This window comes from Toxorhynchites rutilus, chromosome 1 (assembly GCF_029784135.1).
Source record: "Toxorhynchites rutilus septentrionalis strain SRP chromosome 1, ASM2978413v1, whole genome shotgun sequence".
NCBI lineage: Eukaryota > Metazoa > Arthropoda > Insecta > Diptera > Culicidae > Toxorhynchites > Toxorhynchites rutilus.
Genome location: NC_073744.1, coordinates 95,514,062 through 95,586,150, shown reverse-complemented (window position 1 = coordinate 95,586,150; position 72,089 = coordinate 95,514,062). Strand labels below are relative to the sequence as shown.

The 72,089-nt window shown below is 40.7% G+C and overlaps 3 protein-coding genes and 3 long non-coding RNA genes across 9 annotated transcripts; 4 read left to right on the top strand and 2 right to left on the bottom strand.

The window, feature by feature from the left end:
* Window positions 1-35,597: 35,597 nt before the first annotated feature.
* Window positions 35,598-38,369, bottom strand: LOC129763191 (trichohyalin-like). Of its 2 annotated transcripts, XM_055762021.1 has the most exons (3): window positions 37,940-38,369; window positions 37,813-37,879; window positions 35,598-37,741 (listed from the first exon to the last, which is right to left on the bottom strand). In XM_055762021.1, the coding sequence occupies exon 3, from the start codon at window positions 37,638-37,640 to the stop codon at window positions 35,601-35,603; it is 2,040 nt and encodes a 679-aa protein (XP_055617996.1). In that variant the 5' UTR covers window positions 37,641-37,741; window positions 37,813-37,879; window positions 37,940-38,369; the 3' UTR covers window positions 35,598-35,600. The 2 variants fall into 2 exon arrangements, with proteins under 2 accessions (XP_055617996.1, XP_055617995.1); XM_055762020.1 differs by having other exon boundaries at window positions 37,813-38,369.
* Window positions 38,370-39,538: 1,169 nt separating this feature from the next.
* LOC129762391 (uncharacterized) lies at window positions 39,539-40,691 on the top strand. The gene is made up of 2 exons (XR_008740610.1): window positions 39,539-39,769; window positions 39,835-40,691. It is a non-coding gene; the product is annotated as an uncharacterized LOC129762391 (long non-coding RNA).
* Window positions 40,692-40,787: 96 nt separating this feature from the next.
* On the bottom strand, window positions 40,788-41,951 carry LOC129762390 (uncharacterized). The gene is made up of 4 exons (XR_008740609.1): window positions 41,781-41,951; window positions 41,613-41,723; window positions 41,261-41,553; window positions 40,788-41,201 (listed from the first exon to the last, which is right to left on the bottom strand). It is a non-coding gene; the product is annotated as an uncharacterized LOC129762390 (long non-coding RNA).
* On the top strand, window positions 41,945-43,865 carry LOC129762389 (N-alpha-acetyltransferase 80-like). 2 transcript variants are annotated; one of them, XM_055760614.1, is made up of 2 exons: window positions 41,945-42,352; window positions 42,965-43,845. In XM_055760614.1, exon 2 carries the CDS (start codon window positions 42,974-42,976, stop codon window positions 43,502-43,504), a length of 531 nt encoding a protein of 176 aa, XP_055616589.1. In that variant the 5' UTR covers window positions 41,945-42,352; window positions 42,965-42,973; the 3' UTR covers window positions 43,505-43,845. The 2 variants fall into 2 exon arrangements, with proteins under 2 accessions (XP_055616589.1, XP_055616592.1); XM_055760617.1 differs by lacking the exon at window positions 41,945-42,352 and adding an exon at window positions 42,389-42,616 and having other exon boundaries at window positions 42,965-43,865.
* A 430-nt stretch (window positions 43,866-44,295) lies between these two features.
* Window positions 44,296-49,929, top strand: LOC129762388 (uncharacterized). The gene is made up of 2 exons (XM_055760613.1): window positions 44,296-47,639; window positions 47,722-49,929. The coding sequence occupies exon 1, from the start codon at window positions 45,896-45,898 to the stop codon at window positions 46,820-46,822; it is 927 nt and encodes a 308-aa protein (XP_055616588.1). The 5' UTR covers window positions 44,296-45,895; the 3' UTR covers window positions 46,823-47,639; window positions 47,722-49,929.
* Window positions 49,930-50,627: 698 nt separating this feature from the next.
* On the top strand, window positions 50,628-59,670 carry LOC129762465 (uncharacterized). 2 transcript variants are annotated; one of them, XR_008740634.1, is made up of 4 exons: window positions 50,628-57,368; window positions 57,426-57,536; window positions 57,596-57,889; window positions 57,949-59,670. It is a non-coding gene; the product is annotated as an uncharacterized LOC129762465 (long non-coding RNA). The 2 variants fall into 2 exon arrangements; XR_008740633.1 differs by having other exon boundaries at window positions 50,639-57,536.
* Window positions 59,671-72,089: the final 12,419 nt, after the last annotated feature.

Genomic DNA, 72,089 nt, shown 5'->3' with positions numbered 1-72,089 from the left:
CCAGAGGAAGACAGCCCAATGTGCCGGTGAGAGATGTGTTGGCTCGGTTAGACCTTGATTACATGTCCCAAATATATGTCTTCTTAAAAGTTATCGATCTTCGTGTGTGATTGTCCTTATATCCTTATCTTCTCCTTTTCCTTTTCCTTCGCGAGAAATCAAATCCCTTCTTACTAACAATAGAATAAGGTGAAATGTAAATACATATTAGATATAAGATAGGCTTAAGAATTGAGTATGATGAATGTGAGTGCGAATGTGAGTGTGAACATTGTCAACATATCCTTATATCCCTTCCTTTTCCTGAAAAAATGTCACCCTTCTAAACTCGAGCAAACCGCGAGTAATCGGTTCTCTACTCCATTAACACTAGAATTAATGAAAAATGTTATATATACTTGTAACAATACAGATAGGAGTTTGGCTGCTTTTAAACTTATGTAACTGAGCCTGTAAAAATAAACGATTTAAAAAAAATGCATTGAAAATTTACCTCGAAGGCTATTCCGGTGGCCTTTTTCGAAATTGACATAGACTCGGCTACAGTCGATTATATACATGTTGCACCAGCACCATTATTCCATATCTCATAACTACATCAATATATCTTTGGCACCGCAAGTAAACAACAACAATGACACACTTGCAAGTATCAAATATCATGCTACATGTTATTTAGTATAGTCTCAAAGGAATCGCACCTCAAGATATCGTTCGTACAAACTAAGCGTAAACCAAGCGCCAAACAAGCGTTCACCATAGCATGCATACAGAGCCATACATTGGTGGCTTGAAACTACTAGCAATATAAACATTTCTCATCATTTTGCGCTATTCTCAAAAGAAACGCTTCTGTTAATATTACTGGCCTCGAAAAGAGTTGCATTACTTTCTTATACAAAATTCCAGAGCATTTACTTTCTTGATGACTAAACAAGAGAAATAAACTCTTTTTGTTAATAACAACCTCGAAAACAGTAGCAATGCTTCTTTATAATCAATATTAGCGCAAATGCAATCCTAGTTGAAGGCAGTTTTGGCAGGCAGTTTGTAAGATATTCAAGATACTTAGTATTCCCAAATAATTTTTTGGTGCACAATCTTAACGCCTGCTTCGCCATAACGTCAGTTTAATGTATTGATGCATTCTCAAAGGCACAAACGATGCCCATATGAAGACGGAAAATAAACAATGTTAACTGCTTGGAAAAAGACCGAATTATGCCACACAGCTTGTACTCTGCTGTAACACCCATCGATGCGAATTCGCTGATGAGTTTGTCAAGAGCGACCGCCTTCACCACCAGCGGGGGGAGCTTGATTTTGGTTGCTGCCTGGGCGTTTACATTTTCGACCGACGCGCCGAAATCGCCTACTTCGCTGTTGTTCGGTGCGGTGTCACATTCGCGAAGGCTCGGTTCAGTGCGAGCGCTTTTCACTGCACCAACACCGCGTGCATCATTAGATGACGCTTACCTCGAAATTTTATTGCCTCTGGCAATGCGTTCGTTTTTTGCAGGTGTAGCATGATTTCAAATCCGATTCCTAATCCATTTCAAAACCCATTCTAAATCCCATACCAAATTCCATTGTCAACACATTCCCATAAGTAGTTAATTGTTTTCTAACAACTGACTCATGCGCGAGCACTTCAATGTTTACGATTCCCACAAGCATAACTGCATAACTTCGTTAATTACTTTTCTCCCACAAATATCCATCACCCATAAAAACTGGCCACATGCGCTAGCGGTATGAATGCATTCTAACATCATAACGCGCGCAGTTGATGGCGACAAACTTAAAACCAAAACAGACCTAGTTCTGTTCTGATGAAAAATGCGACAGTTTACAAAGTCGTAACACTTTACGATTTCCCATGAAATCGATATGCACTATGCGATATGCGTGCTTACGCGCAGTAAGCATTTTTTATTCATGACCCCAATCACATCGAGCACTGCATTCGATTGATTGGCTATTTCTCTATGTCTTGGCTCCTCCCAACAAATTAAAGAACTCTACACAATTGTTTGGAAGTTAAGGCTGATTTAGACGAGGCCAGTCAGCGCTCTAGTTGAAGTATCCAGTGAATAGAGAACAGACACTCTGTTCAAGTTAGAGGCCAATTACTTGTTCGATACTGGTACAAGTAACTTGAACAGAGTGTCTGTTCTCTGTTCACTGGATACTTCAACTAGAGCGCTGACTGGCATCGTCTAAATCAGCCTTTAGCTTAAGACTTTTGTAATTAGTTGTAAGTTAGTTCTGTAGTTACACTCCAAGCGATAGGTCGCATGGAGTTTGGATGCGAATAAAGTTAATACGTAAATGGTAGCAAACGTATTTCATATGAGATAGTGAAACAACGTCCCTTGTATGTAAAATGGCGACCGTGTTTTTGTTAAACTGCAATCTTCGGATAGACTGTGTTTTTTAAACTACAATGTGTCTTTTTGGAACTGCATAGACCGTGTTTTTGTTAAACTGCAATCTTCGGATAGACTGTGTTTTCTAAACTACAATGTGTCTTTTTGGAACTGCATAGACCGTGTTTTTGTTAAACTGCGATCTTCGGATAGACTGTGTCTTTTTAAAACTGCATGGACCGTGTTGTTGCTAAACTACAATCTTCGTATGGACAGTGTAATTATGCTAGCTTGATAAGGAAATTGCACCTAGAGAAGTGGATTCCGTCCAGTGCCTAGTGGACCAACATAAACTACTACACACCGAAGTTATTGTGTTAAGAATAAATCTTTTTGAACCTTATTGTGCGTGAATGACTTTTATTGACCCTTATCTGTAGCAAAAATGAACATGAAGTGTGAAGAAAAGTGTGAAGGAAATTAATCGAAAGTAAAACCATAAATGTGACTGCAAATTACAAAGGTGAACAGAAAGACAGTTACCAAATGAAAATACAAGGAGGAGAGACCACTGTGGGAAGCCGGTGCGCTCCGACAGGCGGGATTATAGACGAATAGCGGAAGCGGTAGAAATTTTTTTTTTTGCCAGACTAATGGGCACAGGAAACCAGAAGAAGAGCAGCACCACCGATACGACTAGGAGGAAATGGACAGTCAAGCAACAACAAAACATGAGTATCAAAATATAAATATATATATATCAAGTTCTAAAGAAAAGCATCAAATTGTAATCACATATGTAATGCAAAATTTAAATGAAGAACTGAAAAGTTTTCTATTAACAAACAAATAACTTATTTTTCCCTATAAAACGCACATGTGTGATGTAGAGATGGGGCTATTTAGCTCAAAAACAATTGAAAATAAAGGCGATCCACAAGTGACGATTTTAAATCATGTGGAGCATCATACTTTGATGCACGAAAAACAAGAACTAATATTAGTAATCATTATGATTATCACAACAGTAGCTACAATAATTAAATTATTCAAAGCATATAAAGAATGTGCTCGTAAAGAGGCCATGAAAGCAGCTCAATCTGCACAAGCTATGGCAACAAGTGTCTGAAAATTGTAACACAAATCGAATAAATAACGAAGTAGATGAAATATACATCGGAAATTGGAATATTATTACAGAATTTCAGATCTTAATTTTATACTAAAATAAAATATATACACCATGAATAAAGACGAATTCGAAGACTTCTTAAAGTTATTAGATGATGTCAGTAAGGGCAAAGGCGAAGGACCTTTTGCACCAGATAGCGTGGTATTCGGCAATAATAATAATGAACCAAAATCTTGGGAAGAGATATTGGACAGAATTATAGAATTACCCGGAGATGATCCAATAACGTGGATGAAAATTCCCGGACTAAAGAAACGTCGTAAACAAAGATTAGCGAGTAAAAACTATAGTTAAACTTTTTTTTTTTGATGAATAAATAATATGAAATTTTTCCTTATTTCAAATATTTTTTTTTACTCTATCTCTTCAATTCGAAAGGATAAATCCTAAACAATCATGAAAATTAAATGGAACAGCTCAGAGAAATTGAAAGATATTTGAAACGAGAATATCAGAATCTAAATAAAAACAAAAATAGACCTCGAACATTACATAACATTGAAACTAAAAGGCAACATTTACATGAGAACATAGCCAAATACAGAACAATATTGAAATCTTATGAATATCGACTTACAGCCTCCGTTTGGAATGAAGAAGTAAAACATACGGATCTTTGAAATTATTGTATCAGAAAGCTGTAAAGATTATAGACGAAACTGAAATCATCCAGCGGGAATACGATAGTGAACCGGAGACACTTGGTAGGTCCAGTGGTCTCCTACACCCAATCGCTGACGATCCCCTATTGAAAGTAAAAAGCGAAATTAACCTGGTTAAAAGAAAGATCAAATTCAAAATACTAATAAAAATTTTAATTTGGTACTAAAAATCACGCAACTTAACTAAAATGGCGTTGAGTATTAAGACAGCTGCTGAATTAGCAACCTTAATACCCTTTTATGATGGAAACCCAGGAGGAGTAAATTCTTTTTCTAGATGCGGTAAATCTAACCAAAACGATAGTGCCAGAAGAAAATAAAGCTGCAGCTACCACAATTATTTTGACAAAATTAAGTGGAAAGGCAAGAAATTTATTTCCTGTTACCCCAACTGATTATGACGAACTTACGCAAAAAATTGAAACAAATTGCGAAGAGAAAGGTAATTCTGATTTAGCATTAGCTAGTCTTAAAAACCTGAAACTGAAATCTTCAAATGACGTTGAGAATTTTACAAAACTGTGAGGATTCTTGCATGCGATCGACTGAAATCTGTGTCACATAAAAATGACAAAAGAATTCTCAATCGGACAAACTCTTTTCGTGTGACTTTTGAGGGTTCCGCCCTTCCAAATTACGTTGCAATAGGGGCACTTCGTTTACCTGTTCGGTTGTTTGTACCCCGGGTAATGAAATGCAACAAATGTATGCAACTCGGTCACACGGCCGCCTATTGTTGCAATAAAAAAACGTTGCGCAGATTGTGGAGAGAGCCATGATGAGAATCCTTGCGCGAAAGAGCACAAGTGTCTTCATTGCGGCGGGACTCCTCATGATTTTACTCAATGCCCGGTGTACATACAACGAGGGGAAAAACTCAAGCGTTCCTTAAAGGAACGTTCCAAGCGGACTTTTGCAGAAATGCTTAAGAGTTCCGTGCCAACGACACAGGACAATCCCTACTCCATTCTGCAGAACGACGAGCCTGTTGCTGACGCTCCCAATGCCGGATGTTCCGGTACATCGCAGGGTGCCATCAGGAAAAGAAAAATTACTTCTTTTCCATCACTCCCCAGAAAGAATACCGAAACTTCCCAAGTTGGAATGAAGCCTCGAACTGAACGTGCTGAGAATAGGCCGAAGCAAGTACCTCCCGGTTTACGTGGTCATGCTACCAACCAGGGGTCCTCAGCACTTCCCGGAACAACAACGAACACGTCTGTTCCATTTTCGCGGTCGATGCAACAGCCACTACCTGGCCTGCTTGCGCTTTCAGACCTTGTGGATAACATTTTAAATGCTTTAAATATAAATGATCCTCTTAAAAGCATAGTATTATGTTTGCTTCCGGTTGTGAGAACATTTTTGAAAGAAAAATGTGGCTTTTTAGCAGCGTTCATTTCCCTCGATGCCTAATTCAGCGCAAGAGGTCAAGGATTTGACCACTGTCATACAGTGGAATTGCAGAAGCATCATCCCTAAACTAGACCAATTTAAATTTTTAGTTCACAGTTCTAACTGCGATGTATTTTCTCTCTGTGAAACATGGCTTTGTTCAGCCGACGAGCTGAATTTCCACGATTTCAACATTATTCGCCTCAATCGTAACGACTCGTTTGGTGGCGTACTATTGGGGATCAAAAAACGTCACTCCTTCTATAGAGTCACTATCCCATCGATTACAGGCATTGAAGTTGTCGCTTGCCAGATACAAATCAATGGTAAAGAACTCTGCATTGCTTCGATATATATTCCTCCCAGGACTACGGTAGGCCGCCATCAGTTCTTTGATATTATCGAGGCATTGCCGGAGCCGCGGTTAATCTTAGGTGACTTCAACTCCCATGGAACAGCATGGGGGTCACTCTACGATGACAACCGAGCCACGTTGATTTATGATCTGTGCGACAACTTCAACATGACAGTTTTAAATACTGGGGAAGCAACTAGGATAGCCAACCCTCCTGCACGGGCAAGCATGCTAGACATATATCTCTGCTATTCTTCATTATCCCTGGATTGCACATGGAAGGTAATCCAAGATCCCCACGGTAGTGATCACCTACCAATAATTTTATCGATCGCCAATGAATTAAAATCTAGTGAGTCAGTCGATATTGCGTATGACCTCACGAAGAATATTGACTGGAGAAAATTTGCGGAATTAATATCTGAAGCAATCGTTTCGATGCATGCACTTCCTCACCTTGAAGAGTATAACTTTATATCAAGTTTGATTTACGAAAGCGCACTTCAAGCTCAAAAGAAACGTGTACCGGCTACCACTTTCCGACGTCGTCCTCCATCACTTTGGTGGGACAGGGAGTGTTCAAAGGTCTACCTTGAAAAATCATCCGCTTTCAAAAAATTCAGGAAAACTGGATTAGTGGAATGGTTTCGAAAGTACCAAGCTCTAGAAGCCAAACTAAAAGGTCTGATTAAAGCAAAAAAGCGTGGATATTGGCGGAAATTCGTCAATGGTTTGTCAATGCGTGGCTGGAACCATACCATTGAAAGTGAGGAATACTCTGACCGTTGGATTTTCAAATTTGCAAGGAAGGTTTGTCCCGATTCTGTTCCTGCACAGAGCGTCGTACGCGATATTCCGCTCCAATGCGATTATGAGAATTTTTCGATGGTAGAATTCTCAATTGCCCTCCTCTCATGTAACAATTCAGCTCCGGGGTCGGACAAGATTAAATTCAACTTGTTGAAGAATCTTCCCGACTTGGCAAAACAGCGTTTGCTGAACTTGTTTAACAAGTTTCTGGAGCTGAATATTGTCCCGCATGACTGGAGACAAGTGAGAGTGATAGCCATACGGAAACCCAACAAGTCGGCTTGCGATCACAACTCGTATAGGCCGATTGCAATGTTATCCTGTATTCGCAAATTGTTAGAGAAAATGATTCTACTTCGTTTGGACAAGTGGGTCGAAACGAACAATTTGCTGTCAAATACGCAGTTTGGCTTCCGCCGAGGTAAAGGGACGAATGATTGTCTCGCGCTGCTATCTTCTGGAATCCAAATCGCATTTGCTCGCAAAGAACAAATGGCTTCCATTTTCCTCGATATCAAAGGGGCATTTGATTCAGTTTCCATGGAAATTCTCTCAGAGAAGCTTCATAATCGTGGACTTTCACCAATTCTCAATAATTTCCTGTACAATTTACTGTCAGAAAAGCACATGATTTTCTCTCATGGCAGCTCGAAATCTTCACGTTACAGTTTTATGGGCCTACCACAAGGCTCCTGCCTAAGCCCCCTCTTGTACAGTTTTTACGTCAATGATATGGATGATTGTCTAACTAGAGACTGCACGCTGAGACAACTTGCAGACGATGGAGTTATTTCTATCACGGGTACTAATCCCGTCGCTCTGCAAAAGTCGTTGCAAGATACCATGAACAATCTGTTCACGTGGGCCCTCAAGCTGGGTATCGAATTCTCTACGGAGAAAACTGAAATGGTCGTTTTTTCTAGGAAGCACGAACCCGCCCAATTCCAGCTTCACCTATCCGGCAAAACGATCCAACACTCTATGTTTTTCAAATACCTGGGTGTATATTTTGCTTCGAAATGTACCTGGGGGAGACACATTGCGTATTTGAAACAGAAATGCCAGCAAAGAATCAATTTTCTCCAAACAATAACCGGAACATGGTGGGGTGCCCATCCAGGAGACCTCATTCAGTTGTACAAAACAACGATATTGTCAGTGTTAGAATATGGCAGTTTTTGCTTCCGATCAGCTGCCAGGATTCATATTCTCAAGCTGGAGAGGATACAATATCGTTGCTTGCGTATAGCCATGGGGTGTTTGCATTCGACACATACGATGAGTCTCGAAGTTTTGGCAGGAGTACCCCCGCTTACTCTTCGGTTCACAGAATTATCCTACAGATTTCTCATTCGTTGCAAGATCATGAATCCATTGGTGATTGATAACTTCGAAAATCTACTACAACTGACTCCTCAGTCAAGTTTTATGTCTTTATACCATGAGTACCTTACCCACGACGTGCACCCTTCACCAGGCATCTCCAACCAAGTTTGCTTCCCATACTTTTGCAATTCCTCTGTCATTTTTGATCTGCCCATGCGACAAAAAATCCATGGAATACCAGATCACCTACGCTCCAATGTTATTCTGTCGATATTTTCGGAAAAATATGGGAAAGTTGGATCTGATAAAATGTTCTTTACTGACGGTTCATACATAAACGGGTCCACTGGCTTCGGCATCTTCAATGAAAATTCCAGTGCCTCTTTCAAACTCAAAGATCCTTGTTCCGTGTATGTCGCTGAAATGGGTGCGATATACTATGCTCTAGGGATCATTGAAACACTGCCCATCGACCATTATTTTATTTTTTCAGACAGTCTCAGCTCAATCGAGACAATCCGCTCAATGAAAGTTGATAAACGCTCATCTTATTTCCTAACAAGAATAAGACATCTATTGAGTGTTTTGGTCGAAAAATTATTCAAGATTACCTTAGCATGGGTTCCCTCTCATTGCTCGATTCCGGGGAATGAGAAAGCGGACTCGCTAGCTAAGGTGGGCGCTTCAGAAGGCACACTTTTTGAAAGGCAAATTGCCTATAATGAATATTTTCACATTCCTCGTCAGGACACACTCGTTAGTTGGCAGCGCATGTGGAGTGAAGATGAGTTCGGTCGTTGGTTACACACGATTATCCCTAAGGTTTCGACGAGTGCTTGGTTTAAGGGATTGAATGTAGGTCGTGATTTCATTCGCGTGATATCTCGGCTCATGTCCAATCACTACAACCTAAACGCGCATCTCTATCGCATTGGGCTCGCAGCAAACAATCTTTGTGATTGTGGCGATGGCTACCACGACATCGAGCATATTGTCTGGTCGTGTATCCGGTTCCATGCTGCTCGCTCTCAGCTCTCTAGAGCACTGAGAGCAAAAGGCAGACAATCGGATATCCCCGTCCGGGATATCTTAGGTAGCCGTGATCCTGATCTTCTGCTTCATCTATACCTGTTCTTCAGAAACGCCGATGTCAACGTTTAATGATGTTTCCATCGTTGTGTCCCCGTTTTATATCCCTCCTATCCGATCGATAAACTTTTACTTAGTCGCGGCAATACATACACACACTCTTTACAGATACACGGGCCAAAGGTTGTGCAGTCCACTGATGATTCAACAAGAGCCAAAGGTTGTACCGCTCATGACAACTCTACACGAGCTGATGATTGCGCCGGTTAGTGACCATTCTATCCTGGATTCCTCGAGTCGAGAAGACGCACCACGCTAGATATGGGGTACAGACTAGGGGGGCGTTGCTGATTAATGGTCAGCTGCATCCCAATAGGAGGTATCCCGTGTCGGGCACACGTACAAAGCATCGAAGACTGCATCATACCAATTATGAGAACACTTGTAATACTAACCTCGAGCCAACCGCGAGTAATCGGTTACATATTACTAACATAGATAATAAGAAAAACTGTTAAAATATTGAACTCCGGCCCCGTCAGGCTAACGCCATAGGAGCCTTGATAAAAATATATATTTTGGACTCGATTCTCTAAAAAAAACTGAAAGATACCTATATTAGAGAGCAAATTCCTGATAATGTAGCAAGGAAAATGTCTCAAAAAGTAGCGATTCAGACGCTCATTAAAGAAACATCAAACAAGGAAACTAAAATGATGTTAAAAATTGGAAAATTTGATAATCTCCAAGAAGCAATTAATGTTATGGTAGAAAATGAAAAAACTGAAACAAACGCAGTAGTATTACAATCATCTTATACCAATCAAACACATAATAACAGATACGTAAATCGCAATTTCACCTATAGAAATCCTATGGGGAATGAACGATTTACGCCAAGAATCTTTTCTCAAGGTAGATGTCAATCTAGATATCCCATGAATAATAATAGAAATTTCAACCAAAATTGGCAACGATATCCCATCAAAAGAAATACTAGCCAAAATTTTCAACAATATAATAATCCAAGAAATTTTAACAATAACAACAATAGAATCACACGTACAGAGCATCGAAGACTGCGACATACCAATTGTGAGAACACTTGTAATACTAACCTCGAGTCAACCGCGAGTAATCGGTTACATATTACTAACATAGTCTAAGCAAACATTGTCAAAATATTGAACTCCCGGCCCCGTTAGGCTGACGCCATATGAGCCTTAATAAAATATATATTTTGGATAAAAAAAAAACAATAGAATCCCAAACACAAGTTTTAACAGAAATTACATACCTACGCGAATGTATTTCGCAACCCATCAGAATACAACTCAACCAAATAGACAAATAGGTAATAATCAATATTATCCTCAAATGGAGTCAGAAAACTCTAGCCAAGCTTTGGTAGCAGTTAGTAGCAATACTGCAAATAACTCAACTAATCAACTACCACAAGAAAGATCCTATATTACCGACCATTTTTTAGCCAACCAGTAACAATTGATAACAGATGTCGACTAACTGGACAATTGTTACGGACAGGCATACCGATTTTGACATTAAATTTAAATGCATCAAATTTTATTCAAGTCAAAGTGCACATGACTGGAAATAAAATACGCAACCTGATCATCGACACCGGTGCAGATATTTCGTTGTTTAAAGCACGAAATATTCTCCCAAATCAACATGTAATTACTAATAATAAGATTAAATTAACTGGAATTACGGAAAATAGTGTAGAAACACTAGGATTAACAAATACACCTCTATGTTTTAATAATACTTTAACTTTAAATCATGATTTCCATCTTGTTACCACTGACTTACCAATACAAGCAGATGGTATACTAGGAAGAGATTTCCTAATAAATTACAAATGTATAATAGATTATGAACATTGGCTACTTACATTCAATATAGCCAATATACAAATTTCAATACCAATAGAAGATAATTTAAACGAAGGCTTCATTCTACCGAGTCGTAGTGAAGTAATTAGAAGGGTACCATACGTAAACATTAGAGAGGATATGGTAGTCCATTCAGAAGAAATTTACCCAGGAGTTTTCTGTGGTAATACCATTATTTCACCATTAAAGCCTTATGTAAAATTTGTAAATACTACGAATAATCCTTTGTACATACATTATTCCGAATTTAAGCCTACCTTAAGTATTCTAAGTGATTACACTATACTTAATGTAAATAATAAAAAAATTAATAATAAGAGGTCTGAAGAAATTTTCAAGAGCATAAACACGGAAAAAATTCCTACATATGCTAAAGATAAATTTAAAACAATAATTAATGGTTATCAAGATATATTTTGTCTTCAGGAGGAAGACATTACACAGAATAATTTCTATTCACAGAATATTGTGCTCAGTGATAAAGTTCCTGTATATATTCCTAATTACAAGACAATTCATGCACAGCAAACCGAAATAAATAATCAAGTAAATAAAATGTTAGAGAGTAATATAGTGGAACCTTCAGTTTCACCATATAATTCACCAATTCTTCTAGTACCAAAAAAATCCCAGAATAATGACAAAAAATGGCGTTTAGTTGTTGATTTTAGACAACTAAATAAAAAAATTTTAGCCGACAAATTTCCTTTACCAAGAATTGACGATATTTTAGATCAACTTGGAAGAGCAAAATATTTTTCAACATTAGATCTCATGTCAGGTTTTCATCAAATACCTTTGGACAATGAATCTAGAAAATTTACAGCATTTTCAACACAAAACGGACATTATCAATACACTAGATTACCATTCGGATTAAACATAAGCCCAAATAGTTTTCAACGCATGATGACTATCGCAATGGCAGGTTTAACACCAGAATTAGCATTTATTTACATAGACGATATTATAGTCGTAGGATGTTCAGTAGACCATCACATTTCAAATTTAAAGCAAGTTTTTGAACGATTAAGATTTTATAATTTAAAGCTAAATGCACAGAAATGCAAATTCTTTAGCACTGAAGTTACCTTTCTATGTCATAAAATAACAGAGTATGGCATGTTACCAGATGATTCCAAATTTTCAGCTATTCAAAATTATCCAATTCCCAAAAATTCAGACGAAGTTAGAAGATTCGTTGCATTCTGTAATTATTATCGTAAATTTGTACCAAATTTTGCCCTAATTGCAAATCCTCTTAATCAACTTCTAAAGAAACATTCACAATTTATATGGACCAATATTTGCCAAAACGCATTCAACACCTTGAGAAATTCGTTAATGTCACCAAGATTACTACAATATCCAGATTTTACGAAACAATTTATATTAACAACAGATGCTTCAGATATAGGTTGTGGAGCTGTATTGTTTCAACAATCACAACATGGAAATTTACCAATAGCTTTCGCAAGCAAAACTTTTACACCTGGTGAAAAGAATAAACCAGTGATTTTAAAAGAATTAACAGCCATACATTGGGCTATTAATTATTTCAAACCTTACCTTTACGGTAGAAAATTTTTAGTGCGAACTGATCATAGACCATTAGTCTTCTTATTCGGTATGAAAAATCCAACTTCAAAATTAACAAGAATGCGTCTTGATTTAGAAGAATATGACTTTACAATTGAATACATTGCAGGAAAATCAAACGTAGGAGCTGATGATTTATCAAGAATAGTATCTTCCTCTGATGAATTAAAAAATTTAAATATATTAGGAGTAAGCACAAGAGCGATGACTCGAAAATCGCAAGATAATTCAAATATGGGAAAAACATCTGATAAACGAATTTCTGTACCACGAGGAACTGATCACCTCTCTACGTACATGACAAACAATCCATCAGAAACCAACAAATTAGTCAAACTTGAAACAAAAGTTGGCAAAAATGAAATAAAATTTATATTGAAGAAAAATAATAAAATTCTTGCGCTAGTGCAGCAACAAATTTTTAATGGATGTCAGACATTAGTATCTGCACTTCTAAAAATCGAAGAATCAATGATTGAAATGAACCAAAGGAAATTAGCGCTGTCAACTAAAGATGAAATTTTTAAAATAATATCAATTGAAAACTTTAAAATGTTAGCAAATGCACAAGTGTATTCAATTGAAATTATTATTTACAATCCACCAACATTTGTAACAAAAAAGGTACATATTCAAAAAATATTATACAACTATCATAATACCCCTACTGGAGGACATATTGGTCAACATAGGTTATACCTTCAAGTAAGAGAAATGTACAATTGGAGCAATATGAAAAGATCGATTGCAGAATTCATTAAGGCCTGTGAATTATGCAAACGAAACAAAATCATAAAGCATACCAAGGAAAAACAAGTGGTAACAACAACGTCATCCTACCCGTTCGAAGTTATTTCCATAGACACTGTTGGACCTTTACCTAGAAGTCACAACAACAATAGATATGCAGTTAGTATTCAATGCGATCTGACAAAATATGTCGTATTGATTCCGGTACCCACAAAAGAAGCTAACGTAATTGCTAAGGCGTTAGTAGACAATTTTATTTTAACTTACGGAACATTTTTAATTTTACGCTCTGATCAAGGAACTGAATACAATAATGAAGTCTTTGAGCAGATCTGTAAAATGCTTAAAGTCGAACAAAAATTTAGTACAGCTTATCACCCTCAGACGATAGGATCGTTGGAGAGAAATCACAGGTGTTTAAATGAATACCTGAGATCTTTCGTTAACGAACATCAAACTGATTGGGATGAATGGTTAAAATTATATTCTTTCAATTACAATACAACCCCACATTCAGATCATGGATTTACCCCTCATGAACTTATTTTTGGAAATAAAGCTAAACTACCACATGAATTATTCGAAAAAGGAGCAGAACCAATATATAATTTTGAACAATATAGTAAAGAATTAAAATTTAAAATACAACGATCTAATGAAATAGCAAAAGACAAGTTAATTAAGCAGAAAATTCATAGAGCAAGCAACTCAGAAAACGATAGTAACCCAATTCATTTAAATATTAATGACAAAGTTTATTTGAAAGTAGAAAACAGAAGAAAATTAGATCCTTTCTACGATGGTCCATATATAGTTCAAGAATTATTAGATCCAAACTGTAAAATTTTAAACCCCAGAACAAACCATACAACTGTAGTACACAAAAATAGAGTAATAAAAATCTAAACAAAAATTTTTATTTTTCCCAAAATATATTCAACAAAAAACTTTCTCATTTTGAATACATTATTTACTTCAAAAACTATATACCTTTAGTCGTAAGCAAACATTTTGTAATGTTGAGAGAAGCCAAGGAATAATTATTTACTATGAATTTACCTGAATACCATGAATGATTTCATTGCATTACATCATTCTCCTAAAGAGGGATGGTGTAGCATGATTTCAAATCCGATTCCTAATCCATTTCAAAACCCATTCTAAATCCCATACCAAATTCCATTGTCAACACATTCCCATAAGCAGTTAATTGTTTTCTAACAACTGACTCATGCGCGAGCACTTCAATGTTTACGATTCCCACAAGCATAACTGCATAACTTCGTTAATTACTTTTCTCCCACAAATATCCATCACCCATAAAAACTGGCCACATGCGCTAGCGGTATGAATGCATTCTTACATCATAACGCGCGCAGTTGATGGCGACAAACTTAAAACCAAAACAGAACTAGTTCTGTTCTGATGAAAAATGCGACAGTTTACAAAGTCGTAACACTTTACGATTTTCCATGAAATCGATATGCACTATGCGATATGCGCGCTTACGCGCAGTAAGCATTTTTTATTCATGACCCCAATCACATCGAACACTGCATTCGATTGATTGGCTATTTCTCTATGTCTTGGCTCCTCCCAACAAATTAAAGAACTCTACACAATTGTTTGGAAGTTAGCTTAAGACTTTTGTAATTAGTTGTAAGTTAGTTCTGTAGTTACACTCCAAGCGATAGGTCGCATGGAGTTTGGATGCGAATAAAGTTAATACGTAAATGGTAGCAAACGTATTTCATATGAGATAGTGAAACAACGTCCCTTGTATGTAAAACAGGGCTCGAGCCTGCCTTCCACTTCTTCTTGCTCATCGCACACTACGCGAAGCGTCCAATTTATGACGCGGAAAGAAGAACACACGATACGAATAACGCGAAAAACGAACAGAAAAATCAAACGACGATTTCCAAGTTGGATTACCACTGGTGGGGTCCAATCTTAGATCGAAGCGCAGCGAAAGCAAAGTGAACTGGATTACTCAACAGTCCGATGCCGAATGATAGTTTGCCTCAGCGAGATCCACTGTTTATACTCTAGGCAAGTATTCCCCTTCATTCTTCTTCTTTTCCTTTGTTCACGGAGACTTTAAATCCTACGATTTCCCCTCCGTTGGTCGTCGATAAGTTGCTCGTTATTGATAGCTCTGTTCGGGAAAGCACTCAAATGGACAGAACAAATGTATGGGAAAATAGAAACACTTAAAGTTTTCATGAATTTTAACCATTTACTGACAAGGGGATTCTAATGTATGGCATATTAAACAAATCTTACGGAATTTCCGATTCGTTTAGTATATAAATCGCCGAAATCCGTTCGCGGCAAAAATAGTTATTAACGTTAACTTTATTTTATAAAAACGTGACCTGTTTTCTGATTTGACACCCTTAATGAAAGACGTAGTTCTACGTCAAAAAATAAATTATGTCACCACTACAAACAAACATATGCTAGAGAGAAGCGGAGAAGTACAAATATCGCTGACATGAAGTGTTTTCGTTTGCACACCAGCCACACGTCAAAACCACGCTCACGACACGTCAGCCTGGTGTGAGCACATCGGTAAGAACACACATGATTAATCGCAAGCGTCACACGCCCCGCCCAAGCCACGCTAACGCCCCGCTGTAGTGAGAACAAGGCCTTTGGCAAGCTATTTCATGAACAAGAGTTTTGTCTGACGCATATTATTTAATTTACTTGCACATATTTCACGATATTCATTGAGCGACTTTCCCACTAGATTTGAATCGAAAAATTGATTGAAAAGGATTATCGACAAGTTCGCACCTAGATCAAAATCACAGAGCTCGAGCTCACGTTCGAATGCTTCCTTGTATTTTCCATGAATTGGCTAATCAATTGATTTTCTCCGTTTGCGATCAATTTTCTTATAAACATATTTAATTTCTCCGTACATCATTCAAGTGCCCGGAAATCATAACTGAGGGTTTGTTGATCTTTCTGGCTGAATAAGCCAACATAACTGTTGCCACAGCATCCAAGGAATCAACAATCTGAACGTGAAAACCTAAACGATTAGAGGAGGCCGACAACAATCTTGGAGAAAGGAATCATTCAAACGTACTGGTGTGAAATATAAGTCAAGAAACTTTTATCTGAATGCAACATTGAACGAAAAACGCTATTAATTATTTGTTAGAACCATAGTGGTTCGGTAGGTAACGATATGAGTTATAAAGATAGTTGCCGAGTGGAGTAAGTCGAAACATTCTATCATGTCCACTGAATTTTTTGAAGCGCAATAAAAAAAAGCTGTCGAAAAACAGTGACCTGCTTTCGATTACTCCCTCGAATCGCAACAATAACCAATTACATTTTTGGCGGAACTAACCACCGATTAAGGACATCTGCGCACGAATGTTCATTATAGTTTACTTCTTCACGAGGCCAGCATTCCAGGGCAAAAAGCATAAAGCCTAAATGGGAATACACTTCCCCTAATCCGGATTTACAATCGTAATGTACAGTTTGCACTTTTTCTGTGAAACTTTTTGAATAATCAATCTGATTCCATTGATATGGGTCATAGCCATAACAGAAATTTCATTTTTTCTCCGTGTATATGTGTTGCCGAGACCCCTCGTCGCGGGGAAAAGATGGTGAACCAACCTGAACCATCGCGAGCGAGACGGACGAAACGGGTCTAGAAACTTCCGTATCCATGGTTACGCATACATTGCTATTTTCACTTCTCAGCATCATAATAGTTGGTTGGTTTGCGTTCGGAAGTGTTTCCTTGAATTCTGGAAAAGTATCGTGCGCCTCTATGTACCACGCAGTAAGTGAGAAATTTAATTGCATTGAATGGTATCCCTAGAATTGACACTACTGTTTAAAAGGTGACGGAAAAGAAAGAAAACCGATACCGATAATGTAAGATTCATTAATTATAATCACCTTTATATTTATCGCAAAATACTGTAAAATAAATTTCAGCTTGTAGCTACTTAATAACGCAACTGAAGAACGGTGTTTGTTCTGACTCCGAGAACATTCTACAAGATTATCGTCCTGAGTTGGATGATATCTTGCCCGTCCGTTGCCTGCCAGGAAGAGGAATAAATCAACCTACACTTGAAGACGCAAATCGAGCCACACCGGATTTGGACGATAGCACCGAGACGACAAGGGTCGCTGGAAATAAAGTCGGTTCCCAATCTATTCCATTATTTAAGTCGGTCGACAGCTGCTAGTCGTTACAGTAGTTATTAAGTTAATTATAAGTGTGTTGATTGACCAATTGGGGTAATCATTTTGATTCTATTATGCCGAACAAATCCGGGAAGAATAATGCCCCCGCGAGCAATGCAAGACATGCAAGAAATGTAGTCGAGTTGATAGTGAAGATGAAATGGTGTGTTGCGATTTGTGCAAGCGATGGGAACACTTCCAGTGCGCGGGTGTAAGCGAGTCGATTGCAGAACCAGATAGGAGTTTCAAGTGTAATGATTGCTTTGAGGATTGTGATGGTGCGTCGAAGTATGGTACATCATTCAACGAATCGTCCGTTAGCATGAGTAGCCGGAAGTCACAGAAACTACAGCTCAGCCTACAACTTCACGAGGAACAACCAAATCTGAAGAAAAAACTAATTGAAGAGGAGGAGGAGTACCTGTGGCAAAGGTACCGGTTGCTGATGCAGGCCGAAGGGAAAAAGGATTCATCGTGCAGAAAAAGCGGAGTTAGCGTGAAAAACAGGCGTGAACAGATGGAGAAATGGCTCACCAAAAATGTCCTACTAACTAATATTAATTCTAATAATATAATATACAACAAATATTGAATGCTGGAATCCAACATAGAAGATGCTTAGAATATGCTGAACTTAAAAAACAGAAGAGCCAGCAGTAGCCAAATAAAATGCCTTCAGAATAATTGGCCGAGACAACGTTTTTTGATAAAACTACCGAGATATTATTTTTGCAAGGATATAAAAATAAATCCACTAATAGGTGCAATGAGAAATAATTCTTCGGGATGACAAAGGTAACAAAAGGACCATTATCAATCATCAGAATTTATGCCGGGTGGTTTTCTGATTTTTTTTTTTGATTCAGCACGCGGAAATAAATTTATGTGTTTCCACAATCATGTTTAAATAACAATATAATATAGTAATTTCATTTGCAAGCATATAATAATTTTATTATCTTGTTCGGCGAGGTAAAAAAAAATTTAATGAAGTAACGAACGATTGAATATCTTCAAAACAAAAACCTTTTTCCTATCTGGCATCTCTGCTAAAGCTAAAGAACGAAGAGGGACACACGAAAACAAACTGACGTCATATCATAAAGCGCGAGAGACGAAAAATTCTTTCGCGTCTCACAATTCACACTCTCTGCAGCTTTTGCGCTCCACAGCTATGCAGCTCTTCAATTCAACAGCTCAGCAGCTCAGCAGCTCAGCTGCTCATCAGCTCAACAGCTCAGCAGCTCATCAGCTCAACAGCTCAGCAGTTCAGCAGCTCATCAGCTCAGCTGCTCATCAGCTCAACAGCTCAGCAGCTCAGCAGCTCATCAGCTCAACAGCTCAGCAGCTCATCAGCTCAACAGCTCATCAGCTCAGCAGCTCATCAGCTCAACAGCTCATCAGCTCATCAGCTCTCCAGCTCCGTAATGAGCTGATGAGCTGCGTTGTTTTGATTGTGAGCCGATCCGAATCCGCTCACTATGATGAAGCGATTCGAATGAACAGTTCATGAGCGGATGGCACATCTCTATCGATCACATCGTCTTGGCCGACCAACAAGCTCACTTGTCGAATCCGATGCTAATCCAGGAGTTGGTCGATAAGTTACCCACCTCGCTGAAGATGCAGTGGGGACTTTCAAGCAAGGTTTCTCTCACGTCAACCTGGCGACGTTCAATAGTTTCATGTCGGGGCTAGTGAATTTGGCTTCTGAGTTGTGTATCGGAGTAGACTTGGAGCAAATCAATCAGAGGCAGCTTAGGGTGGAGAAAACAAAGCAGAAGGAGAAGCTGTTCACTCACGCTAATGAATCGTCAACTATTTCAAATAAACGAGGTGCAACTGCAGTCGAAGAATCTTCGTCGGAAGCGTGTTCCTATTGCGAGGACGATGGGCACCAAATACGCAATTGTTCCAGCTTCAAGTCGTTGGACATTGGAAGCCGTTGGAAGGCAATGCGATAGAAGAATTTATGCCAATTATGCTTGATATCCCATCGCAAATGGCCGTGTCGTTCAGAGAAAGAATGCGGAGTAAATGGTTGCCGTATTCGTCACCATATGTTGTTGCACAGTATCCAGAATGACGAGTCCGAAGTATACAAGTCTAGCGAGAACTTTCACAGCAATCATCACCATACGAAATCATTTTCGCTATTTCGTTACTTGCCTGTGACGGTGATGGAAAGCAAGTTGAAACCTTCGCGTTCCTGGATGATGGATCCTCATCAACGATGCTCGAAGGAGGGATCGCAGCACAATTGGGCATCGAGGGTGAACCGGAAAATCTGTTCCTGAGTTGGACCGCAACAATCAGCAGACAAGAGAAGACATCCAAGCGATTGAGCGTCAAGATATCTGGTGTCGGTAGGAAGGAAATGTTCCGATTGAACAACGTACGGACCGTGCGTGAATTGCGACTCCCAAGTCAGACGTTAGACTGCACAGAGTTGGCAAAATCATTCTCACATCTACAAGGACTTCCCGTTGCCAGCTATATAGATGTCCAGCCAGGCATGATTGTAGGACTGGAACACGTTCAGCTGCTTACAAGCTTAGAAACTCGTGAAAGCGGTAACAGTAAACTGGTCGCAACCGAGACCCGACTGGGATGGTGCGTATATGGGTGGAACACCGGAAATGAAGCATCCATCGAACAGCTGCATGTCCATGTCTGTGAAGAAATGATCAATAAAGATCTACACGATTCAATAAAGCAGTTCTTCGCGGTAGAGGATGTTACAAGGAAGTTTGAAGCGGGGGAAAATAAGCGAGCCCGCAGCAATCTGGAAGCTACTGATGTTTAAAAAGAACGTCGTATAGAACCGGGTTTGCCCTTCCGAGATGACAACGTAAACGTTCCGGATAACTTTCCAATGGCGCTCAACAAGATAAAAGGCTTAGAAAATCGACTGGCTAAAAAAAAATGGGTGGGTTATATCTATGATATAACCGCAAGGTTTACGTGGGACTACCTTAGCTTAGCAATCATTTGTTTGTATTGATTAAATTTTTGATTGAGTGAAACAATTTCCGAATTTAATTGAATTCAATATCTTTACTTTTTAAGTAAAGAGATTGAAAAAATGCCATGTAATGTCATGCATGCATTGTGATAGATTATGTTCTTCGTTCCAAGTAAATTGAATGACAGTCCTTTTACGTTTGGTTTGATGCCTAGGACAAAATATGTGAACGGAAGAATTTTCAAACGATTATTCTATTTTACATTTCACTCTGAAGGTTGCATCTCTCTTCTTCGAACAGCGAATTTACATGAATTGATGAACTTCTGGCACTCAGTTTCGATTTTGACATGTACGTCGAACGCATATTGTTTGATCGATAGGCGTTATCGCAGCAACTGGTTATCAATATTTTGCCTAATCATCAAATGGTGTGCGTAGAAATTCAGTGAACAGCACATATGAATTTTGCTTGCTTTATACTTGATAGTTCATTCGCCTCTAATGTCTGCACGATTTTCCCAGGTTCCCAAGTTTAGAAGACAGTGTAAAGGAAACATATTTTAGTCTGCACAAAGATAAGCGAGTACCAAAGTACGTATATTGGGTAAACACATTTCAATCGGAACAAAAATACCCCCGACTTGCATGAATTGACAATGCCAATTTCCCCACGCTTCATGAATTTGAAGTCTGTGTAAGGGTAACACATTTCAGTTGGAAGAAAAATGCCTCCAACTTACGTTATTTGCAATGCCAATTTCCCCACGCTCCTTGGATTTAAAGTCTGTGTTAGGGAAACACATTCCGGTCGGAACAGAAATACCCCTGAACTGCATGAATTTGCAATGCCAACTCCCCCTCACACCTTGATTCTGAAGTCTGTGTTGGGGAAACACCTTTCAGTCGGAACAAAAATACCCCCGACTTTCATGTATTTGCAATGCCGATTTCCCCAAGGCTGCTTGGTTATTATGGCTGTGTTGGGGAAGCCGTAAATCGGGCCAATCAAAACGAGGCAGCTAGGTCGTTTAGATAACGCTTAATATTTTACAGTTATTCAATTCTTTATCTAATGAAAAATAGCATTTTATTAATTACGATAGACGCGTAGAAAAATTTCCTATCAATTGATGCAAACATCTTTCCGATCCGGTAAGGAATGTTCGAGTTATAAGCATTCGGAATCTTTCATTTTTTCCTGCATGTTCTGTGTAGGTTTTCATTTTACCCCCCATATACTCCGGTTAGACGTAGTCCCACGTCAAAACCTAAGTTGAGCAGAAGGATGAATTGAAAAATGGAGCCCTACGAGCAAACGCAGTACACCTGTAAGTTATCTCCGGAAGTGAAGAAGGTAAACCAGCAGAGTAATAGGAATGGTGTCGTTCAGACCGCCAAGAGAGTGTTGGTGGTGAAGATGACCGTTCTGGTCGTACTAGGAAATGGAGGAAATCCTGGTGACGTCGATCCGGATACAGAAGTGGTTCACGGGTCGGGGAATGTTGCCGAGATCCCTCGTTGCGGCGAAAATATGGTGAACCAACCTAAACCATCGCGAGCGAGACGGGCGAAACAGGTCTAGAAACTTCCGTTTCCATGGTTACGCATACATCGCTATTTTCAATTCTCAGCATTATAATAGTTGGTTGGTTTGCGTTCGGAAGTGTTTCCTTGAATTCTGGAAAAATATTGTGCGCCTCAATGTACCACGCAGTAAGTGATTTAATTGCATTGAGTGGTATCCCTAGAATTGACACTACTGTTTAAAAGGTGACGGAAAAGAAAGAAAAACAGGAAGTGGGTTATATCTATGGTATAACCGCAAGGGTGACGTAGGACTATCGTTGATTTAGAGATCATTTGTATGAAGTTGAATCTGAATTCATTCTGAATGAATGAATATTTGGAGAACTTCGAAAACGAGAGCGTTACGTTGGAGGCACAAGGTTTTATGCATCCAATATTGGATACGGAAATATCCTACTGATGGGGAAGAATAATCTTCAGAAGCTATCCTGTTGATTGCGATTGATTGAAAAACCCCAAAACCAAATGTATTTGGTCACAGTGTTACATGGATAGAAAACATTCAATTAAACTCTTTCACATGAATATATTTTGAAAATTCCCAAAGGAACTGGCAGATTATTTTCCAGCAATGATTAGATCTTTCCGGAACTTTCTCGATGCTGAATGGCATCCTAACGGAAAGAGTTCTGCGCGTGTATGTGTCGATCCTTCGCCGTCCACCTCCTCCAGCACGTTAGGCAACGATGTTGTCTTGTCGATGTCCTCACGAAAAATGAATGTGTCTCACCACCAGAATATCGCTTAAGTATGCTTTTTGTGTGTGATTGAATCGAGAGAAGGTGTGGTTTACGATGGCAATTTGGAAGGCAAACTAGAGGGGAATGAACTCTCTGAGCTCGGAACTTTCGGCGACTGAGCAATAATCGATTGCGGGCGCATACAATATTGGATACGGAAATATCCTACTGATGGGGAAGAATAATCTTCTGAAGCTATCCTGTTAATTGCGATTGATTGAAAAACCACAAAACCAAATGTATTTGGTCACAGTGTTACATGGATAGAAAACATTCAATTAAACTCTTTCACATGAATATATTTTGAAAATTCCCAGAGGAACTGGCAGATTATTTTCAGTAACGATTAGATATTTCCATATTTTCCTCGATACTGGAAGCCCACCAGTGGTTAATGCCAACTCGATAACCACCTGTTAATAGCACTTGATTGAAACATATTTGGTCACAGTGTTACATGGATAGAAAACATTCAATTAAACTCTTTCACAAGAATATATTTTGAAAATTCCCAAAGGAACTGGCAGATTATTTTCCAGCAATGATTAGATCTTTCCGGAACTTTCTCGATGCTGAATGGCATCCTAACGGAAAGAGTTCTGCGCGTGTATGTGTCGATCCTTCGCCGTCCACCTCCTCCAGCACGTTAGGCAACGATGTTGTCTTGTCGATGTCCTCACGAAAAATGAATGTGTCTCACCACCAGAATATCGCTTAAGTATGCTTTTTGTGTGTGATTGAATCGAGAGAAGGTGTGGTTTACGATGGCAATTTGGAAGGCAAACTAGAGGGGAATGAACTCTCTGAGCTCGGAACTTTCGGCGACTGAGCAATAATCGATTGCGGGCGCATACAATATTGGATACGGAAATATCCTACTGATGGGGAAGAATAATCTTCTGAAGCTATCCTGTTAATTGCGATTGATTGAAAAACCACAAAACCAAATGTATTTGGTCACAGTGTTACATGGATAGAAAACATTCAATTAAACTCTTTCACATGAATATATTTTGAAAATTCCCAAAGGAACTGGCAGATTATTTTCCAGCAATGATTAGATCTTTCCGGAACTTTCTCGATGCTGAATGGCATCCTAACGGAAAGAGTTCTGCGCGTGTATGTGTCGATCCTTCGCCGTCCACCTCCTCCAGCACGTTAGGCAACGATGTTGTCTTGTCGATGTCCTCACGAAAAATGAATGTGTCTCACCACCAGAATATCGCTTAAGTATGCTTTTTGTGTGTGATTGAATCGAGAGAAGGTGTGGTTTACAATGGCAATTTGGAAGGCAAACTAGAGGGGAATGAACTCTCTGAGCTCGGAACTTTCGGCGACTGAGCAATAATCGATTGCGGGCGCATACAATATTGGATACGGAAATATCCTACTGATAAATAAATATATATGATGGCCCTCCACTTACCCCGTACATGGAAATTTATATGTTTGGGCAAATTTATCTAAAACGATAATTTTAAATTAATTTCTTTGAAAGCTAATGTCCTTGCATTGTCTTTGATTCCTATGTACGTCCATCAAAACCTTTTTTAAATTTTTTTTTTTTTTTTTGCATTTTGTTGCATCATCATATTTTTACATTTCAACAAAACAGTTCAAACGCAAACACAACCACTTATTTACAAAGCCACATTAGTTCTGACAAATGTCACACAATTCCGTTTGAACTCATTCACACTAGCTTCTTTCATTTGTACCGGTAGCATATTATAAAGCCTTATCCCTTTGTAGAACAGTGAATTCTGAGTGCTTGCTAGCAGAAACGATGCCGTACGGATGTTATTAGCAGATCTTGTACTATATCGGTAGATGTCCCTTCCTCTTATTATCCTGGACGTCAAGTATGCTGGCGCTGAACCTTTTGCAATTTTGTGTATCAGTAGTAGCGTGAGATACGTCACGCGTTGCTTTACTGAGAGCCATTGGAGTGTTCGAAGCATCAACAGAACGGGAGTCCTTCGATTGCATTGCAGGATTATACGCATGATCTTGTTTTGGATTTTCTGGAGGCGACGCATTTGCTGATCATTGGCGAGATACAAGATTGATGGGCAGAAATCTATGTGCGGTGATATCAGGGCTTTGTACAAGTGAATCAAACTCCACTGCGATAAATCTTTCTTTAGTCGACAGAGAACTCCAAACTTCTTCGCAATCTTTTTCACTGTGTGGTCAATATGGCTTTTGAAGCTTAGTTTATCATCTATTATAACACCTAAGTATTTAATTTCACAAACACGTTCTAACAAACGATTATCAATCGTCACATTCACACTTTCACTATACACTGACTTATTGCTAATTAACATGTATTTTGTTTTGTCAATGTTCAGCTTCAATTTCTTAAATTTCAGCCATTTGGTCAAGTTTGAAAGATCACAGTTCAATTTTTCAGTAGCAGCAATAGCATTGTCGGAAGAAATGTATATCACAGTATCGTCGGCAAATAGGTTTATATCACAGTGCTTTAGTATTCTCTTTAAGTCGTTAATATATAAAATAAACAAAATAGGACCTAACACACTGCCTTGAGGCACACCAATATTTGTCTCTTTGGTATTGGATATCACAGAATTGTACTTGGTCCTTTGAGTTCGACTGTCAAGGTAGGATACAAACCATTGTAGAACAGTGTCAGTAATACCATACTTTGTAAGAGTGTTCAGTAGTTTTCTTCTCGATATCGTCTCAAAAGCCCTTTTCAAGTCTAAAAACACCGCAATCACATTTTGCTTCTTCTCGAAGGTCTCCTTCCATTTTACAAGGACTAGGTTTAAAGCACTTTCACAAGAATGTTTCTCACGGTATCCAGATTGTTCAGGAACTAGAAGGTCGTTTACTACAATGTATTCCAGCAACTGTTCCTTGACGATTAGCTCCAACACTTTCTCGTACACTGGAAGCATGTTTATCGGGCGATGTTCTTCTGCTTTCACTGTTCCATTCACCTTCTCGATGGGCACTACCACCGATTCTTTCCATGAGTCAGGTACATTTCCAGTGGCCAAAGAGTCGTTTATAATATTTAACAGGGGTACTTCAATAGCTTCAAATGCATCTTTCAAGATTCTGGAATTGATCTCATCAGATCCTGATTTTTCCTCCAGCGACCAAACCACCGTTTTGAGTTTTTCAAGAGTGATTGATTGAAACTTCGACAGCTTACTACCAGTGAAATTTTCTGTCAGTTCTAATGGTTCGTCTACCTCATCTATTGAGTCACTGATATCCTCGATGCTACTCACAAAATATTCGTTGAACTTTTCAGCAATGACCTGCTCGTCACTCACTTCTTCTCCATTAAAGTTAATAGCTTGAGGGTGGACTAGCTTAGGTTTGATCATTTTTTTCAAGATCTTCCATAGCTCTTTGGTGTTATGTTTGTTTACTTCTATCGATTGCTGCACGTATTCATGCCTTGTTCTCTTCAGTGTACATGCATATTCGTTCCGGTGGACTTTGTATGTTTGCCAAGCTTGGTCAGAGCGTTGTTGGAGGAATTTTCTATATGTAGCATCTCGTTTTCGCTTCATTCGCTGTAACTCTACGGTGTACCACTTGTTTGTGTTTTTCAATTTAACAAACTTGACAACCACTAGTTGATTAACACATATTTTCATTACTTCAATGAAGCCGCTAGCTTTCTCATGGAAGTTGTTTAAACTCACTACTTCTGACAATTTTTCCCTTAATAAATTCAAAAGGGCAGTACGGCTATAGTTTTTCCAACACTTAATTTTCACGTTAGTTTCATCAACTTTGTCCAAGCTACCGTCAAGAGACACACACAAAGTTTCGTGGTCAGATATCTTAAAATCCGGTACAACACAAACATTGATATCACAGTTCGAGAATATTAGGTCAATTAATGTTTGACTAGTACGGGTTATACGTGTGCATTGTTGGACTAGTTGCATGAGTCCTTGCGCTTCAGCCACAAGCTTTAACTGGGAAGCATCTCGTGAATTGAACAAGTTGATGTTGAAATCGCCAGCAAGTAGTGTGAATTTGGACAGATCAACGATTTCTTCCAACCACGAATCCTCCAAAATTCGCAGAAATATCGAATCGCTTGCTCCCGGTGAATGATATAAGACTCCATAATGACCGGGCTTCATACCATTCAGGATCTCAATCGCCACGATCCAGTTTTTGTCGGCTTGCTCTCTGAAGATTAGTCGATGTCTCAAGCTAGAATGGACGTACATCATGACACCACCGGTATGTCTTGAGTCCGAGTAGCAACTTATTATTTTGTATCCATTGATCTGGAAATGATCATCTCCTATGGTTTCAGTGACGTGTGTTTCATTGATCATAACCAGTTTTGGTTTCAGGGTTTCTACAAGAAGACGAACTTCAACGAAATTTGTAGATAATCCACCACAATTTAGATAGATTACCGGATGATAATCTTCCGTAACCATTAGTTGCTATTGGTTTCGTTCAAGCAGCTGTCGTTTTCTAGCAACCAGTTTTTTATAAACAGCACATTCGTTGCTGTATGCAAAATGCTTCATGCACAAATTTAACTTCCGACTTTTATTCATTCTATCACAGTTGGCGCAGCAAACTGTTTCCGATTGGCACTCGCCTGTTTTATGGGCACCAGCACATTTTGCGCAGGTCTCAGAATTTGGACAAATCGTGCTTTTGTGATTGAAATCACAGCATTTGAAGCACCGTATGATTCCAAAACACTCTGCAACCTGGCATCGTTCCCAACCGACATTCACTCTCCCTAAATTGAGAAGTTCTTCGTGACTCTTGGCATCGAATTCCACAACAAACGTGAATGAGAAGTGATTTTTATAGCGTGTTATCAACTTGAACTCAAACCGCTTCGGTAAATCATTCGGCTCCTCCAAAGCTTTGATCAACTGTTCTTCATTCAACTCATCAGACACTCCTATAATTTTTAGTCTTGGTCGCATTGGTTTTGGGACGATGACGTCATATTCTCCCCCACATTTCTCTTTAACCGAATTCACCAAAGAACTAACATTTTCCCCTGTTTTCACTTCCAGAATGACAGAGCCATCCCGCCCCTCACGTACAGCATTAATTTGATTTGCGGAGCGATCGATTTTTTCTTTCAAACTCTGCTTCGTGGTTTTCGCCGATTGTTTCACATCCTTCGATCGAACTATCACTACAGGCTCTCTGCTTTTCCATTGCTTTGGAGTTGATCTCTCGCTCCTCACCATATCAGCATAAGTTGTGCGCCTTGCTTCATTTACTTTATTTTCCCCAGGAATAGGAACATGAAGGTCCTCAATTCTAGGTCTCTTCCGCGATCGAAGATTGCTACTTGGACCAGACGGAGTAACAATATCACCCACTGGCTCATTTGTTTGATTTCTTGCTCTCTCCCATTCAGTTTCACTCGACTCCAATTGATTAAATTTCTCCTTATTTTCTTCTGCCATTCTACTAATTTCCTTCGCTAATTTTCCAACTTCCATTTCAATTTTTAAACTCACACACGTTTCCATATCTTTCATTCTTCTGTCCAATTTTTCTTCCCATTTTTGCACACTTTCACTGAATTTTCCAAGAATTTCATTGCATTTTTTCATCACATCATTGTAGCTAACTTGCTGCTTGCGGCACCCATGACACATATATTTCAAACCACGATTTGTTTTCATTGCTTCCATTCCATGCCTATCTATTTACTGATGGGGAAGAATAATCTTCTGAAGCTATCCTGTTAATTGCGATTGATTGAAAAACCACAAAACCAAATGTATTTGTTCACAGTGTTACATGAATAGAAAACATTCAATTAAACTCTTTAACATGAATATATTTTGAAAATTCCCAAAGGAACTGGCAGATTATTTTCAGTAACGATTAGATATTTCCACATTTTCCTCGATACTGGAAGCCCACCAGTGGTTAATGCCAACTCGATAACCACCTGTTAATAGCACTTGATTGAAACATATTTGGTCACAGTGTTACATGGATAGAAAACATTCAATTAAACTCTTTCACATGAATATATTTTGAAAATTCCCAAAGGAACTGGCAGATTATTTTCCAGCAATGATTAGATCTTTCCGGAACTTTCTCGATGCTGAATGGCATCCTAACGGAAAGAGTTCTGCGCGTGTATGTGTCGATCCTTCGCCGTCCACCTCCTCCAGCACGTTAGGCAACGATGTTGTCTTGTCGATGTCCTCACGAAAAATGAATGTGTCTCACCACCAGAATATCGCTTAAGTATGCTTTTTGTGTGTGATTGAATCGAGAGAAGGTGTGGTTTACGATGGCAATTTGGAAGGCAAACTAGAGGGGAATGAACTCTCTGAGCTCGGAACTTTCGGCGACTGAGCAATAATCGATTGCGGGCGCATACAATATTGGATACGGAAATATCCTACTGATGGGGAAGAATAATCTTCTGAAGCTATCCTGTTAATTGCGATTGATTGAAAAACCACCAAACCAAATGTATTTGGTCACAGTGTTACATGGATAGAAAACATTCAATTAAACTCTTTCACATGAATATATTTTGAAAATTCCCAAAGGAACTGGCAGATTATTTTCAGTAACGATTAGATATTTCCACATTTTCCTCGATACTGGAAGCCCACCAGTGGTTAATGCCAACTCGATAACGACCTGTTAATAGCACTTGATGAAACATATTTGGTCACAGTGTTACATGGATAGAAAACATTCAATTAAACTCTTTCACATGAATATATTTTGAAAATTCCCAAAGGAACTGGCAGATTATTTTCAGTAACGATTAGATATTTCCACATTTTCCTCGATACTGGAAGCCCACCAGTGGTTAATGCCAACTCGATAACCACCTGTTAATAGCACTTGATTGAAACATATTTGGTCACAGTGTAACATGGATAGAAAACATTCAATTAAACTCTTTCACATGAATATATTTTGAAAATTCCCAGAGGAACTGGCAGATTATTTTCAGTAACGATTAGATATTTCCACATTTTCCTCGATACTGGAAGCCCACCAGTGGTTAATGCCAACTCGATAACCACCTGTTAATAGCCGCGCGTGTATGTGTGTGTAGCGATGTCTTCCCAGGGAACCGTTTGTGGCATCACTCTCCTCCTGATAGATTCCCTTCTGGCCTAGGGTGCACAAACAGGCTCTTGGTGACACCGTTCATCCGCGATTTCATGATAAATAAAGAGCTTCACCGCAACAGCGACAACATGCTCCAATCGGTGTTCATTTAGAACTGAGTGGATTTCGGAGCGCCGCTCGCTTATATACCGATTGGTGATTTCAATAGCCTGTTTTAAAGCAATTTTAAGACTATTGAAACAAGTTTTTGGATCAAAAAGTAACAAGTATATAACGCGTAGACATTTTATCTTTCGAATGAAGTGTTTATCATAACATTTCGTTCAGTTGTTTAGGAGCTATTAACGCTCAAAATCTCGGTCTCCGGCGTAACGCTTTCGTTTTCGAAACTTTGATTTTACACCCCGGTATAGAAATGAAAGACGTAGTCCTACGTCAAAAATACCGATAATGTAAGATTCATTAATTATAACTGTTACGTCGTTGGGGTGGGGTTTACTGTTCGGAGGTCTTCGTAGAAGAAATCACCAAGGTTCCCGATGAAATCAGCTCAAAGCTGTAAATTTATTGGTTCTAATTAATTCCACATTTCGAACTATTTTACGATAACAAATTTTAGTTACTTACAATTGGTCTCCTACTAGGTATTTTCATACAAATAAATTTAATATAATTGGGTAATTCAATTTCTAGTCTGTAAGTAGGTTTCTCAATTATAATAATAAGTTATTTAATAAAGAAAATCTAATTTTACTTCGAATCCTGTTTATATTCACCATCAAATCAAAACAATGATAAGCTGCTATTGCTCATTTTGACTCATCATTTACAACAACTGCGTCGGGGGGTACGATGATGGATTCATCGCACTAATCCGTCGTAATATCCTCCCCCTCGTGCCGTACGGCACCACGTTCACCGCTATCTTTTCTTCCACGTTCTCCGCAGTTCAATTCCTCGTGGTCTCTTCTAAATTCTTCATCCGATCTGCCCACGTCTAGAACCGCCAAGTTACAAACCGCTCTTCTCTTTAACGTGCCGGTCAATGTTTCCACATCCGCTTGGCGTACAACTCCGTCTTTCCCAGGGTAGGTTCGAATCACGCGACCACGTGTCCAGCGGTTTCGTACTTTCCCGTCGACCAACATGACCAACGCTCCTTCCTCGATCGGTGCTACATCGTGGAACCACTTTGATCGTCGAGTTATTACCGGCAAGTACTCCATTATCCAGCGACTCCAAAAGGAGTCAAGCTTATTCTGTATGAGCTCCCAATTTCAGAGCTCTCCTGTCATTCACTGGCGCTTTGACCGGTTGTCGAATCCCACTAGAGCTAAGCATCAAAAAGTGGTTCGGTGATAACGATTCCTGCTATTCACTGTCCAGCGGTAGAAACGTTAACGGTCGGGAATTCACCATATGTTCCGCTTCAGCCAGAAATGTCACAAAGGATTTGTCGTCCAACTTCCGCAACATGGGTAATGTTCCAAGTGCCGTCTTCACGGAGCGGACCATCCGCTCACAACATCCACCCATATGCGGGGCTGATGGTGGGTTGAACCGCCATTGAGTGTTCGCGTCCGTAAACGTGCTGCTCATAGCAAGATTGATTTCCCGCAACTATTCTTCAAGCTCTTTGCTGGCGCCTATGAAGTTCGTGCCATTATCTGTGTACACCTCCTGCGGTGCTCCTCTCCGAGCGATGAATCGTCGAACTGCCTTCTTACACGAGTCGGTTGTTAGACTATGCACTACCTCCATATGTATAGCTCGGACGGTGAGGCACGTGAAAATGGCTACCCAACGCTTAACAGTCATTCGGCCTATCTTTACTAGATAGGGCCCAAAGTAATCGATACCTAGGAAGGTGAAGGGATGAACAAAGGGTGTAACACGGAACCGAGGTAATTGGCTCATCTTCGGAACCACAGGGGTGGCCTTGTATACACTGGCAGCGTTTCGCTATAGATCGAATCTGCGCTCTTAGCGCCGGAATGCTGAATTTTTGACGGATTTCATTCACCACCGTTTCATTGTTTGCGTTTCATCTCTCAACAAGTTGGTGATCGGATGACCCTTAGGCAAAATTATTGGAAACTTGGCATCACGTTCCATGTATTCTGCTGTAGCAATTCGACCATCCACGCGCATTAATCCATTTTCGTTCAATACCGGAGAAATATTCGCCAACGAGCTACTCCGGCTTAGAGCTTGTCGTTCTTCTGATGCTAAACGTGCGTTGCGATTCATCAATGCTACCTCATCCGGATTACCATCTGATTGTGCAAGGCGCAAAATACTCTCCTCAGCATTCTGCAACTGCTTTCCTTCGTCATCGATCGGTTGTTTTCTGACCCATTGTAGCAGCTTCCCGATGAACCGGTATACATATGTCATGCTTCGTATCAGTCGTTCGTATCTCGAAAATCGTGTCACATCGATCATTTAGATTGACAGGAAGTGACTACAAACGTACGACGGTCGCAGCTCTTCTTCAGTTCCGTTCGCCATGGTAAACCTATTCGTCGGCCAATCGTCCTCCTCCTTATACAGGAAGGCAGGCCCTCGCATCCATCTGCTATTTGGCCTGCAGTTCGGACCTTTGCCCCACTTCGTAGCTTCATCTGCGACGTTTATTTTCGTTCCCAGCCATCGCCATTCCTCGGTCCTTGACAGAGTTAGGATCTCATTCACTCTAAACGCTACGTATGGTCGATAACGGCGGGTATCTGACTTGATCCACGAGATCACAGTGCTAGAATCACTCCAGAATATTGTGCGTTTGACCTTGACCGAGTGACCTTCCTCAATTGTCTTGCGCAAGCGAGCGCCAATCACGGCCGCCTGCAACTCTAACCGAGGCACGGATACCTGCTGTAGGGGAGCCACCTTTGTCTTGGACGCAACCAGAGTGCAGCGTATTTGTCCTCGGTCGCGAATGCGGAAATAAGCTGCGGCAGAGTAGGCTCCAAATCATCATAACAAATGGGATCGTATCCCAGGAAGTAATATCGCGGTATTCTGACGTTATCCAGCTCCTTCAACGCTTGCAGCCACAATTTCCACCGTAGGAACAGATCTTCAGGAATGCGATCATCCCAATCCAGTTTAGCTCTCCAAACTTCCTGCAGCAGTATTTTCCCTTGAATTACGAGTGAGCCTACCAGCCCCAAGGGGTCGTAAATTTTCATGATAAAGCTCAACATTACTCTTTTCGTAGGCACAACGTAACTCTCTACTAGCGATTTCATTTCCCCGTGCAGGTTGATCGTGAAGCAGAAAAAATCTTCGCTCGGTAGCCAGGATAATCCGAGAACACGCTCCAACCCACTGTGGCTGTTCATCGAAAGATCTTTCACTGCAGCTGGATTCACTTCTCCGATAGCTTCCAGAACTGAAGATCGGTTCGACACCCAGTTACGTATGTGGAAGCCTGCTTTCTGGTGGACTTCGGCTACCTCCAATGCCAATTCGACGGCCTCCTCTTCTGTGTCGACGCTATCAAGATAGTCGTCGACATAGTGTTTATTCTTTATTGATGCTGCCGCCTTAGGGTGTTCTTGCTCATACTCCGTTGCGTTAAGATTCTTCACGTATTGTGACTGTGCAGGAGAACAAGTTGCTCCAAAGATGGCGACGTCGGACGCCATAGTTATCAATGGTTTCCCTGACGAATTACGGAAGACGAATAGCAACGCACTTTGATCGCTTTTCCTGATGCCAACTTGCAGGAACATTTCCTGAATATCACCGGAAAAGGCGACTTACCGTTCGCGAAATTTGAAAGTTACGTGCAGCTGTGGCGTCAACAGATCAGGCCCTTTGAGGAGCATCATATTCAGCGACACGCCTTCCACCTTCGCCGCCGCATCCCAAATGACTCGTACCTTTCCAGGTTTATTTGGGTTCAATACCACACCTAACGGAAGGTACCAGGTACGTCGCGGATCGAACTCAGCCATTTCCTCCGCTGTCACTACATGGATGTAGCCCTTTGATACGTAATCTGCAACTTATTGTCTTACACTCTCGTAGAGCTGTGGGTCTTTTTCAAGGCACCTCTCCAGACATCTCCATCGACGCTCGGCCATCGGTCTACTGTTCGGAAATTCGATGATGTCTTGCACCCAAATTAGACCAGTTTCGAACTTTCCGCTTTCCGTCCGAACCGTCGTCTCTTCGAGGATTTTGCGTGCTCGCTGATCCTCAACTCCTTCCAAGTTGGGAGCTACAGCAACTCCAAGACTTTCTACCGAGCAAAACTCCTACACGTAGTCATGAAGGTCGCGCACTGATGTATCCGCGCATATGTGCATTTGTCGATGCTGAAAATTTTTTTTCTCCCCCTCGTACACGGCCACATACGACCCATCCAATGCGAGTCTTCGCGGCGATCGGTTCCTTCGCGAAGTTTCGTTGTAGTCAGTAAGTGTGAGTTGCTTAGACCAATCAGCAGTCCAGGGATGACTCTCTGTAAATTCTTGATCGGCATATGTCGCAGGTGTTTGAATTCTGTTCAAAGTCCAGCGATTGCAAAAAAAGTTGAGCAACTGTTCAAAGTCCAGCGATTGCTCTGGCAGCCCCAGGCTTTCCACGGTATATACTTCAGACAGGCTGAAGTGTTTTCCGCTTCCAGGCTCCGAAATACTCAGCTTCTCAAGTTCCCTAGTCACTATTTTCTTATTTATTCCACTAGTCCAATGGATGCATAGGGAATGCGGTCTACTATTCAATCCCAGGTCGTCTGCAATCGTCTGCTCTAAGAGTGTCACAGACGAACCGTCGTCTAAGAACGCGTAGGTGTTTACTGTACCTTTCCTGCCATAAAGCGTCACTGGAATGACCTTAAATAATGTCGACGAGACTGGATGCCGATGGATGGACACAGTAGCATCGGTGGAGTTTACAAACGGCTTTCTTTCAGACTCGGAGTGTAGCAATCGATGATGGCGTTTCTGACAGCTGTTGATTCCACAAACTTCGCCTTCACATGGCCAGCGAGTGTGTGACACGAGACATCGTCGGCACAACTTATTGTCTTTGACGAAATTCCATCGGTCGTTTATCGAAAGCTTTTTGAAGGCTACACAGTTTTCAGTGGTGTGACCGTAAACGTTGCACATAGGACAGTTCCTGTTCGATCTGTCATCTTTGCCTGTCGAAGTATGGCACTTGTCTCGCCGATCGCCGAGTGGATTGGATGTAGAATCTTTCCGCTCGTGAGTTGCGTGAGTATTTAAGAACGCCTTATCTTTTATTTTGGGTTTCTCGTCCTTCGCAGGCTTCGTTGCGATGCAGAAGTTTGTAATCCCACTGGTAGCGGTCGTGACCTTCCGCATATACTCGCTAAAGGTCTTCAAATCAACCACTGGCAGGTTCTCTTGGTATAATGCCCAATTAAATTTTATGTTGGACGGTAATTTGTCCACCAGCTCTTGAAGCAGGATAGTTAGAAAGGTGATTCGTCATTCCTACAGCCTCCAGGTGACCGCACAAGTTTTGCACAGCCAGGCCGAACTAGATTAATGTTTCCAGTCTTTCTGCCTTGGGAGCAGCCGTAGCTCGAACTTTGGCCACTAGATTGTGAACAATCTGTTCTGGCCTACCGTACAACGTCTGAAGGGTAGACAAAACGTGTGGCACGGTAGAATGATGGAGGAGAAAACTGCTGACGGCTTCTTTTGCCACCCCTTTCAAAGCCCGTTGTAAACGCAGCAAATTTTCTGATTCAGTGTATCCACACGCCTCTGTGGAATGATGGTAGCTACTAATGAAAAGAGGCCACTCGATGGGATCCCTACTGAAAACGGGAAGCTCCCTCGAGATAACTTGTCTCGCTGCCAACTGATGAGGTGTTGGACCCTGTCGAATCTCGAAGGGGTTTAAATGTATATTTGAGGGCCCTAACGGATCGACAACAGGAGGAATAGTTTGCCCTAATCTTGGAGGTACATATGGTGTATGGAGTGTCCCTACTCTCTCTAGTCTGTTCGGAATCGTTTGCGAATAGTTACTCACAGGTACACCTGTCTGCTGGGTTGTTTCCGGAGCGTCATACTGACAATGGTCCCCACGCTGTTCTGCTGCCGATTGTTGGTTGCTCTTCATACGTAGCGACTTGAGCTGCTCGAGAAGACCTTGCTCGTGCGCCAGAAATTGTTGCCTCTCTTCATCTCGTTTCCCTCTCTCAAGAAGGAATTGCTGTTCCAGTTGTTTGAATCGTTGCACAAGGTCGTATTCTTGCTTCTGGTACTGCTTTCCAATATCGTGCTGCTTTCTCAACGCAGCTTCGATTTGCAGCAGACGTTGTTTATCCTGCTCACGCTGATCCTCTGCACGCTTCAGATGGTTGGTCAACTCCTGCTCACGTTGCTCTCGACGTTTCTCCTCATTCTGGCGTTGCTGTTGGAATACTTCTTTCATCCGTTGTCTATCTTGCTCGCGTTTCTCTTCTGCGCGCTTCAGCAAATTCGTCAGCTCCTGTTCTCGCTGTTCTCGACGACGGAGCTCTTCCTGCTGGACAAGCTGATTCTGATTCTCACTCGTTTCGCGCTGCCATTCTTGGTATGGAAGAGGATTCCCGGTCACCTTAGGGACAATCTTCTGGTGCACGTCTACCTTTGACGATTTCGGGATCTGGCCGCTGATGTCTAGCAATCTGACAAACGGTGTAAGATTGACTAGTGGTATATTTGACGTGTTGGCAGTATGCTGTATTTGCTGGTTGGACTGCGACTCTACAGCATCAACAATTCGTGGGATTTCCCTGATGGAAATACTATCGGTGATGCGAGGAATGAGGATAACATTTTCCGCGACATCGGCTAGTGTTTTATTCGGGTCTTCATCGGCGGCTTCACTTATTTCAAAGGGAGTCGATGACCCTACCGGTTCCACGGATTGAACGGGTACTGGTTGATTTGATCCATTTTCGATCCAGGCTTCAACCTTACTTCTGCTTGCTTGACTTCGATTACTTCTGCTGCTCCGCATACTTTCCGCATCTTCATCCTGCTGGCGAAGCAAATCATGCCTTCGAGCCAAGTATTCTTTCTCACGTTGAAGCTTTTCGTTCATCGCCTTCTCGACTATCTGCTTCTCTTTCTGCAACTTCTCTTCTTCCAGTTTCTCTCGCAGACACCTTTCTTCTTCCAACAGTTGAAGGTCTCGAGCTTTTGCCGCTCTACGGGAACTTGTAGTGCTAGACTTTCCAGTCTTAGAGCTTGCACGTGATAGAGGAACACATTTCACACAGATGAAGTCTCTGGATCGTACTGTAACTACGTCCACTTTCGCGCATGAGAAATGGTACCAAAGCATGCACTTTCCGCATTGTACCATATACAAGTCCGCACTGTTGGGCCGAGTACATTCCGCACAATCGAAATCATCTCCGTGCTCGATGTCGATCACTGAAGGTTCAAATACATCTCCGTTCGACTCCGGTGAACTTACTTCTTCACTACGGGGTGGTTGAGAACTGCCGCTAGCTGGAGCTTGCTGTGTTGCTCGAGTTTTCGATCGAGTCTGACGAACAAACGAACCCTGCGTATTCATGTCACAATTCTTTGAGATTGTTACGTCGTTGGGGTGGGGTTTACTGTTCGGAGGTCTTCGTAGAAGAAATCACCAAGGTTCCCGATGAAATCAGCTCAAAGCTGTAAATTTATTGGTTCGAATTAATTCCACATTTCGAACTATTTTACGATAACAAATTTTAGTTACTTACAATTGGTCTCCTACTAGGTATTTTCATACAAATAAATTAAATATAATTGGGTAATTCAATTTCTAGTCTGTAAGTAGGTTTCTCAATTATAATAATAAGTTATTTAATAATGAAAATCTAATTTTACTTCGAATCCTGTTTATATTCACCATCAAATCAAAACAATGATAAGCTGCTATTGCTCATTTTGACTCACCATTTACAACAACTGCGTCGGGGGGTACGATGATGGATTCATCGCACTAATCCGTCGTAATAATAACCACCTTTATATTTATCGTAAAATACTGTAAAATAAATTTCAGCTTGTAGCTGCTTAGTAACGCAACTGAAGAACGGTGTTCGTTCTGACTTCGAGAACAATATGGCTTTGACGCTAAAAGTAAATATTTTCATGTAAAGAAACATGTATTCGCATGTTATTAATATAGAGTAGCGTGTAATTTTTGTAACTATTTCGCTAAAAACAAAACTCAATCGTGTCGATCCATATAAATCCTATGCAGCGATCACTTTTGCCTGCCCAACAAATATGCACACTACAAGCGCCCTATACACAGGAAATATCCTTTACCTTCTATTCTACGTACTTTGAGCAATGACAGCGAATGATATCACGCACACTACGCTCGCAAACTCTACCAGGGGTATGACTAAAACGTCAAATCCCTCATATTGCCAGTGTACCCAATATAGCTGCGGTTCACTGACATTTTGGTTCTGTCAATTACTGTTGTTTACAACTCGGTCCGGTTATATAGTCGAATAGTGGCTAACTTTAATTCCATGTTAAATGTGAACACCTCCATGTGAAACCGAGATATGAAAATCGCTCATGCAGTTAGAAATAAAGCAGCCCATTTTTTTATTTTTACTATCTCCGTGATTTCAACGATTTCTCGCGTAACTTTTGAAAAGGTCCAATGTAACATTTTCGCCAACTCGAGAAAAACGTAGTTGAAGACCCGAACATTATTTTGCGAATTGTCTTAAAAGCTATCAATCTTTATCACTGTTTTCACCACTAGCTGTCAAGAAAAACTCCGTAAAACCAATCGTAACTATTGTTCCGTGATTTGAGATTAAGGTTGAAGCCTCGGAGCGAAAAATGTTACATTGGACGTTATGACTGCCCGCGTTTGCACATTGGACATATTACGTTGCACTATAAAAATTTGAAACTAACTAATAAACAACAATCCAAATATCAGCATTTCGTTCTAAAGACTGATTATTATTGTTATCACTCGTTGAATTGCACTGAAATCAATAACAACACCTGTAAGAAACAAATTCCAAAACGACTGAAGTACGACTGCGAGTTGTATTGACTGCTTTGTTACTTCGGACGTTTCGGCCGTCGGAGGAAGGTGGCGTCCGAAGTAACAGCCCGGTACTTAAAATTCGAATCTGTACACTGGATACTTTTTGTATCGGCGACAAAAAGATGAAGAAGATAGATACGTGAACGATTGTTTTTGTAATACACCCAATGATTGAAAACTAATAGCGTGCATCCATTAACTCGATTTGTTTACATTTGTTACATAGGACGTTTTCAAAAGTTACGCGAGATTTCCATCCTCGCAAATGATATGTTGGTAAACAAACGCCATATTGATTTTGATTTTGGGTAGCCTATATGTATTCAATTGATGTCTAGCCCCTGAACTCTACCATCTGCTCCACCTGCTTCTTGCTCATGACATTCGATGTGATCAATCAAAATTGACGGCATTGAACTTCTCGTTTCCAAGATGCTAAACTATAGGTGTTTCGTTCCTGACACTTTCATGACAATACCTGAGACGAGTAGCGAGACGTAGCTTTCTGAATTATTTACTTTTTGTTTGGTTGTGTGGTTATGGTTTCATATCAACTCGCTAAGGAAAACAACTGAAGGAAGAAATAAACAAATATATATTCGTGAAAAATAGTGTACTATAGCTGCAATAAGGTATTTATATTATATATTATAACCGCTCCATGTAATGTAATTAAACATACACATACTCTTTACAGATACACAGGTCGAAGGCCACTGATCATTCAACAAGAGCCAAAGGTTGTACCGCTCATGGCAACTCTGCACGAGCTGAAGATTGTACCGTCCAGTGACCATTCTACCCTGGATTCCTCGAGTCAAGAGAGACGCACCACGATTGATATGAGGTACAGACTAGGGGGGCGTCGCTGATCAATGGTCAGTTAGACTCCAATAGGAAGTATCCCGTGTCGGCCACACATACATAGTACTGGAGACTGCAACATCCCAATTATGAGATCTTTGTAATACTAACCTCGAGCCAACCGCGAGTAATCGGTTACATATTACTAACATAGTTGTGAGACAAAAATTGTCAAAATATTGGACTCCCGGCCCCGTCAGACTAACGCCACATGTGCCTTAATAAAATATATATTTTGGGAAAAAAAAATTATATATTATTCAATATTTTTGGGGGACAGTGAGGATTTGATGAGCTTGTGAGTGTGATAAAAGTGCTATAAGTCTAAGAAATCTGTTGTCCAACTCCTCCACAGATAATCGTTCATCTCGCGGTTCTCTATCATGCCAAAATTATATTGTGAATATTTTATTTACTTCAGATGCCGTATTATTGTGCAGTAAAAGGATGTGGAAACAAGGTTCTCATAACGAAAAATAACCCGGACATTGTTTACCACACTTTTCTCCGAGATGGAGATAGACTTCATAAATGGATACTTTCTGTGGCCAATCGAAGGATTGGAAACCTCAGAAAAATCAAGGTATATGCTCACGTCATTTCCATAGCAGCAGCTACGATGACCGACATCAAATGCGCCATGAACTTAATGGTACGAGGAAATATAGGATGTTGAATTCGAAAGTTAAACCTTTTTTTCTGCCTTATATGTATCCGCCATTCCATGTCGAACCGATATAGTGGTTCTCCGATTTTCGTGGAAAGTGGTAGATTTGTTCTTTATTATAAAATATTAGACCCGTCTTTTCTTGTTTTTATTTTATTAGGGCTGTGTGGTATACGTTGCAAATCGTGAATATTGTCACCGGATTAAGGGCATTGTAGTGATGTAGAACGTTGAACTTTTGACAAGTCTGAAATCGATCCACCGCCGCAACAATAAGAAATTTCTCACCGTGCAATTTTTCGAAATGACTGGTATACTCATCGGCAGTGCGGAAATACTCTCGGCATACAAAGCAGCAGCGCAAAGAGGGGTCCAAATTGTGTTTCAGCATACGTTCCACCGTAGTCACATAACTAATTTCCGATAGAAGTCGATTCGCCGCTACCATCTCTTTAATTTCCTTCAAAACTTTGTCGTTTTTAAAATTGCATCCAGCATACGCAGGAATTTGTTTTGCTTTTTGGAAGTCAACTCTGAAAAATCAACAAATATAATCATTCTTTAGCGGAATAAATATATCAAACCGACCTACCAGCGTGATTGTTCTGTTCATGCTGCTCCAGTAGGTTTCGCAACCGCTCCATGTTCAATTCAAAATGATTTGGTCGATTACCATTGGCATGCTGTTGGATTGGCTCATTACGTGTTATCAAATCGTGGTTCATCAGCACCCAGCCCAACTCGTCCATTTTGACACGAGTGTTGCGGCGCAGTTTTATCTCTTCGAAAAGTTTTTCGCATAGTTTCCGTTTGATGATGCCTCCGTCCTTGATCAGATTGTGTCGATAAATTCTACCACGTACGATTCTATTTCATGCTTTTGCCCTGGTGATAAAACAAAAAAAAATAACAATCTCTTTTAAATGCTCAATAAAACCACATACGAAAAACGCTGCTTGCTTGGAAATAAAAGCATTGATTGCGCGGCTAGAAGGTAAAATATACTCAAAACATCCTTCTGCACTGTTTTTAATTCGACCGCTGATTGTAGATATCTGAAAAAGTAGAAGCAATTATGAGAAATTGTTATACGAAAAAATCCAGAAAATTACCTGCCTACAGTGAAGCTCGAGCAGCTATTTTGCCAACGAATGCATTGGTGACAAAAGATATGATTTGCTTTGTAAACAAATTTGTTTTTTCACGAGCAATGGCCGAACAGCAATTTTGACATTGCGGTCCACCTATAGTATAACACCTTGCTCGTTTCGTGTGCGTGAAACGAGTGTGCTAATGGATTTTTGTCCTATGAATGGAAATTACCTTTTACCTTTCATTATCAATAAAAATATCCTATGTTGTAGAGTAATAAGTTTCTTAAAGTGATGAAAATTGTACAATTTAGAATTTAGAATAGCTATGTTTAGTAGAATAGCTATGTCGAAATAATAGCAAACTCATATAGAAATTGTGGAATACGTGTTAAATCGTTCAGTTAAAATTTTTAGCAATTTTATACTGCCTTCAGACCTGTGCCGTTTTTGGGAAAAAATACATTTTGCTCAGGCTCACACCCGACTTAGATGTGGTATCGACTCTGTACGCAAAAGGTCTGTTGAATCACTGTCGATATCGCAAATAGTTTCGGTTGAACCACAGGTCGAACAGGCAAAGCTAAGAAGACGTAGGTCACATATTTCACATTCCAGTTATTTTTAGAATGCTTGCACCGTTTCATTTTAAAAACGTTTTGAACGCTGTGAAAATTGGATCGAATTAGTGCCTTGTAGAAAGCAATTCTACACAATCCACTTGTCCATGAGAAAATAAGTTTCATTTCTAAGATGTTAAGAAATTGTTATCGTAATGTATTTTAACTCGTTTCCCTGTTTTTCAATAATCAACCAATATTGATGTCTACATTGCCCATTCATTATAACTAATATTTGTAAGTGCTTTAAGAACGGGCAATGTTAATGAGAAATATTTACTACCCGATACTCCTGGTTATATCCATAACAGTGTGATCGATTAAGAGTATAACTGTGTTTATATCAATTTTGCTGTCCATTTCCAAGTAAATTGTTCATGTATCCTAAATTTTTTGTCATGATATTAAATATACATTTACATAATATCGAGTGTCTCACATGTTGGTTTGATATGAATGCATACCATGGAAGCTAATCACATTACTAAAACAGACGATTCAAACTTTTTTGTCCTGCAGCATTGATTAATGAAAATTTTTTTTTTGTTCCCCATCTTATTCACGTATAACTTTTATATGTTGTAGGATAAACCAATGCCTGTTCCATCCTATTCTGTCGTACCAATTCATCATCATCAACAGCTGTTTGACCAATGTGTGCACCTTATTAACTCAGAATGGCCCCGATCATACACTGCTCGCCTATGGAGTCTCAAAGCATCCAAAGATACATTACCGACCAGTTTTGTTCTCATAAAACAATGCGTAGAGAGCGACACGAATGGACCAACAGTTCTAGCGCATGCCAAATTATCTCCCGTACCGGCAGATGAAGAAGCAGTATTAGTAGAATCGGTTGTTGTCGATCGGCGATGCAGAGGACAAGGTCTAGGAAGGTTACTGATGAATGAAATCGAGAATCACTGTTTTTGCGCATTACGCCTGAAAACGATCTATCTTTCAACAATTGATCAAGATGGCTTTTACAACAAATTAGGGTATACCTACTGCAAAGCTATAAATATGTTTGGTACGAGGATCTCCTCAAATAATTGTACCAAAAAAATATGGATGGTGAAAAGAATTTCTGACTATCATCGTAAGGATTCATCTATAGGAATATGATTGAACGTTCATATTCAGAATTAAAGTTCTCTATTCGTTATGTATCGCAGATACATTACTATTCGTGCTGTCCTTTCTATCTCATGGAATAATAAGGCTCTAACCAAAGTGGATAAACTTTCGTTCATATTGTGTTTAATGAAATTTCTGTATCTCTGTACATAGCTCTTAATTAATTTGTGTCTGGTTAATATTTGTATCTACCACTGAAAGGCTACAAAATCGATAACAGTTGCATGGCTTATGTATTCGTTTTTCATGACGTCAATTACTTTATTGTGTAATTAAATTACACAGCAAAACATCTGTTATAGTAGAAATAAACTTTATATATATATTCAAAACATCCAAAATTATATATAGATTCAACTCAATGAAAAGAGAACACCGAAATCGATTCGACCCCAATATGAGTTGAGCTGTGCCAGAATTATATAGGGTGGATAGGGGCAATATGACATGGCAGGGCGAAATGGCCCACCCTTCTTTTGGGCTTGTTATTCAACCAATAACACTTATTTCCCAACAATTGTGTTAGAAATACTCTTATTAAGTAACTCCGTGAAAACCGTATTCAAATTCAATTTTGACGTAGGACCACGTCTAACCGGAAGATATAGGGGGTGAAATGAAAATCTAGGCACTGAACAAGTAGGTAAAAATGCAAGATTTGGAACGCTTATAACTCGAGCATTTCTCAATAGATCGCAAAGGTTTTTGCATCAATTGATAGGAAATATATCTACGCATCTATCATAACGAATAACATTTCATTTTTCTTGAGATAAATAATTGAATAATTGTGAAATATCAAGCATTGTCCAAATGCACTATGTGCCCATTTTTGATTGGTGCATTTTGTGCTCCTCATATCGTACCGACCAAAACGGGCAACCAGAGCAGCAGCGAAATACAATGAACCTGATTGGAAAGGAAAAAGAAAAAATATGAACGAAACATTGGTCGCAGTCTCACACATGCGTAATTCTCGAGCCAGCCAGTCAGCTTAAAAATCCCCGCTCCGCTGCCGTAACGATCATTCTCATCCAAATCATACACCACATCGTTTCGCATCACAACATATCCATGGTGCTACTGACACTCGACCGCAACGGTTATGTTTTTAGCGCCATTCTAAAAGAGAATCATAGAAATAAAAGTTTTCTCCTACAACCGGATGCAAAGCTTTTTTCAAAGCTGTTTTCGGTCCTAAATATAGCGTTTCTTTTAGCAACAGTTGTCCGGACATCAGGAAAGGAGGAAGCAGCCGAGAAGCCCCCAACGGCCATTCAGGAAGTTGGTTCGGTCGGATTGGCAGTTTTCACTGCCCCTTGCGTGTCCCGCTGTTTGCGCCCGTCTCATCAGCAACGTTTTTCCTGCCAGTGACGCGCGATTTTGGCGCAATTTCTGCTTGAACCACCAGCAACTCAGGAGGTGTGAAAAGAGGTTTTCTTCGCTTCGTCGCTTCGAACCGCTGCGGCGATTGCCCTGCCGTCGGCGGTATCCGGTCCCTTCCCCGCTACCCCACAACCATTTGGTGGTGTATTAGGAGTGGTTCTTCAACACGATCGGTGAGTGACCAAACCTTTATTAATACCAGGAGCTAGTGAGAAATAGGACGCCCATAGGGTATAGGTTAGGAAAATTTTTTACTACATATCCCAAATTGATTTTAATTTAACTGACATTTAAAAAGTGATTTTTTCCAAGTGTTTTTAAAAATAGTGTTTTTCCGCCAAGTGATTTCGGTGTTTGTTCTTGTAACTGCGTTGGCATTGTCCCCCGCCGTTACTGTCCTCCGCCGTTTTCGTCCCCCGTCGCACGTCGTATAGTCTACTTTGGTTCGTGAATATTTTTCCGCGCCTGGCTGTATTTCGATATAGCCAGGCCCCGATCATGGCTTCCAGCAGCTCCGGCGCCGGAAGGCCAACCAATATTTACAGAGGTGTTACCACCACTCGTACCTTGCCCAGGTGGGCTGATCCTTTTGGTGGCAACTTGCAAATATTACTGTTGAGAGCCACTGAAGGTAACATTCTCCCATCGAATCCTTTCACCGTTTCCAAATCGATCCAAGGAGTGATCGGTACGGAATTTAAAGACGCTAAACCTCAACGCGACGATAAAAATCGCCTTCAATATGCGCTACATCTACGAGATGAAAAACTCGTTCAATTGCTTCTGGGTACAAAGTCGCTGATCGACGAAACACCCATTGAAATTTTATACCATCCCACCTTGAACCAACGCAAATGCGTTGTGTCCTGTCGTGACGTAATGTTCTTAAACGAAGACCTCCTCCTATCTGAATAAGCCGACCAAAATGTGATCGGCGTTAAAAAAATTTTACGATTTGACCCAGTCTTGAAGGAAAGAGTTCCTACTTCAACCATGATCCTCACCATTAACGGAACAGTTATCCCTGAAGCAATTAACTTCGGATTCCTCCGTGCTTCAATAAGAAACTTCTACCCAAACCCGATGCAATGCTTCGGATGCTTCGCTTTCGGCCACACTTCCAAAAAGTGCGCCAAAAAAATCCAACTTTGTCGTAACTGCGGTGTAGCCCACCCTGAACTTAACACAAATAGTAATGATAAGGACAAAATTAAAAATTTTATCTGCAATGCACCTGCCTCTTGTGTGAACTGCAAGGGAAATCACGCCTCTACCAGTAGGAAGTGCCCAGCGTGGATCGCAGAGGATAACATCACCAGAGTCCGAATTGACCAAGGTGTGTCATATAAGGAAGCTAAATCCATTTTTGAGAACAAAAATGGTCCTTCCTTTGCTAGTAAGCTTCAAGAAAGACTAGTCAAAATCCAGAATACTGGTTGTTCTCAATGCAAATGCAACTGCAATCAGGCTAAGCAAACTTCTTCAGAAAAAGCAGTTCCAATCCCGTCCAGTAATCCACAGGAATCGGAACTCAGCACCTCCTCGTCAGATTCAGAAATTTCTATGGAAATTGAAACTACCCCCTCCAACAAGAGGAAAAATACAAACAAAAGGTCAACCTCAGATGAATTCAAATCATCAGAAGAGGAAATTTTTAGAGGAAAAGAATCCAATAGGAAGAAATCCAAAAACCAAAAATATAACTCCACCCAACCAGCCAACGAATCCAAACCATCCACTTCCTTCCAACCATCCACTTCCCCCCAACCATCCACTTCATTCCAACCAACCACCGCATCCAAAACTAAAACCTCCAACCATTCAAACAAACCCACCCCACCTGGCAACAAATCAATTGCCAAAGTTTCCAAAAATGATCCTAGACTGAAGAACAAATCCAGCAAATCTACCCATTCCTAATCTCAAGTCGTCTGATGAGGAAAACAAGCAAACCAAAGAAGTCCAACGGAAACGGACAAGGAACGAACAAACAAATCAAATAAATGAAAGAAACAACACACACACACACACACACACCAACAATAAACACCCACATAACAACAATAAACACCCACATAACAACAATCAACAATCACATGCTAACACTCTATACCACTCCACTCCAAATAAAAATAACACTAACACAAATAACACACACACCAGGAAAGTTTCCAGCCCTCCAAAGGGTAATAATAAGAACAAATAAATTATTCCTTCTATTACATAATTTTAACCTCTGATCTGCAGCATTTTTATATCAATCAATATTGTTTTAGTTAAGCCGAACGGCCCGGAGTTGCCGTCCACCTTATTTTTGAGGGAGGTAGGATGGACGGCGGCTCCAGCCCTCGATCTCTTGATACTATTTACCATACTTTTCATAAAATAATTCATAAATCGAAAGACCTGGAGCCACCTTCCGCCTTGTTCAAGGAGGGATGGGACGGAGGGCGGTCTTCAGGCTTTCACTTATTCATATTATATTTAATCGGATTATTTCTTTAAATAACTTTCATAATCGTAGGACCGGAAACCGACTCTCACCTTATTTTGGAGATGGTAGGGTGAGCGGCGGTTCCTAGTCTAATATTATATTTTCTCTAAAGGCCGGGAGTTGTCCTCCATTTCACTCAGTGGGATTGATGGCGAAGACTCACGGTTGCAGACACCATAAGGACAGCACTATCGGACGACGCCGTCGAGCAAAAAAGGACCATCGAGTTCCTAAAGGATTCAGGTTTATTCGATCAGATCTAATGTCAAATTACTAAATCTACTTATACTGATAAAACTACGTTTGTTTTCTCTTCTAATTTCAGCAAAAGATGAGCAGGTTTTTTACGCCCTTTTTAGAAGCGAGCTCGTCAAGCACACTAAAAGGGGCTTTTTCCCTGCTCCATTTGTTTGGTTGTGTTTTTGGCCCCAGAGCCGTGTAGGGTGCGGCGATACGACATACATCCATAGCAGTTACTAGGACTGAGTCGAGCGAGAATAACGATTTTTGCAATAGTTTTCTTAGTTTTCCTTCAGTTAAATTTCCCGCCCTCAAGGGCAAGAGACGAATGAACTCTCAGAGTTTAAAGTCTCTCTAATTCATTACCATTACCATTACCATATCAACAAACCAACACAAGCAGCCATGTCTGAACATGACAAAGGAGGAAAAGTGAAGGGAAAGGCAAAATCCCTATGCCGAGCGCGTTAGTACCAGTGCTCCAGTCCACCTAGTCGGCGTTATATAGTTTCGGCCGCCGAAGTGATCGAGTTGGCTGGCAAAGCTGTTCGCGACGATAAGAAAATCCGCATTCAGAACAGACCACATTCGGTTCGGTGGACATCTAGACAAGAATAGGCAGTTTCAGCGAGTGACGAGCAGAAGATAAAAGTTTGTTCTTCATACAAACTGCTTTGGTGGCAAATCCAGAACAAGGCAGCATCGATGGCGTTCGAAATGGTTTTTTTTCAAAACCACGAGTACAAAGTTTTCTAAATTGGAACCATTCCATAAAACACGGCGCTTATCAGGGCCATTAAACCTTTCAAAAAAGAGTTTACGAAATACAGTTCAAGGCATTCTAAAATATTATCCAAAATAATAATAAAACACAAATTGATTTTTCATAATTTGTTTGCCAGGATATGAAGAGTATGAGAATTTTGCAGTTGTGCTGAGCTTATTGATGGTTGGGGACTTTCTCGATTATTCAATTTTCACCAATTCTTAAATTGCTTCCAGATTGAAAGTACAGTAATTTTAGTTCGATAATTAGCTAATTGGATTTTTGTAAACTCTATGGGGGTCCAAATTATGACCCAACATGTCCCAAGCTGGATGGGAAGAAATTTTCCAACTGTGAAAGCTGTACCACTGTCATCGCAAATGTTCAATTACAGGTTAAAATCATCTCCAATGCGACACTGAGTGGTGCTTCGGCAAGTCGCATTAAATGTAATTTACAGTACAACATGTCCCAAGCTGGATGAGAAGAAATTTTCCAACTGTGGCGAGTGGCAAACGCACTCGCTAAACAGGAAGGTTTGTGAAATGAAATGAAATACAGTTTGCATAGATAATAAAATATAGTGGTTTTGAATTTAATGGTATATAGTATAGCTGAAAAATGGAGAGGTTTGTTTAATGAATTTATCCTCCTTGGTGAGTGTGGCTGTAGGAATAGGAAGTTGATTAAAGTATAATGTAATGGATAGAAGATAGATGTGGGTATGAAAGTATATATTATATTATTTGTTATTTATTATTATTGAATGCGTGTATATACATGTATGAAAACCTTCCTTCCGACCCGTACATACATGTGTATACACACATAAACACGCATACATGACTGTGAAGTGGCGAACTTTAATAAGCAATTTCCAAGGTATTTAGTATTTCGGTTTAGATTTTACCAAAGAAGTCGGTTTCTTTCAGAAACGCAATTAAATTGGTTTCTTGGGTCTCGTCTCTACTGAGGATATCTCGGAGACTCTGACCTATGTTGTGTCGGACTCGAGCATCTTTGGTATGTTGACATTCAAGTAAAAGATGGCTAACGGAAACCGGAGCTTCGTTGCAAGCACATTGGGGTTTTTCGGCTCTGCAGAACAAGTGTGAGTGGGTGAAGTTAGTGTGTCCAATTCGAAGACGGGTAAGGACTTGCCTTTCCCTACTATTGAGACGGTCCTCCCAAGGGAGAGTGGAATTTTTGATTTTATGAAGATGAGTGGGACGACTGTTTATCCAACCTATGTCCCAACTTTCACGGACTTGCTGTTTTACCCAGCGGACAATGTCAGATGGAGGACAGGGCATGTCTGGGGGTTCTATTTTGCTGCCCTTGCCGGCCAGTATGTCGGCGGCTGTGTTTCCGCGGATTCCTGAGTGACCAGGAACCCAGCAGAAGGAGATGTTTTTATTTGAAGCAGCCTCTTCTGTTTGCTTAATCCATGGGTGTTTGCTGTTTCCACTTAGAAGATCGTGGAGACAGCTAGCTGAGTCTGAGAATATTGTGGTAGGAAGAAACTCATGGGTGCATTCTTGGGTAGCTATTAAAAGGGCGAAAGCTTCCGCACTGAAGATGGAGCATTGCGGTGGAAGAGAAAAGCTACCAGTGTATCTACTCTCAAAGATTCCACATCCAACTCCATCGGCACTGACTGAACCATCTGTGTATACCTGGTGGTTGATTTGAAAATTGGATGCAACGAGGTTATTGAAGCAGGCTTTGACTTTTGGAGAAGGGTCTCCCGCCCGAACTGCCTTGAGAAGTTCAAGGTTAATGTTCGGCGGTTTGACGTTCCAATTTCTTCCCGTCGCAGATGAACGTTCACATATATCGGGAAGATCTTTGTTCGTGAGATTTTTGAACCATGTTTTAGCCCTATGTATTAATGGGACATTGTGGTCGTTTTCGGGGAGTGACAAGTGACGGATGGCTTTATTGGTGATGGCTTTTGTTACCAGGTGGGTGAAGGGAAGTTGCCCACTTTCTGCCATTACAGCAAGAGTAGGACTGGTGGGAAAAGCGCCAATTGCGAGCCGAATTGCTTTATTGTAAATTGGTTGAATGGTGTTTAACACCCTGTCCCCTCCACGGCTGAAGGTGCCTATTCCGTAAAGGATTTGTGGGACCAACCAAACATTTACAACATTTAGCAGCGTCTTTCTATGACCAGAGGCTAGGTTGCCTGCGATAGCCTTGATGATGTTCAGTTTCTTTCTGGTGGCTATTTTGGTCTTTTGGGAATGTGATAGGAAGTTGAGTTTCTTGTCGAAAGTAACCCCTAGTATTTTCAATGTCCTCATTGTAGGGATCGGGATTTTGTTGAGCTGAAGATAGGTTCTCCTTCTGAGAGCTTTTCCGATATGTATGTGTTTGGATTTCTCCGGGGAAATTTTAAAACCTGTTTTTAGAGCCCAGTTTTGGATGGAGTCTAAGGTTTTTTGAAGCCTCTTTCTCTGAATTAAGCCGAAGCAGCTCGTAGAGATAAGAGTAATGTCATCTGCATAGACTATGACCTTTATATGGTCCGGGATAATCTAGAATAGAGATTGCATGGCAATGTTGAAGAGGGTTGGTGAAAGTGCTGAGCCTTGTGGGAAGCCGTTTTCTGGGATTTTTAGAGAAGATTGGTGGTTGTTAATAACGGTTTTGAAAGACCGGTTTTCTAGAAAACTTTTAACGAAGAGACCTAATCTCCCACGAATCCCCCAGTCGAAAAGGCTTTTCAGCACTGGGTACCTCCATGCCCGATCGAAGGCCTTGGATAAATCCAGGGAAACAATATCAATGTGGTGTAATTTTTCAGATGCGTCGTCTAGGATTTTTTCGATTGCTACAAGGCAATCTTCTGTACCTTTTCCCGCACGGAATGCGAATTGTCTGGGATCAATCAGCTTATTTGACTCTAGAAAAGTCGTTAAGCGTCGATTGACCATTTTTTCCAAGACTTTCCCAACACAACTTAGGAGAGTGATGGGGCGGAAATTGTCAAGAAGATGATTGTTCATGTCTGGTTTCGGGATACAGATCATTAAACCCTCTTTCCAGCAACTGGGGAGGGTTCCACTGTCCCAGACTTTGTTGAGGAGCTTCAGAAGTGCTTTTTTCCCGAGATGGGGTAGATTCTTAAGCATAGGGTAGCTGATGTCATCAGGTCCTGTGAATCCTTGTTTGACTTTGTTCAGTACCCAATCGAGCTCTTTGAGGGAGAGGTTTTTGTTGAAGTCAAATTCCACATCGGTATGAAAATCGATGGGAATTCTTTCGCATTCCGTTTTGTGGGTTAGAAAGGTTTGGTCGTAGTTTTGATTGGAGGAGGCGGAAGCAAAGAAATCTCCAAACGCCTCGGCGATGATTTTCCGGTCATTGGTGTATTGACCGTTAATTAGAAGATTATATTCTTTGCTTCTTTTCTTTCCATGAAGCCTGCCAATCTTACTCCATAACTCCTTTGTTGACGCGTTGGGATTAATTTCGCTGACGAATTTAACCCAACTGTTGTGCTTGGCTGTGTTGATAGCAGTCTTAGCTTCTTTGCGAGCCCTTTTGAACTCTGCAAGCAGAGTGGGTCTCAGTGGGCTGTCCGGATGGGCCTTTCTTAATTTACGTAGGGCCTTACGTCGACCTTTGATCGCTGCCTTCAGCTCAGGTGACCACCATGGGACACATTTCCTGCCAGGGATGCCACTGGTTCTGGGGATGTGCACCATTGCAACTTCTAGGACAACTTTGGAGAATTCCTCGGCTGTCCAGTCTCGTTTAGCGGAGAGGCGGTTTTCAATGTCAAACTGATAGCCAGCCCAGTCAGCGTATTCAAATTTCCATCTTGGCCTTGTTGAAAACTCTGGAGAAGTTTGGCCGAAGGAGGTGAAGATTGGAAAATGATCGCTTCCGCAAGTATCATCGTGGATGTTCCAAGAAAGTTTTGAAGATAGTTTGTCTGATACTATAGTGAGATCGATGGCTGAAGTAGTACCAGAATAATGGGTTCTGGTGTGTTGGCCGTTGTTAAGAAGGAGAAGAGAATGGTCGGATATGAAATCCTCAATGATGGATCCTTTTCGATCGAGGTATGCACCTCCCCAGGCGTATGAGTGGGCGTTGAAATCACCCATAAGCATGATTGGGGCGGGAAGTTGGGCGAACAGATGGTCCAGTTGTCTGCGTAGAGTGTTCGGATCGGAATCATTAGTGATGTAGATGCTAACGACGGTGATTGGAAAGGGGTGTTTAATGCGCACTACCACTGCCTGAAGATCAGTGGTAATGGGAAGAAGATCATGTGGAGTGCCATCTTTGATTGCGATTGCAACTCCGTTTTTTGAGGGGTTGGGACCCTCTTTGAAATATGTGATATATTTTGAGATGAAGTGTTTATCGAAGTTGTTTGGAGTCATAGTTTCTTGAAGGGCTATGACTGTGGGATTAGAGTTCGAAATAAGCATTTTCAATTCTAGAATGTTTCGTCGGATACTTCTGATGTTCCATTGTATCCCGAATTTCTGTGTTGGAGTGAATGTGTTGGTGTTTTTGACTCTAAATCCTAAGTCTTAATTGTGTGTATGTTTGAACTATTCAAAGAGAATTAGTTCGATGGTCCTTTACCCTTGGAAAGAGAAGCTTTCTTTGAGGTGTTGGTGTCGTTTTTGTTTGGTGTAGAAGTCTTTGGAGTGTTTGTTGTGTGTGTGTGTTGTTTTTTGTTGAGTGTGCGTTGCTGTTGTTGTTATTGTTGTTTTTTGTTTGATGTGTGTTGTTGTTGTTGTTGTTGTTTTTTGTTGGTGTTGTGTTGTTATTTGTTGGTGGTGTAGTTCTTTGTTCGTTTTTTGTTCTTTTCTTGTCCTTGTTATTTTGGATTTCATCTGCAGATTTTTGATCTGAATCAGAAGATGATCCTTTCGCCATTTTCCGTTTATTTTTATTTTTGTTTGGAACATCAGAAGTGTCCATTGAAATGACTGATTCGGATTCGGATTCCGTTGTTGAGCTGTCGGTTGTCGACTCTGTCATAGAAGTATCGATTGTAGTGTCAATTGGGGGAGTGCTTTCGCGGCTAGAAGAGGCCGAAGCGGCCGAGGCGCAGTTGCATTTGCAGTTGCAGCTGGGTGTTGGTTTTTGCAAGTTGGAGAGTCTGTCTTGCAGAACACTTGCAAAAGTTGGTCCATTATTTTGACCGTTGTATTTTTCTTTCGCCTCTTTGTAGGAGATACCATAGTCGATTCTTAATTTTGTGATGTTGTTCTCAGTTTGCCATACGGGGCATTTCCTATTCGAAGAGGAATGGTCCCCTTGGCAATTCAAGCAAAATGCTGAAGCATTGCAGGTTTTAATTCCATCCTTTTGTTCTGGATGTTCCTGTCCACAATTTCGGCAAAGCGGGTTCTCGCGTTTGCATCGCTTGCTCGTATGTTCAAATTTATAGCATTTGAAACATTGCATTGGGTTGGGATAGAAATTTCTAGTCCCAGCCCGAATAAATCCGAAGTTAATAAAATCGGGAACAACAGTTCCACGAATTGTCAAAATGAGAGTAGCGGTTGGGATAACAATGTTATTCTCCTTCCTGGTGATTCGCTTGACATCGATCACACCTTGATCGGAAAGCTCTGTCACCAGTTCGGATTCTTTGATGTCAATTACATCAAGGCAAGTAACAACGCATTTACGTTGATTTAGAGTAGGGTGGTAAATTACTTCGATAGGGGTTTCATCGATCAATTTGTTGATTAAAAGGAGCTTACCAATTATATCCTCGTCCTTGGCCGTAAGGATATACTGCGTCCTCTTTTTGTCGTCCCGTTGCGGTCGCGCTGTGTAGTATTTCTTTCCTACAGCGTTGGCGATCGTCTTACTCACGACGAACGGGTTAGTCGGGATCGCGTTCTCTCCTGTGGCACGAAGTAACAGGATCTGAAGGTTGCCGTTCAGTGGGTCGGCCCACCTTGGAGCAGTACGTTGGGTAGGTTTACCCTCGTACAAATTTGTAGCCCGGCCTCCCGGAGGCCCGGAGCTACTTGAAGCCATGCTTCTGCTTGACTATACCTAGGTTATAGTCAGCAGGTACGGATATAAAACCACTAAAATTCCTTATGGGGGATATTCACTAAGGGGTATTTTCCCAGAAAATCACACTTTGTTCCGATAAAGCACTTTGAAAAGCCACCAACAGGTGCAGAAAATTTCAAATTACACTTAATCTAATAATTGCTTCAGTCACTTCACTGTTTGTATGTGTGGTTTTTTTTTCTTTTTAGATTTTATTTAATAATTAAGATTCACTACTAGCACTACAAAAAAACTGGCAACACTGCCCGAAAGAAAAAAGGGGGCGTGGCGTCGGTGACGCCGAAAAAGCGCGCGCTTTTTCCGGCAAGCCGGTGAGCGCCCGCTCTCCACGATCGAAGAGGCTATTGCCTTTTCCCGCTCTCCCTCTGCTGTCACGTCCAAACTATTGCTCCAAATCCCCTTCCAAAATCGCCAGGGGGAACGTCCCAGTCCGCTGTCCAGAAACGCCAAAACTCCGAGCTGCTGAAAGAAAAATCGACCTTCTCGGTCGGAGGTTAAAATCAGAGGAGATATATTTTTTTGCCATCGCTCCCTTTTAACGCTCATTCGTTCGTCTCGTTGGACTCTCCCCTTTGGCTGAGTCTGCTGATTTGTCTCTATCCTGTGAGCGTGTACCGCTAAAGTACAAAACGCGCGGATCCGCTGAAAAATATATCATTCTCTTTCAAACCGTAAATCAGTGTGGTTGTATGGCATCGTTTCACATCACATCGCATCAACAGATTGGTGCCGGAGCACCAGCATACCTAATAGCGGTTATAGAATTTCGGCCGCCGGAGTGCTCGAGTTGGCTTGCAAAGCTGCTCATGACAATAAGAAAACCCGCCTACAGAACAGAGCACATTCGGTTCGGTGGCAACAATCAGTTTCAGCGAGTGGCAAACGCAATCTCAAAACGGCAGCAGGTAGAAGAAGGAAAATGTTTGTTTATACAGACTGCTTTGGTGGCAAAACCAGCCACCGTAAAACACGGCGCCTTTCATGGCCATTAAGCCATTCAAAGAAAAGTTATTAAAAGTTATTCACAATACCAATGCATTCTAAAGTGACATAATATGACATATAATATGAACTGAATTTTTTTGTTTATGCTTGTTTTTGAACTTATTGGTGGTTGAGGTCTTTTAAATTGATCATTCAGTTTTCACAAACCCATACATGGTCTCCGAATTAAAAGTGGCTCCAAATTACAACACATTGTATGCAGGATGGCATTAACGAATTTTGTCGGTAGCAAGAACTGCTTTCTTTAGTTGATAACTGATGTTGAAAATTGACTGACGTTACATGTGCATTGTATAGAAACATAACTAAGGAGCAATATGATGAGCTATGCATTTCATGCTACTCTGTTCTTATTTTAAAGGACTTTAATTCGAAGGTCATCCGTCCCTGTATTCACATTGATTTTTCAGAACGTTTATAGCTCGTCTATTCCTCGATAGATTGTAGAGTTCGTCTCCAAAACTTCAGTTCTTTTCATTTTTATTTATTTTGTTTGCGGAGACTACAAATATTACAATTCATTCGTCTCCGAAACCACAGTTTAAGGTACGGTAATGTGCTCAATGAACTGACGACCACCTATGCATTCCTTATCACAGCCATCATTTTGATTGTACGATATGTGCATACGCCGAAAAATGCCCGGCGTTGAACATTTAATGAGTACAAAGCCTTCGGAAAAAAAATCAAGAATCAAATATAAGACAGTGAGAAAAAAATGAGAAATTTTTTACAAAAAAAACGCAAAAACACAACCAAAAGGTTCATTTCAGAACTCCCAACATGTTCATAAAGAGTAAACAGTAAGCTAATCCATATTTCAGGTAGAGAGGTAGGTATTCACGTAGGAGAAGACAATAAAACAACATATTTAAAATATATATTTAGAATAAGCTGTCTGCGTTGTATAGTCCTACGTCACTCCGGTTATGTCCCCGACATTACCCACCCGTCTTTTTTTTGATGAAGATATTGGGAGAAATCTCACACTGACTAGTCATCACAAAACCTTATTAAAAAAGCATTGAACAAAATAAGCTCTGTACGCTTTATACTGACATTTATGACTCTGCTCTTTATTACAAATTGTACTGGTATTATTTCTGAACATTTCCACTGATTTATTGCGCTGCTTTGCCGTTTCATGTAAAGGATCAGAACATTTTTATTAAGCGTGAAAGTACGGGGCGGAATAGGCATACCTGCTTGGGGCAGTATGACCATGTATTTTTCCAACAGAACCAGTAAATACAGCTGTCAAATTTATTTTTTTTCCAATTCACTTTATTTGTAAGGCTCAATCGCATAAGCTTTGCGGAGCCGCTAATTCAAGGTTTGTTTATACAAAGTTTCAACTAATTGCTATGTTTAGTAGGATTCGACCGAATACTCGCGGTTTACTCGAGGTTGAAAGGCCAACAATTTTTGTGGAACTGGTCAGGTTAGGGATATGGATATGAGGTATCGTTGCCGCACGCACTGTGGCATTGTGCATAATGACCAGGGGTAGCATCTGGTGTTCGACTATCTATCTAGGGTGGGCGACGGTGAGATGAAGGGACAAGACAAACAAACTAATAACGAAAAAGAAAAACACAAACGCATTAAATACTTATACTAGACCGTTTCACAAACATATAGATCAACTGCATATAACAGATGTCGCAAGTTCCCAACACGTTTCTAACAGGAACATAGGGTTGTTTTCTTTGGGCCTCAAGGGCATTCAAAAGGTACTCTCTAGCAAGGCGTTATACTATAGGTGGACCGCAATGTCAAAATTGCTGTTCGGCCATTGCTCGTGAAAAAACAAATTTGTTTACAAAGCAAATCATATCTTTTGGTGACAAATGCATTCGTTGGCAAAATAGCTGCTCGCGCTTCACTGTAGGCAGGTAATTTTCTGGATTTTTTTGTATAACAATTTCTCATAATTGCTTCTACTTTTTCAGATATCTACAATCAGCGGTCGAATTAAAAACAGTGCAGAAGGATGTTTTGAGTATATTTTACCTTCTAGCCGCGCAATCAATGCTTTTCTTTCCAAGCAAGCAGCGTTTTTCGTATGTGGTTTTATTGAGCATTTAAAAGAAAGTGTTATTTTTTTTTGTTTTATCACCAGGGCAAAAGCATGAAATAGAATCGTACGTGGTACGATTTTATCGGCACAATCTGATCAAGGACGGAGGCATCATCAAACGGAAACTACGCGAAAAACTTTTCGAAGAGATAAAACTGCGCCGCAACACTCGTGTGAAAATGGACGAGTTGGGCTGGGTGCTGATGAACCACAATTTGATAACACGTAATGAGCCAATCCAACAGCATGCCAATGGTAATCGACCAAATAATTTTAAATTGAACATGGAGCGGTTGCGAAACCTACTGGAGCAGCAAGAACAGAACAATCACGCTGGTAGGTCGGTTTGATATATTTATTCCGCTAAAGAATGATTATATTTGTTGATTTTTCAGAGTTGACTTCCAAAAAGCAAAACAAATCCCTGCGTATGCTGGATGCAATTTTACAAAACGACAAAGTTTTGAAAGAAATTAAAGAGATGGTAGCGGCGAATCGACTTCTATCGGAAATTCGTTATGTGACTACGGTGGAACGTATGCTGAAACACAATTTGGACCCCTCTTTGCGCTGCTGCTTTGTATGCCGAGAGTATTTCCGCACTGCCGATGAGTGTACCAGTCATTTCGAAAAATTGCACGGTGAGAAATATCTTATTGTTGCGGAGGTGGATCGATTTCAGACTAGTCAAAAGTTCAACGTTCTACATCACTACAATGCCCTTAATCCGGTGACAATATTCACGATTTGCAACGTATACCACACAGCCCTAATAAAAAAAAACAAGAAAAGACGGGTCTAATATTTTACAATAAAGTCTACAATCTACCACTTTCCACGAAAATCGGAGAACCACTATATCGGTTAGACATGGAATGGCTGATACATATAAGGCAGAAAAAATGTTTAACTTTGGAATTCAACATCCTATATTTCCTCGTACCATTAAGTTCATGGCGCATTTGATGTCGGTCATCGTAACTGCTTCTGTGGAAATGACGTGAGCAGAAAAGTGTGGTAAACAATGTCCGGGTTATTTTTCGTTATGAGAACCTTGTTTCCACATCCTTTTACTGCACAATAATACGGCATCTGAAGTAAATAAAATATTCACAATATAATTTTGGCATGATAGAGAACCGCGAGATGAACAATTATCTGTGGAGGAGTTGGACAACAGATTTCTTAGACTTATAGCACTTTTATCACACTCACAAGCTAATCAAATCCTCACTGTCCCCCAAAAATATTGAATAATATATAATTTTTTTTCCCAAAATATATATTTTATTAAGGCACGTAGCTTGACGGGGCCGGGAGTCCAATATTTTAACAATTTTGGTCTTACAACTATGTTAGTAATATGTAACCGATTACTCGCGGTTGGCTCGAGGTTAGTATTACAAAGATCTCATAATTGGGATGTTGCAGTCATCAGTACTATGTATGTGTGGCCGACACGGGATACTTCCTATTGGAGTATAACTGACCATTGATCAGCGACGCCCCCCTAGTCTGTACCTGTCACTGGACGGTACAATCTTCAGCTCGTGTAGAGTTGCCATGAGCGGTACAATCTTTGGCTCTTGTTGAATGATTAGTGGCCTTCGACCTGTGTATCTGTAAAGAGTATGTGTATGTTTAATTACATTACATGGAGCGGTTATAATATATAATATAAATACCTTATTGCAGCTATAGTACACTATTTTTCACGAATATATATTTGTTTATTTCTTCCTTCAGTTGTTTTCCTCAGCGAGTTGATATGAAACCATAACCACACAACCAAACAAAAAGTAAATAATTCAGAAAGCTACGTCTCGCTACTCGTCTCAGGTATTGTCATGAAAGTGTCAAGAACGAAACACCTATAGTTTAGCATCTTGCTCTCTAGCTGCGTAATTATCCGTACATTGCCAAACTGCGTGATAGATGCCATCGTAATCGTTTCCACACCGACAGACGTTGCTTTGAACAAGATTTATTCTGTGGAGATTCACATCTAGCGAGTAGTGGTTGGACATAAGTCTACTTATTACATGAATGAAGTCACGACTTACGTCCAAACCTTTGAACCACGCTCTCGATGAAACCTTTGGAATAATTGAATATGACCACCGTCCAAGACTTCCAGTGTCCCAATCGGTTTGCCAACTCAAGAGGGAACTCCGACGCAGTAATTGGAAAAATTCATTTTATGAAATCTGTCTATCAAACAATTCGCCTTCCCGGGCACCCACCTTTGCGAGAGTGTCCGCCTTCTCATTGCCAGGAATTGAGCAATGAGAGGGGACCCAAACAAAGGTTAACTTATAAGATCTTTCGATTTTAGATGAAGACCAGCCAAATGAGTTTAAAGTCCCTATAATATAGATAAAAAAAAAATAAAAAAAATTTAGCTGCTGAGAGAAAGCAGAAAGAGCCATACTCCAGAATAGATAGAATAGTTGTTTTATAAAGCGTTATGAGATCTCCCGGATGAGCTCCCCACCACGTGCCGCAAATCGAGCGGAGAAAGTTGACCCTCTTTTGACATTTTTGCTTCAAATACGTAATGTGGGTATTCCAAGTGCATTTTGAATCAAAACAGACACCAAGGTACTTGAAGGTCAATGATTGGGTAATGCTTCTGTCCAAATGCTTAAATTGCAATTGGGCTTGGAACCGCTTTCGAGTAGACACTACCAGTTCTATTTTCTGCGGCGAGAATTCGATCCCTAAGTTCCTTGCCCAAGAAGACAAGTTATCTACGGAATTTTGCAACGGGCTTTGCAAGTTTTCGGCATGGGGACCTCTGACGGAAACCACACCATCATCTACAAGTTATCTTAGCGTGCATTGTTCTGCCAAACAACTGTCAATATCTTTCACATAAAAATTATAAAGAAGGGGGCTGAGACATGAGCCTTGGGGTAGACCAAATTGTACAAGAAGTTATTTTGTGCCTTCATCGCCCCAACTAGGAGTGGCTGGTTTTCTTTTAAATGAAACACTTGGAACTTTTCTGTTTTTGTGCTTCTACAATAAATCGACGAAAATCGATATTCTTCCAATGGTGGAAGTATATCTATTGATTCGACACCGATTGTTACCGCCGTTGCAAATTTTTGCCAGTCGATGTTCCTTGTTAGATCAAATGGAACTCGAGATGGTTCAGTGGATTGCGGGCTACACTTGATTGATATATTGATTGGCAAGTGATCGCTACCATGGGGATCATTGATGACCTTCCACTTACAATCTAATGATAGCGAGCTTGAGCAAAAAGATAGGTCGAGTCGACTTTCTCGAGCCGGAGGTTTTGGAATTCGTGTCGCTTCACCAGTGTTCAAGATAGTTAAATTGAAATCATCACATAAATCGTAAAAAAATAGCCGCCCTAGTGTCATCATAAAGATCGCCCCACCCAGTACCATGGGAGTTCATGTCACCCAAAATTAGAACTGGGGTTGAGAGAATCGAAATTAGATTCCAAAGTTGACTACGGCTAATGGAAGTATTCGGGGGAACGTATACTGAAGCTATGCAAAGTTCTTTATTCTTGCAGTTATTTGACAAGCGACGATTTCGACGTCTGATAGAGCTGGGAGAGGAATTTTATAGAAAGAGTAGCACGTTTTGATCCCTAAAAGTACTCCTCCATAGGAATCATCTCTATCCAGGCGAATAATATTAAAATCGTGGAAGTTGAGTTCTGTGTCAGAAGAAAGCCATGTTTCGGAAAGGGCGAATATATCACAATCATAATCTTGAAGTGAAAATTTGAACGAGTCTAGTTTAGACACTAGACTACGGCAGTTCTATTGTAGCACATTGATCATACCTTCTACTACGTTAGATGAATTATCCATCGAAAGATATGATTGATGCAAGGAGGGGCCATGAAGCAGTCAATTGCTTAAGATAAGACTTTAAAGATGGAAGCAAGGCAGAAATAAGGCTCTGAGAGGGTCTTGAATTTTGAACGTGTTTAGTATGAAGTCCACAATGTCCGAGAAAGCTATCAATCTTCGATTGGACACGAATTTTCTGTGAGAAGATCGAGGAGCAGCGTTTTTATTTCTCCTTCTTCTGGCTAACGGCGTATAATCCTTACGGCAACCAGGAACTGGCTGAGGAGTCTTCGGATTCGTTTTTTTACCATTACCCATTAAGATTGTCTAATATCTTCTGAGGATCATTTTAGCTTTCTTGCGGTGCATCATTGGTGAAGAGAGTTTTCTTTTTTGAGAATCATCCTTTGTCGAAGATTCTGGTGCAGCCGTAGTGTGATCCACATCAGAATCAAAGTCCAATTCTTGAGTTGACAAAACCGAAAATTGGTTTTCATCATTAGCGGCTGTCACTCGTTCGAGAACTCGCGAGCTGATCGGACAAGTTTGAGAATCGATCCGATAACGGTGTTTTTTTTCACGCAGATTTATATTGTGCTTTTTTCATCAGCGCTTGCGAGTGAAGCGAGCTCAATAAAAAGTGGTGCACGATCGAGACGCTGAGGATCCAGTTCAGATCAACACACATTCATCACACGCTACACAGCAGCGGCAAGTAGAAGTTTATTTTTCTATTGTTCCATTTATCATTCCTTCAACCTCCTGTGTACGATTTACACCATTGTCCAACATTGTATTTACCAAATCGGCAAGCGTTGGCATTAGGGGTGTACAATTTTCTTACATTACCGTTGAACTTTTGTTGAAACTTTTTTTCATTTTTGAATTTATACAATAAAAAATTGAAATAAATATAATTTATATATACCTTGAATACAAATATAATTTATTTACTCATTTATTGACGTAGGACTACGTCTAACCGGAAGATATAGGGGGTGAAATGAAAATCTAGGCACTGAACAAGTAGGTAAAAATGCAAGATTTGGAACGCTTATAACTCGAGCATTTCTCAATAGATCGCAAAGGTTTTTGCATCAATTGATAGGAAATATATCTACGCATCTATCATAACGAATAACATTTCATTTTTCTTGAGATAAATAATTGAATAATTGTGAAATATCAAGCATTGTCCAAATGCACTATGTGCCCATTTTTGATTGGTGCATTTTGTGCTCCTCATATCGTACCGACCAAAACGGGCAACCAGAGCAGCAGCGAAATACAATGAACCCGATTGGAAAGGAAAAAGAAAAAAATATGAACGAAACATTGGTCGCAGTCTCACACATGCGTAATTCTCGAGCCAGCCAGTCAGCTTAAAAATCCCCGCTCCGCTGCCGTAACGATCATTCTCATCCAAATCATACACCACATCGTTTCGCATCACAACATATCAACAAACCAACACAAGCAGCCATGTCTGGACATGACAAAGGAGGAAAAGTGAAGGGAAAGGCAAAATCCCTATGCCGAGCGCGTTAGTACCAGTGCTCCAGTCCACCTAGTCGGCGTTATATAGTTTCGGCCGCCGAAGTGATCGAGTTGGCTGGCAAAGCTGTTCGCGACGATAAGAAAATCCGCATTCAGAACAGACCACATTCGGTTCGGTGGACATCTAGACAAGAATAGGCAGTTTCAGCGAGTGACGAGCAGAAGATAAAAGTTTGTTCTTCATACAAACTGCTTTGGTGGCAAATCCAGAACAAGGCAGCATCGATGGCGTTCGAAATGGTTTTTTTTTTCAAAACCACGAGTACAAAGTTTTCTAAATTGGAACCATTCCATAAAACACGGCGCTTATCAGGGCCATTAAACCTTTCAAAAAAGAGTTTACGAAATACAGTTCAAGGCATTCTAAAATATTATCCAAAATAATAATAAAACACAAATTGATTTTTCATAATTTGTTTGCCAGGATATGAAGAGTATGAGAATTTTGCAGTTGTGCTGAGCTTATTGATGGTTGGGGACTTTCTCGATTATTCAATTTTCACCAATTCTTAAATTGCTTCCAGATTGAAAGTACAGTAATTTTAGTTCGATAATTAGCTAATTGGATTTTTGTAAACTCTATGGGGGTCCAAATTATGACCCAACATGTCCCAAGCTGGATGGGAAGAAATTTTCCAACTGTGAAAGCTGTACCACTGTCATCGCAAATGTTCAATTACAGGTTAAAATCATCTCCAATGCGACACTGAGTGGTGCTTCGGCAAGTCGCATTAAATGTAATTTACAGTACAACATGTCCCAAGCTGGATGAGAAGAAATTTTCCAACTGTGGCGAGTGGCAAACGCACTCGCTAAACAGGAAGGTTTAACCGAACAAGATGGAGATATCGAGTGATAACAAAACAATAAACTCTTTAGATTAAAGATGATTTTGTGGACCTGAAAAGGACCCTTTTTAGCGTTTGCTTCCTTCTCCTTCTTCTTGTCGGTTTCCGAGATATTCTTCTGCGCCGTGCCGAACTTTTTGGCGGCTTTTCCACTATTCCACTAGTCTTCGGTGCCTTCGTGTTTGTTAGAAACACCTGCATGTGAATCCAACGAGCGAACAAATCGTAATGAATATATTTTTTTTTTTTTTTTTTTTTGCATAAATTCATTTATATTTCTTATACGTTTTTGGTTAATACAAAGTTCTATACATTTTAATTGGCCAGCTAACGCTTCACATCTTTGTTCATCTTAATTTGCATAATAGAATGCTAGGTACTGTTTGTTTTTACTATATCTAATTTTTTTTTTTTTTTAATGATAAACATTTGTATTTTTTTAATTGTTATAATAAAACTACCTACTTAACCTAAGACCTTAAACTACTATATACAAATTCCGTACAATTTCATGCACGGAAGAGGAGCACCTCTCTCCAAATTTTTGTATGACGTTGTCAAACTTTACTTCTAGGGTATCCAGACAGGCTCTTTCATGAACCTCCGTTGTTCTCGTCCAGGGTGACAAATTCAGTATGATTTTAAGAATCTTGTTTTGAACGCGTTGGAGTTTCAGTCTGTGTGTCCGGGCACAGCCCTTCCAAACAGGAACCGCATATTCAATGGCAGGATAGAATATCTGTTTATAGACAGCCATCTGATTCTTTAAACAAAGTTTCGAGTTCCTGCAAATTAAAGGATACAAGAACCGAAGTAAAATGTTACATTTGTTGACGGTTTTATCAACGTGAGATTTGAAAATTAGATGACTGTCTAATGTGAATCCTAAATAGGTGACTTCTTTGGACCATTCAATAAGGGAGTCTCCGAACCGAATTCTCACGTTGTCAGTGGGAACAAGTTTAGGAGACCTTGAATGCGGGAAAAGGATAGTCTGGGTCTTCCCCGCATTGATTACAATTTTCCAACTTGCGTAATATTCTGTTAAAGCATCCAGACCGCACTGTAGTTTGCGAGTCAGAGCACTGATTATACGACCCTTAAACATAATCGCGGTGTCATCAGCAAATTGAGACAGTGTTCCATCACCGGGAAGCGGTGGAATGTCTGCAGTGTATATGTTATATAAAATGGGCCCAAGGATACTTCCTTGGGGCACACCTGCATTTATGTTGAATTGCTCTGAACACACATTATACAGGGACACCCGGAATGATCTATCAGAGAGATAATTTTTAATTATCTTTATCAAATACATCGGAAAATTGTATTGATGTAGCTTGAACACCAGACCATCATGCCATACGTTGTCGAAGGCCTTTTCAATGTCCAAGAGCGCCATTGCTGTCGTCTTGGATACCGACTTGTTCCGCTGAATGATGTTAACAACTCTAGTGAGTTGATGTATGGTGGATCTTCCCTTACGGAACCCAAACTGTTCCTCAGGAAAGATACCATTTTCATCTGCGAAAGAAAGAATTCGGGATTGAATACACTTCTCGAAAAGCTTGGAGAGGGCAGAGAGTAAACTGATGGGTCGGTAACTCTTGGGGACAGAAGGATCTTTTCCCGGTTTCAGGACTGGGATGACTTTTGCTAACTTCCACACAGAAGGGAAGTAGTTAAGCTCCCAGCATCTATTTAAAATTTTTGCTACAAAAGCAAATGAGCCGTGGCTCAAATGCTTGAGCTCGATGTTAAAAGTGTTGTCAAAACCGGGGGCCTTCATGTTCTTTGATCCTCTGATAAGACCAATCAGCTCATCAGCAGTGACTTCTGACCCCTCCGGAATAAAACTTTCTGATCGTTCGACCACAGAGACTCCCTCAATGACGTCATGCTCGTGAGGACTGATGATGTTATGCCCGAGGTTGTGAGACGACACAAACTGTTGCCCCAACGCATTCGTTTTTTCTATGGGTGTTAATAAAATGTTACCTTCATGTGGACCTCCAGATGAGAAAAGCGGAGGCACAGGCTTTGGTTTCTTTTTTAGAACTTTAGTCAAAGACCAGAAGGGTTTCGAATGAGGAGGAATTTGACGGAGTTTATCACGAAATTCTCTATTTCGAAGCTCTCGAATCCTATCCTGGATTACCCTAGTCAGATTGGTATACGTTATCTTTTTGTTCCGATCGCCAGTACGCTGGTACTGACGTCGATACATATTTCGTAAACGAATGATGTGTTTGGTTGTGCTATCTATTTGGAGAGAGGTACTCACCTGATGTTGTTGAAGCGGAACCGCCCTGTCACGAGCTGTGGTAATCGCTCGTTGAAAGGATTCCAGCGCCAGGTCAATATTCTCCGGAGAATCTAAAGGCTGATTGGGAGTGATGTTGTTATCGACAACATGTTGGAACTCGCCCCAATTTGCTCGGTGATAGTTTCGTCGGGAATGATTGGCCACCGTATCAGCAGAGGCACCCAACTTAAGCACCACCGGGAAGTGGTCGGATGACAGTTCCTCGAAGACGAGTGGATCCTCGGAAATGGCCATGTTGGTCAGGAAAATGTCCAGAATAGAGTGAACTCCCGATCTGGAAATTCTTGTTGGACTGTTCGGCGCCAAGATATTGTAATAACCACTCTCCAAGTCCTCCGCAAGGATGATCCCGTTCCGGTTTTGCCTTCGGTTACCCCAAATCGCATGCCGAGCATTCAGGTCTCCTGCGATGATGTATTTCGCCCGCCGCCGTGTAAGCTTGGCCAAGTCGTTCCGTAGCAGTGCGGCTGAACCGTCCCTGATGTTGACTTGCTTAGGACAGTATGCCGCAATGATGATGATTGGCCCAATCGATGTACGAGCCTCGATACCGATGGCTTCGATGGTTTTGAGCTGAATGTTCGGCAGCAGGCGGCAGTCGATGTTTCGTCTCACAGCAACGGCCACTCCCCCTTTATCTGCGCTGGTTCTGTCGAGTCTTAGGAGCCGAAACTCCGGAAGAAAGATGTTGATTTCCGGTTTAAGGTGCGTCTCGGTGATGACAGCAACATCGATCTCCTTGTTATTGAGGAAATCTAGTAGCTCGATATGCTTGCTTCTCAGCGAGCAAGCGTTCCAATTTGCAATGCTGATAGCTTCACGGGACATATTTGCTAATCAGTGAATAAGCCGCTTGCAGCTGCTCAGGTATAGTTTTGCAGGTACGCATTATTGTGATGACTTCTGACACGAGAGTTAGCATCTCCTGTGTGGTGAATAGCGTACTGTCCGTGGTTGCACCAGCGGCCACATCAGCGTATGACATACGAGGGGTGGAGGAGTGCCCTTGATTCGGTTGAGTGGCAGCAGCTGCGAGGCGGGGCTGTGCTGAACGACGATTGCGGACTGCTTCATCGATTTGATTAGTAGCAGGAGATGTATTGGTGTTACGCTGACTGTTGAGGGGAAGCGGGTGTAAATTTGGGACCTGATGGCGTTGCTGGAAAGCTGGATACTCCGCATCCGAGGTAATCGGTGGTGGACGAACGTTACGCTTGCGTCTACCAGGCTGGTTGGATGTTGTCGCCTTTTGTCGGATGGTGATGAATTCAGCTCGCTTAGGGCAGGATCGGTTGGATGCTTGGTGTTCACCGTCACAATTAGCACACTTCGACTTTTGGTCATCAGCCAGACCACAGGACGCCGTGGAATGATTCCCAGCACATTTACCACAGCGAGCCTGCATGTAGCAATTTTTGGTACCGTGTCCGAACCTTTGGCAGTTCGTGCACAGTGTGACATCTCGGTGCTGGGGACGATACAGCTCCCATGATACAATGACGCGGAATAAATCACTGATGTTTTTGAGCGAGCTGATGTTGGTGGCGAAGTGTACTAGGAACAGCTGGTTCCACGTGTTGTTGTTTGGGCGACGAGTCATCGCGAAGACGTTCTCCGGTTTCAAACCAAGATTGGACAGCTCAGTTTTAACTTCCTCCGGGCCGACAGGCGGTAGTCCACGTAAAACCACCTTCAGAGGTTTCGCCGCTTGCATATCGTGTGTGTAAAACTGCACGCCTTCGGTTTTCAGGTAGGCCCCGACTTGTTGATACTCCTTTAGGCTGGAGCATACGATTTTGATGCCCACGCTACACAGCTTGAATCGCGGCTTGAGATGTTGTTGGGAAAGCTCAGACTCGAGTTTCACTAAGTCCATCCTAGATGTGAACAGCGGGGGAACGCGCTCCTTTTTGATGACGGCATCGTTGCTTCCAGTGTCCTCTGGGAGCACCGAATATTGGTTGGTCTGTAGCAGCTGATTTGTTTCTGCATCCGCTGGGGCAGCGGACTGAGTCCGGACCTTTTTCGAAGGGCCGTCTGTGGCTGAAGTACTGGAACGCTGACGCCCCATATTCCTTTTCTTGGCGATATCCACCAAGCACGCCAAAGCGTGTGACGACGATTCCACCTCCAATGCGGGTAAAAAAAAAGAATGGAAAAAAACCAAAAATTAAAAACTACCTGTCTTTAGCTATAAGCGAGAGTGGAAAAAATCACGTGTTGTCGAAACGAATGACATACACAGAATGAATATATTTTTTTGCCATCGCTCCCTTTTAACGCTCATTCGTTCGTCTCGTTGGACTCTCCCCTTTGGCTGAGTCTGCTGATTTGTCTCTATCCTGTGAGCGTGTACCGCTAAAGTACAAAACGCGCGGATCCGCTGAAAAATATATCATTCTCTTTCAAACCGTAAATCAGTGTGGTTGTATGGCATCGTTTCACATCACATCGCATCAACAGATTGGTGCCGGAGCACCAGCATACCTAATAGCGGTTATAGAATTTCGGCCGCCGGAGTGCTCGAGTTGGCTTGCAAAGCTGCTCACGACAATAAGAAAACCCGCCTACAGAACAGAGCACATTCGGTTCGGTGGCAACAATCAGTTTCAGCGAGTGGCAAACGCAATCTCAAAACGGCAGCAGGTAGAAGAAGGAAAATGTTTGTTTATACAGACTGCTTTGGTGGCAAAACCAGCCACCGTAAAACACGGCGCCTTTCATGGCCATTAAGCCATTCAAAGAAAAGTTATTAAAAGTTATTCACAATACCAATGCATTCTAAAGTGACATAATATGACATATAATATGAACTGAATTATTTTGTTTATGCTTGTTTTTGAACTTATTGGTGGTTGAGGTCTTTTAAATTGATCATTCAGTTTTCACAAACCCATACATGGTCTCCGAATTAAAAGTGGCTCCAAATTACAACACATTGTATGCAGGATGGCATTAACGAATTTTGTCGGTAGCAAGAACTGCTTTCTTTAGTTGATAACTGATGTTGAAAATTGACTGACGTTACATCTGCATTGTATAGAAACATAACTAAGGAGCAATATGATGAGCTATGCATTTCCTGCTACTCTGTTCTTATTTTAAAGGACTTTAATTCGAAGGTCATCCGTCCCTGTATTCACATTGATTTTTCAGAACGTTTATAGCTCGTCTATTCCTCGACAGATTGTAGAGTTCGTCTCCAAAACCTCAGTTCTTTTCATTTTTATTTATTTTGTTTGCGGAGACTACAAATATTACAATTCATTCGTCTCCGAAACCACAGTTTAAGGTACGGTAATGTGCTCAATGAACTGACGACCACCTATGCATTCCTTATCACAGCCATCATTTTGATTGTACGATATGTGCATACGCCGAAAAATGCCCGGCGTTGAACATTTAATGAGTACAAAGCCTTCGGAAAAAAAATCAAGAATCAAATATAAGACAATGAGAAAAAAATGAGAAATTTTTTACAAAAAAAAAGACGGGTGGGTAGTGTCGGGGACATAACCGGAGTGACGTAGGACTATACAACGCAGACAGCTTATTCTAAATATATATTTTAAATATGTTGTTTTATTGTCTTCTCCTACGTGAATACCTACCTCTCTACCTGAAATATGGATTAGCTTACTGTTTACTCTTTATGAACATGTTGGGAGTTCTGAAATGAACCTTTTGGTTGTGTTTTTGCGTTTTTTTTGTAAAAAATTTCTCATTTTTTTCTCACTGTCTTATATTTGATTCTTGATTTTTTTTCCGAAGGCTTAGTACTCATTAAATGTTCAACGCCGGGCATTTTTCGAAATTACCCACCCGTCTTTTTTTTTGTAAAAAATTTCTCATTTTTTTCTCACTGTCTTATATTTGATTCTTGATTTTTTTTCCGAAGGCTTTGTACTCATTAAATGTTCAACGCCGGGCATTTTTCGGCGTATGCACATATCGTACAATCAAAATGATTGCTGTGATAAGGAATGCATAGGTGGTCGTCAGTTCATTGAGCACATTACCGTACCTTAAACTGTGGTTTCGGAGACGAATGAATTGTAATATTTGTAGTCTCCGCAAACAAAATAAATAAAAATGAAAAGAACTGAGGTTTTGGAGACGAACTCTACAATCTGTCGAGGAATAGACGAGCTATAAACGTTCTGAAAAATCAATGTGAATACAGGGACGGATGACCTTCGAATTAAAGTCCTTTAAAATAAAAACAGAGTAGCAGGAAATGCATAGCTCATCATATTGCTCCTTAGTTATGTTTCTATACAATGCAGATGTAACGTCAGTCAATTTTCAACATCAGTTATCAACTAAAGAAAGTAGTTCTTGCTACCGAGAAAATTCGTTAATGCCATCCTGCATACAATGTGTTGTAATTTGGAGCCACTTTTAATTCGGAGACCATGTATGGGTTTGTGAAAACTGAATGATCAATTTAAAAGACCTCAACCACCAATAAGTTCAAAAACAAGCATAAACAAAATAATTCAGTTCATATTATATGTCATATTATGTCACTTTAGAATGCATTGGTATTGTGAATAACTTTTAATAACTTTTCTTTGAATGGCTTAATGGCCATGAAAGGCGCCGTGTTTTACGGTGGCTGGTTTTGCCACCAAAGCAGTCTGTATAAACAAACATTTTCCTTCTTCTACCTGCTGCCGTTTTGAGATTGCGTTTGCCACTCGCTGAAACTGATTGTTGCCACCGAACCGAATGTGCTCTGTTCTGTAGGCGGGTTTTCTTATTGTCGTGAGCAGCTTTGCAAGCCAACTCGAGCACTCTGGCGGCCGAAATTCTATAACCGCTATTAGGTATGCTGGTGCTCCGGCACCAATCTGTTGATGCGATGTGATGTGAAACGATGCCATACAACCACACTGATTTACGGTTTGAAAGAGAATGATATATTTTTCAGCGGATCCGCGCGTTTTGTACTTTAGCGGTACACGCTCACAGGATAGAGACAAATCAGCAGACTCAGCCAAAGGGGAGAGTCCAACGAGACGAACGAATGAGCGTTAAAAGGGAGCGATGGCAAAAAAATATATCATACTGATTTTAACCTCCGACCGAGAAGGTCACGTTTTTTTCAGCTCGGCAGTTTGGCGTTTTGGACAACGGACTAGGACGTCTCCCCCTGGCGATTCCGAAGGAGTTAACTTTAATTATTTTTAAGTGGCAGCAGAAGGAGAAGCAGATAGCAACGGCTAGTTTCGACCGTTAGGAGCGGGCGCTTGCCGGCAAACCGGAAAAGCGCGCGCTTTTGCGGCATCACAGACGCCACGCCCCCTTTTTCCTTTGGGCAGTGGTGCCAGTTTCTCTTCTAGTATCGTAGAGATTTTTAACATAAACAAAAAAACTAAAAAGAAAACACGCATTACGGACGGTGAAGTGACTGAAGGAAAACAAATTCAAAAGTTTATTCCCCTAAATTGTTCGCGATTATTGGTGGTTTTTGTAAGAGCTCTATAAAAAAAGTGACAGTGTTTTTCTAGATAATATCCCAAAGTGAAAAGCCCTCATAAGTGTTTTCTCCTTTAAATAATAAATCGATCTGTCGGCTATACCTAGGGGGTAGCCGACAACAGCATGGCTTCCAGTAGCTCCGGGCCTCCGGGAGGCCGGGCTACAAATTTGTACGAGGGTAAACCTACCCAACGTACTGCTCCAAGGTGGGCCGACCCACTGAACGGCAACCTTCAGATCCTGTTACTTCGTGCCACAGGAGAGAACGCGATCCCGACTAACCCGTTCGTCGTGAGTAAGACGATCGCCAACGCTGTAGGAAAGAAATACTACACAGCGCGACCGCAACGGGACGACAAAAAGAGGACGCAGTATATCCTTAAGGCCAAGGACGAGGATATAATTGGTAAGCTCCTTTTAATCAACAAATTGATCGATGAAACCCCTATCGAAGTAATTTACCACCCTACTCTAAATCAACGTAA

What these genes read in the sequence shown, in the direction of transcription:
- LOC129763191 (XM_055762020.1), bottom strand. Translation starts at nt 37,640, where the DNA reads ATGAATACGCAGGGTTCGTTTGTTCGTCAGACTCGATCGAAAACTCGA.
- LOC129762389 (XM_055760617.1), top strand. Translation starts at nt 42,974, where the DNA reads ATGCCTGTTCCATCCTATTCTGTCGTACCAATTCATCATCATCAACAG.
- LOC129762388 (XM_055760613.1), top strand. Translation starts at nt 45,896, where the DNA reads ATGATCCTCACCATTAACGGAACAGTTATCCCTGAAGCAATTAACTTC.